General features: G+C 36.7%; 1 protein-coding gene across 1 annotated transcript; it reads right to left on the bottom strand.

The window, feature by feature from the left end:
* Positions 1–29077: 29077 nt before the first annotated feature.
* On the bottom strand, positions 29078–40328 carry Tmed7 (transmembrane p24 trafficking protein 7). Its single transcript, XM_026415476.2, has 3 exons — positions 39844–40328; positions 35170–35415; positions 29078–31805 (listed from the first exon to the last, which is right to left on the bottom strand). Exons 1-3 carry the CDS (start codon positions 40036–40038, stop codon positions 31569–31571), a joined length of 678 nt encoding a protein of 225 aa, XP_026271261.1. The 5' UTR covers positions 40039–40328; the 3' UTR covers positions 29078–31568.
* Positions 40329–72089: the final 31761 nt, after the last annotated feature.

Below are 72089 nucleotides of genomic sequence, written 5' to 3'. Positions count from 1 at the left end.
GGGCTAAATTTGGAGTCTTTTTTACAAGTAGAATTGACATAATTTGCTGATGATGTTGGGCAGGCATTGAATATAGAGTCTGGAGTTTTGGGGAGAGGCGTAGCCAGGAGAAATATATCTGGCATTTATCTTTATATAGATTATATTTGAAACCTGAAGACTATGTTAGACCATTAAGGGAAGGAAGATGGATAGTAAAAGGAAGTGATCCAAGGGCTGAGCCCTAGGGCACTCCAATATGATGGAAATCAAGAATGGAAAGAACCAGCAAGGAGGCAAAAGAGCATTAGTCAGGAAGGTCAGAGGAAAACCAAGAAAATGTAGGGCCCCAGATGCTGCAGGAAGAAAACAGTTCAAGAAAAGAGTACTTAATTGTCTGTGAATGCTAGTAACTGTTCAGGTAGGATGAGCACTAAAAAATGGCCAATGAATATTGTCAGGTGGAGACTATTACTGACTGAAGTTCAATAGACCTGGCAAAGTGATAGGCAAGGGAAGGTGAAAGACTGCTTAAACAGGTTTAAAGGAAGAAGAGAAATTGGAAAAGGAACTGGACATGGAGGAATTCACCTGTTATCCCAGCTACTTAGGAGGCTGAGGTAGAAGTATAGTAAGTTTGAGGCCAGCCTGGGCAACTTAGTGTGAACCTATCTCAAAATAAGAAATAAAAAAGAACTTGGGATATAGATTAGCAGTAGAGCACCCCTGTGTTTAATCCCTGATACTGTGGGGGAAAAAAAGTAAAAAAAAAAAAAAAAGATAAATGAAAGAGAGAGAGAAGAGAGAGAGAGAGAGAGAGAGAGAGAGAGAGAGAGAGAGAGAGAGAGAGAGAGAGAGAGAAGGAATATAGAAAATCCTTTTGAGAACTTTCGACAAAAAAGAGGAGAAAAATGCGGTAAAATGCTGGGAGGTGATTTGGTATAAAGATGTTAATGACAAGAGAACTGAAGTGATGTCCTGTGATTGTCTAGTGTACAATGAGAGTCACCTGCCTTTGCAAGGAAAATGGACAGAGAATTCCACGCGACAATCAGAGAAGGCAGAGTTAACCTGTATGGAGACAGGTGAACTGGGGCTGTGGCAGTGGATGTCTGAGGAAGTTCTCTTCTCACTGCTTCTCTTTCATCCATAAAAGAAGAGTCAAGACCCTTCTAAGAACTGTCTTAAGCCCCGGTCTCATTCCGAAACAAATAATACAGGGGAAAGCCTGTTGGGGTGAAATGATCATGTCTGCTGGTTAACTCCTTCTCATCCCCAACAGTGATCGGTTCCCAAGTGCAAGCTTTGCCCTGGGAGAAGACCTTTGTTCTAGGAGGCAGGTAAGGGCAGCGCAGACTCTTCTTCCTGTAGAAATTTCCCAGGACACTCCTCTGGGGCAGTTCCACCTGCCAAACCTCTTTTCCTACCCACAACTAAGAATGGATACACCAATTGAATTTTTCTTTCATACCAAGTTCAGTTTCTCTTGCCATTTGTGATGGTTAAATTTATGTGTCAGCTTAGGTAGGCCAACAGCCTCAATTGTTTGGCCAAATACCAGCCTAGATGTTGCTAAGGAGGAATTTTTTAGATGTGGTTGATATTTACATCAGCAGACTGAGTAAGGCAGATTAGCCTCCATAATGTGGGTGGGCCACATCAAATCTGCTGAAGGTCTTTCGAGGGAAATTGAAGTTCTCCAATGAAGGAAGAAGCCTGCAGAAGGCAACATGGATAGAAATTCTGCCCATTTTTAGCCTTTTTTTTTTTTTTTTTGTACCAGGGATTGAACTCAGGGGCATTCAACCACTGAGCCACAACCCCAGCCCTATTTTGTATTTTATTTAGAGACAGGGTCTAACTGAGTTGCTTAGTGCCTTGACATTGCTGAGGCTGGCTTTGAACTTGAACCCTCCTGTCTCAGCCTCCCAAGCCACTGGGATTACAGGTGTTCACTTCCGTGCCCAGCCCATTTCTAGCCTTTAAGATTCAAGAATACATCAACTCTTGCCTTAATTTTTAGCCTGTCCTTTATATTTCAGATTTGCCAGCTGATTCTTGTGAAGTTTGTTGCTCTAAATTTAAGAGTTAATGTTTGGGCACAGTGACTCAAGCCTGTTATTCAAGCTACTCAGGAAACTGAGGCAAGAGGATCCCAAGTTTGAGGCCAGCTTCAACAGGTAAGCAACACACTTTTTAAAAATAAAAACTAGATGGGGCTGGGGATGTATCTAAGTGGTAGAACTTCCCTGGGTTGAATTCCCAGCATTGCAAAAACAGAAAGTGAATAGTTAATGTTTACATTTTTTAAATATTTTGACCACTTAGGAAGAGGCTATGAAATGATAGTAGTAAAATAATTATCAGTAATAATTTGATAAATATTTAAATATAAATATATAAATATACACACACACACACACACTCATATAGCTTTCAGTCTGCTCATGTGTTTATCACAGAAAAATCTTAGGCAGTTAAATCACTGCCTTTGAAATTGAATACATTTGAAATTACAGCATTTAATACTTGACTCCTTTACGAAAAGCCTTTTTTCTTTTGTATCTGAACACCACCATCTAGTGGCGAACATATGTAAAAGCAGTGATTTCTTCACTTGTTCAATTAATATTTTGTTATCCATGTTTCACTGTTTTTAATAAATAAACTCTGTTGGAAACACTCAGTGCTGAGACCTGCTGAATTTTAGGAATCTAAAGCCAAGGTTACTGGAGAGACAACTTGAACTAACAGCATAGGTGCTTTATTTGGAATATCAGGTGCCACCTATAATACTGGACGTTTCACAATCATAAGACAAAGAGAGATAGACATTTTTTAGGTAGCAGGAACAGAATTTTAAAAATTCCTGGGTACCAGAGGGCAAATTATGATAGGATAATTTTGCACTAGACATTTATACGGTTCAAGTACATACGTGGGGGTAGAGAGGGAGGGAGGCAGTAGTAAGAGACAAGGAGAGGGAGAATTAAGAGAGCAGAAGGGACTTAAAATACACTCCGGACTTTAGATTTAATCACACTGGCAGATAAAGAGCCCTTGTGTCTGTTAAGAAAGGGAGTGACATGCTCTTGTCTTAAGTTAAAGGAGTTGTGGTAAAAAAGACCAGACTATAAGACCTAGAGTAGGAGAACAGCCAGTTGAGGCTATTCTAATAATCTAGGTAAGAAAGCAGGGCCTGGAACTAATGAAGTGATAGTGGAGTAAAGACTATCTAAGAGGCAAAAGAGGGAAGGCTCCCAAGCCTGTGCCTTGTGTAACTTGGTGGGTGGTGGTTCAGTATGAGCAGAGTGAGGTGTTGATGTAAATGAGCTGTTAATCCAATGGGATCCATGGAGTTTGAAGTATCCATGATCTAGAAGAGGGGCTGTCGGGTAGGCATTTGGACCAGTAGATCGAGGGCTTGGGAGAGCACCTTGGATCAGGATAGAAAGTTGGAATTTGCTCAAATTGTGTAACTGAGAGCAGGGAGAGAGCAAAGACACCGGGAGCTGAAGACAGTGACATGGGGTGACATGAGGACATGGGGGCATAATGGAGAAGAGGATAGGCTAAGAACAGCAGGACAATCAGGCACAGGGTGAGATATGGAAGCCAAGGGAGGACAGAGTGCTTCAAGTGGTAGTCAGCATCTGGGGCTGCCAAAAAGTCAGTGCCCACTGCATTTAACACCTTGGAATTCATTCAAGCAGTTACAGAGGAATGATGGGTCATCAAAACCAGACTGCAGTGTCTGAAGGGTCTATGGGAAGAGAGAAAAGTTTGGCTAAGAAAGAAAGGAGAGGGTAGAGATCACAAAGGAATGGAGGGGAAGAAGATTTCATTAAGATAAGACATGCTTAGAATGCCTAGAAATGGAAGCAAATTTGATAGTAGAGGAAAAGACAGTGAAAAATGTGAGTGGGAATTTCTTAGTTAAGCTCTTACTCTCTTGTTCACTGGAAAACTCTGTCTGTCTCCCAGTGGAGATAGGAGAGGAAGGAGCCACTGAATTCCTTAGCGTGCTAGGTCGCAGCGTAATGCTGTGATGAACATTACAGATGATACGGTGACCTATGGGACTCTGGGGTTATTTTTGGAAAGAAGGTTATTTTAGAAGAAGCTATCTATGTACACTTTTGTTTGTACATAGATAGCTGCATTATATTGGGAGAGAGCATACCATCAATAACTATTGTAGTTATTTGGGAGTTTAGCTATGCAAAGAAGAGCATATGTGGATGATAAGTAGCCAAAGGTGTGTTTTATAGCAAATACTGCAGATATACTTATTCCAGACTTATTCCAATCTCCTTTTAATACCTTCCTGTACCATAAATACTGAAAACTCTATTTCCCAGACTCCTTTAAAGTTAAGGTCCCAGAAGTAATTTATGTTCCACTAATCAGAGGAACTGACATGTTTGAGTTAAATATGAGGTACCTATTTTCCTGATTAAGATTCTGGTAGAGTTGATATGATTCGGGAACTGGTGGCTTCCCCATCTTCCAGGAGGCTTCCTGGTTGTGCCAAAAGCCCAGGTCCAGCAGACCAATTCTACACAGCTTTGAGAAGTCCTGAAACTTTATAACACCTTGTAATATCTTTCTGCTTCGAGTTGTCCATAACTAAATAGTAATGCACATAACATCCAAATACAAGGCAAGGAACTACAGCATGGATTAGCCACAAAACAGCTTACCATCTGTTTTTGTAAATAACATTTTTATTGGAAGACAGTCATGCTTGTTCATTTATGTATTGTTTGTAGATAATTCTATGCTATAGAGACAGGATTGCCTAATAAAGCCTAATATTTATTATCTAACTCTTTACCAAAAAAAAAAAAAAAAAAGGATGTCAATCCCTCAACTATAGCATGGCAGTGACAAGCTCTGCTAAGCCACCAGAACAAATCTGGGTAGTGAGATGAGGAACACTGGATTATTCTTGATCTCCTGTACACTAGAAGTATTTTTAAATCCCAATTAGGCTGATAAATACTTTCAGAAACAGGATGGGTAGGATTTGGATCCATCTTCATTTAAGAGTGTGATAATAACTTGAGTATCACCTGCTATTTATCTTTTCCTTTTGGGGTTTGCAAAGAATCCATAAGCAGGCAAAGAACCAGCCTAAATAAAAGAATTAATTATCAAATATTACATATTGATATTTATTTACCACCAAAGTAAACCAGTACTTGTGCTTTTCATTCTTAGATATTAAGAACTTGCATTAGAAAATTTGGTAGATGGAATTTATCAAAGTCTAGCATTTTCTATCTTTCCCTCATGGCACAAATTATAACTAATTATGTGTATGATTATATGCTTAGTGTCTCATCTTTCCCATTCGACTTTATCAGAAAAAGGACCAAATTTATCTTGTTCACTGCTGTATTGCCAGAGCCTAGCATATAGTTAGCATTCAATAAATGCTTTTTGAATAGATAAATGATTAGATAATTCCAACTACAAGTCTAACAGAATTCTTTAGATTTAGAGAGATAGCCAAGCAGCTCTTTATCATCTCTACCACATAAATTGTTGATTCAACCAGAATAGGGATTATCAATTCAAATTATTATTTTTTTTGGTACCAGGGATTGAAACCAGGGGTACTTAACTACTCAGCCACATCCATAGCTGTTTTTTGTTTGTTTGTTTGTTTGTTTTTAATTTTGAGACACGGTTTTGCCAAGTTGCAGAGGCTGGCTTTGAACTTGTGATCCTCCTGCCTCAGCCTCCTGAGTAGCTGGAATTACAGGTACATTGTGCCCAATTTAATCCAAATATATTTTGTTGGACTTTTTTAAATTGGCACATATTAATTATCCAGAACAGTAATTTCACTGTGGCATATTTTTACTTGTAGGATTTTAAAATGAGCAATTCTGTTTCATTTTTAAAGATCATGTGAACAGAAATATGGCACATTCATTAAAGGTTAAGTTAAAAAATAGAAAGGATTACAAAGTGGAGAAAAGAATCATAGGACCATCATTCCACCATCAAGAAATGAAACACAAAACCTTTCTACAGGTTAGAAATGATGGTGAAATGTGATGGTCATTATTATCCAAAGTACATATATGAAGACATGAATTGGTGTGAATATACTTTGTATACAACCAGAGATATAAAAAATTATGCTCTATATGTGTAATAAGAATTGTAATGCATTCTGCTGTCATATATAAATTTTAAAAAAAACCTTTCTACAGCACTTCTCACTCTGGATTCACATTTTCTATACAGGCTGGTGCCTTTGGGATAAAAAGCAATATTACTACATATTCTTCTACATTGCCATTTTTTTTAATATGGGAAATCCTTTTAGGGAATACATTGTGTTAAAAACTCAAGTTCACTTTCTTTTTTACCCACATCCTATCTATCAGCATGTAGATGTCTAAACTGTTTTCAATCAGCTCTCTTTGATATCTATCAGGTTCTTTTATTCATCTGGTTTTACTTGCCATGTTGTGCTCATTTAATTATCCTGTAGATCCATAAGCCAACCCCCAATCCTCCTGTGGGTTTTCTGGACTAAAAATCTCTCTCTTGGTCTGTTCCTCAAATGTCAGAATGTGTTTATATGCAGTTTCCATTTCTAGTAATGATGGACCAGGTAACTGGACCAACACTGCTGTTGAGGGCAACTGGAAAGCTGGAAAAATATAAACAACATAGGCTCAAGGAATCATAGAATAACATAGTGGAGAATTATGGAGCCCAAATCTGGAAGGAAGAAATCCAGAGAACACTTCCCCCCCAGGCTACTTTTCAGTTTGGGGTGGGCATGAGGGGGAAAGTTGGGCCGTGCTTTAGGTGTCCACTTACTGTCAAGGAGACAAAAGTGTGATCCTGGGGTGCACCCAAGTGACACAAGGCTGCATACTTTGGGTTGGGACCCTGAGGGCTAATGGTTGGTGTGAGAGTAACCTAGATATAGATGGATCCTTCCAGGAACAGAGGCACCATTTTTAATAATCCCCAAACTAAAGTCAGATTAAAGTGACCACGGATTGTTATTGATTCCAGGAAATCTGGCAGGAATAAAGCTAAATTCTTGCTGGAAGAAGAAAAGAAAATCAGCAAAAGCAAGCAACAGTAGGAAAAAACCTACAGGTTTTCTAGGCATTCATTAACAACTCTGGTTGCTGTGTTGAAGGGGATGAAAATAAGTTTGAGAATTTTTTTCATAAAAATGGAAACTTTTAAAAAGAATAAGGCAAGTAAAAATATTGTAAATTGAAAATACAAGAATTGAAATTAAGAAGTTAGTAAGTATTTTTTTTAATATCTTTATTTATTTTTCTGTGGTGCTGAGGATCGAACCCAGTGCTTCACACATGCAAGGCAAGTGCTCTACCACTGAATTACAACTCCAGCCCTATTTTTAATATCAGATTAAGACAGCAGTAGAAAGAACTCAAAAAGAGTTTCAGAAACTGGAAAACAGGCTAGACAAAGTCATTCATAATAAAGCACAGGAGAGAGAGAATGGAACAAAAACAATACTTTAATAGAGAATATGAAGGCTTTGCAACAATGCAGACATCAAATCACAAACTGTAAAAGTCCTATAAACCTCGAGAAAAATAAAAAGAAATCCACACCTTGCTTCTTCACAGAAAATTGCTAACAGTTAACAATCAGTAGCAGTCATTAAAAAAGCAAGGGACAATAGATTATCCTCAAGGGACCACAATTAGAAGGTTTCTGAAGAGATACAATGATAGCTTTATAGTGCTGAAAAAAAAATAGCTGACAATCTAGTCACACAGGAGGTAAAAGAAAAGCACAAAAGCCATTGTTGGAAATGAAAATGGAATCTCACTAATGACCTTGCAGAAATGAAAACATAATAAAAAACTATCACAAGCCAGGCACAATGGCGCATGCTTGTAATCCTAGCTCCTCAGGAGGCTGAGGCAGGAGGATTGCAAGTTCAAGACAGCCTTGGCAACTAGGTGAGATCCTGTCTCAAAAAATAAAAAGGGGTGGGGATCCAGCTTAGTGGTACAGCAGCCCTGGGCTCACTACCCAGTACCAAAAAGAGAGAAAAGACTATCAGAAGCAACTGTATACCAATAGAAGAGAAAACCAGCATGAAATAGACACATTCCTACAGAGGGACAACTTCCTAAAAGAGCCACAAAAAGAAATAAGAATCTGAATAATTCTATTATTATTAAAGAAATGAATTCATAATTCAAAATTCCCCCACGAATAAAATTCTAGGTTCAAGTGGTAACCAGGAAAGTCCACCAAATATTTAAAGAAGAAGTAATAAAACCAGAAGATTTTGAAAAAAGGAAACTTTCCAGCTCATGTTCTTGAGGTCAGCATAATTATGACACCAAACCTGATGTCTTACAAAAGGGGAAAATGCATGTCAAGCTAACCCATGACTATTCAAAAATCACACACACACACACACACACACACACACACACACACACCAGTAGAAAAATAAATCTTTTTTAAAAAGGGACAATGTATCACAACCAAGCTAAGTTTTTCTTAGGAATGCAGGATCTATCTAACAGGTAAAAATCAATGAACACAAGTAATCACATTGACAGAATAAAGGATAAAAATATTTTGATATGATTCAACATCTATTCATTAAAAAACTCTTAGCAAACTAGGGATAAAAAGGACTTTTTCCTATATCTGAAGAAAAAGTTATCAAAAATGACTATAAGTTAAGAAATTTAGCAAGATCATTATACAAGAACCACATAAACAATTCAATTGTATTTCTGTATACCAACAACAAAGAAAAAAAATTACCAAAAAAAGAGGCCATTTTAACAGGTTCAAATACACCAGATATTTGGGCATAATAAAAAGTGTGGTGGGTGGGAGGGGCTGGGATTATGGCTCAGTGGTAGAGTCAGTGGTAGAGTGCTTGCCTAGCACTCATGTGGCACTGGGTTTGATCCTCGGCAACACATTAAAAAAATTAAATAAAGGTATTGTATCCATCTACAATTAAAAAAATGTTAACTTCTTACAAGGTCAAGTCAATAGTATATGGTCAATAATGTTCTCAATAAGATAGATAGAAAGAAGGACTAACAGATGGATAAATTAATCAATCTTTCTTCCTCACTCTGTTCTACCTTGGATTTCTAGATCTTTGTCAAGGATAGTAATAACTATCTACCTATGAAAAGAGAAACCTGGAATCATTCTAACATTCTTTTCCCCTTTCAAACCAACCTTCCCCACAACTCCACCCAGTTAATCCTTAATTCCTTCTAATAATTCTGTCTTCTAAAAGCTAGCCTTAGCAAAAGCAAGGTACTAAGCAACTCAGCAAGACCCTGTCTCTTAATAAAATACAAAAGAGGGCTGGGGATGTGGCTCAGTGGTCAAGTGCCCCTGAGTTCAATTCCCAGTACCCACCTCAAAAAGATTTTTGCAATGAAAGACTATTTTTTCTCTTGCTTGAAGGTCCTCTTAATAATATCTTACATCTTCAAGAAAAATATTGCTTCATATTAGAATAATATGCCAGCTCCTCTATGATCTCATCTCTGCTTTTATCTATAACATCTGCTCCTACTATACTAGTCTGTGGAGCTAGAATATCCAACTATCTTCAGTTCCCTAAAATGTCATTTCTTGTTTCTGTGCCCACCTGCTCAGAATATGCAATTCCCCACTATCTGCAAGAATATTTCCCTTTTTAAGGATACCATTCAAGGATTCTATTTGTCAGAAAGCATTTCCTTTCACCTTTCAAGTTGAATTAAGCACTCCTCCTCTATATTCTCAAAATATCCTGTTCAAATCTTACAAAATATAGACAGCACTGTATTCTCAAAATATCCTGTTTACAGCACTCACCTTGTTTTCCTTGCTGACCTGGGAGGTGGTTTCCACCTCATTTTCTCTGACTCCTTCATCATGATAAATGGCACCATTGTTTGCTTGGTTGTGAAAAAAAACCCTGAGCTGTCCTTGACACCTCTCACTTCTCCTACACATCCAAGAAATCACCAAGTTCAATCTCAAAAATTTTTCCACTTTCCATCTCCACCACATCTTCATTCTAGATCAACATCTCTCCCCTGGTCAACTGTACTGCCTCCTAATAGGTCTCCAACTTTTGGTCAGTCTAATCCATTCTTCAATCAAACTGGTCTTTCTAAACATACGTCTGATCAAGTTACTGCCAATTCAACCCTGCTTCCTATTGTGCTTCGAATCAAAATGTACTAAGAAGACAAACAGTGATCTGCATGACCTGGCTCATATCCTGCTACACTCCCCTTTACTCCTCCAGCCCTCTGCACAGGGGTCTTTACCGGCCTTCCCATCCCCCAGCAATTTCTCATACCAACTCAGCATTTTGTCACAGGATCTATGGAGACTTTTAATTGCATGTTTGAAATATGAGTTATATGACTATATTTTTTTATCATAAAAGATCTTACACATGGTATCACAGACTAGCCAAAATTCTATTGGAGGTAATCAATTAAAATACTCCCAAACTTGGGAATGACAACATAAACTATTTCATATTCATATGATCAAATCTTGTTAAATCATTAGAAATATTTAAGAATGTTGTAAATAATTTTAATGACATGAGAAAATGTTTCCATGAGTAATATGTGAAAAAGCGGACTACAAAATAGTATATACAGTATTATTTAACTTTTGTAAAACAAAATAGGGTAATAAAATAGATAGAAAAGTAAATTAGATAGGAAAAAAGTATACCAAAAAGTTAGCATTAGCTGGGTGCAGGGGTGAATGCCTATGATCCCAGCAACTTAGGAGGCTAAGGCAGGAGGATCACAAGCTTGAGACCAGCCTTAGTAACTTGGAGATTTAGTGAGATCCTATCTCAAAATAAAAATTAAAAGGGCTGGGAATGTGGCTCAGTGATAAAGCAACTCTGGGTTCAATCCTCAGTTAGCATTAATTTTCTGTGGAATATATATATATATATATATATAATTATAAATATATATAAATTTATATTTATAAATATATATATTTATAAATATATATATAAATATATATAAATTTATATTTTTCCTTTGTTCACATGTGTATGAATAATGTTTATATACTCTTCTCACACATATACATATATAAATACACCTTTTTCTACAATGATTTTTCAGCCTGAAAAAATGAGCTTTTAGTAAATAAAAAAATACTTTTCAGCTTGAACTTTCAAATACAGGGCATATTAACTTGACACTCAGATAGTATCTTCTTTATATGCCATATGTACAAATTTCAAATAGGTTCAGCCAATCTTCAGATTTAACTCTATTTCATCTGTTTTTAATATATACGTAAACTTTCTAAGAACATGAGTTTGTGAATTCTAAGCCAAATAGAGCTCCTCCAATATTTTAAATAATTATAATAACTATGGGACAGTACTTTCATCTCCATAATATCTAACATAAGCAAGTAAATGCTTAATTAAAAAACTGCTCCTGTCGGATTGAAAAACAAAAAATATAAAACTAATATTACCTGGGCACCTGCTTTTCCATCTTGAGGACCTAGTCTCTCTTTGCTTAGTAGCTATGAAGCTCCAGGTTACCCAACAGCCTTCAAAAAAATGACTGCATATTCTTTCTGGTAAACTGAATAATATTTTCCTTTCATTTTCTGTATTTAAAAAGGAGAAATAAGAACTGGTATAAATGGCAAATCTTCTCAAAACCAGGAAGGGATTTTATAAGAATACAAAATTTAAAGGCAAATTGTTCAAAATAACATTGAAGAAATAGTTGGCTGTGCATTTTTAATATCAGAGAGCATTAGCAACCAACAATGCCTTAAAGATGTCATAAATTTTGTGTAATATACATGCTTCACGTAAAACATGTTCCCCCTTTTCTACAATTTTTCTTTCCCTGGTTTCAATTACATGGGGTCAAATGCAGACCAAAAATATTAAATAAAAAATTATAGAAATAAATAATCCATGAGCTTTAAATTGCTTGCTGTTTTGAGAAGTATAATTAAATCATGTTCTGTTCAACTCAATCTAACTTAAGACATAAATTATCCTTTTGTCCAGTGTATCTAAGCTACAAATACTACCTTCCTGTTGATCACTTAGTATCTATCTAGGGTATATCAGATCAACTGTCATGGGTATTGCAGGATTTTTGTTCAGGTAACCCTTATTTTACTTATTATTAAGCCCAAAGCACAAGACTAGTTAGTAATGCTGGTGATCACTACTCCATATTATAATATATTGTTGGGCTGGGGATGTGGCTCAAGCGGTAGTGCGCTCGCCTGGCATGCGTGCGGCCCGGGTTCGATCCTCAGCACCACATACCAACAAAGATGTTGTGTCCCCCGAAAACTAAAAAAAAATAAATAATAAAAAAATTCTCTAAAAAAAAAAAATAATAATATATTGTTATTGTTCTATTTTATTATTAGTTATTATTGTGATTTCTTACTATGTCTAATTTATACACTTTATCATAGACATGTATGTATAGGAAAAATCTCATCATATATAGGGTTGGTTTTTTATCCAGTTTCATGCATCCATTGGAGGTCCTGGACCATATTCTTCAGATAAAGGAGGACTACTGTATTATAGAGTAGCACAATATCTAATATCAGCCCATTCCACAGGGACAGTAGCAAAAAGGATCTTGTTCTAACAGGACAATGAATACTGAGGCAGCATGTAAAGGAGAGTAATAAGGGAGTTCAGTCTGCAATGGTCTTGCAGAGACCCCCTGAAGGCAAAGGGAACAACAGCAAGACCAGTGTCTCTACAGTGGAGTGGGCAACAGGGAAGTTAGGAGATGAGATCAGACTAGTCAGGGGCTAGATCACACAGGGCTTCAAAGCCATTGTAAGTATTTGGTTTTTATAATTCTGAAGAGAAGCCAGAAGGTTTTGAAGGGAAGTGAAAGTTCTAATGTATCTGAAAAAAAATTTATTGTTGCTTGGAGAAAGACTTTAGAGCAAGAAGGGCAGAAATAAAGACTTTACTACTGTGGCTTAGCTTAGGGACAGTGGTAGAATCAGATTTGAGGTATCTTTTTCAAGGTACAACCCATAGAATTTTTTGGATGCTTAAATGTAGAGTCTGAGTAAAAAGAAGAGTCAAGAATAATTCCTAAAAAGAAAAATCAGGAATGATTGATTCCAATTGTTTCAGCCCACTTGAATGGCAGTACTTTTAACTGAAATAAGGAAGATTACTGAGAAGAAAGCACAAAAGAGGACTAAGTGGGTGTGGTATCAATAATTGTGTATGTACATATTAAATTTAAACGACCATAAGACTTCCAAGTGGAGATGTTGAAAAAAGAGCTGGATACATGCATATTGGAACACTGAGAACTAAATCTAGAGGTAAAAATTTGGAAGTCATCAGCTTATCAATGTTATTTATGGCCACAGAATATGATCTAGGACAGAAACCACCCTGGGGGAAAAATATGTATAGAAAGAGAATAGGGCCAGGAACTGAACCTCATGGCACTCTAACATTTTGTGGTTAAAAAGCCTGGAGACAGGGATGATCAAAATGAGGAAGAGGGAAATGCATGAGAATTTGGTGACCTGGAAGCCAGGTGAAGAAGAAAGACTGTTAGTGAAGAAGAATATTAAAGAGGAGGAGTGGTCAACTCTGTCAAATGTGAGTGAGGTGTCATGAAAAATGAAAACTATCCAGACACAGGTTTCACATGATGGTCACTCATGAGAAGTAGGGGACAAGGAAAACAGCCTGAGATGGGAGGAGAAGTAAGTGGAGAAGAGGAAATAATAAAAGGAAGCAAAGAAGTAGAGTGGGATGAAGAAGGGGATGTGAAAGATATAATAGCATATAGTTGTTAATTGAATCAAAACAGGAGCATGACAAGCAAATGACTCATTAGATGAGGTATTAATGATTTAACAATATGATTATGATTTCTACTTCAAGACTCATGAAGTTGAGTAACATTTAACATTTAATATTAAATGTTAAATGGTAATAACCAGTAATATTTACCGTATTCGCGTCAAATGTAGGTAAATCATTATTCTAGATTTGCTCATCTATTTTCTGACTTAAATAAGATTTTATGTTGAACATACTAAAGTGTTAAAATGGAAGGGTCACATGTTTAAACTCTAACTTTGGGAAGGTTGGCGGTAAAGCCCCAGTATCTTGGAATGCTCTGCCAAAGTACCCCCCCAAACACCTTTTTTTTTGAGATGGTGTCTTGGTGTCTTGCTAAGTTGTCCAGGCTATCTCAGTCTTTCTAGTGTCTGGGTTTACAAGTGTGCACCACCGTGCCGGGTAACTCTGATGTCAAGAGATCATAACTAATACTGAAAATCAGTTCAAAACTGCCAGATCAAATTATTTTTATTCAAATTATGGACACGAAGCCAAATAAAACCCAAATCAAAATCTTCCGCACTGGCTCTGTGCCTGGCTGAGGCTCACACCAAATCTCTAAGCTATTTATGACCCTGGACTATTTGCCTATGGTTCTGCGGTTTCTTTCGAAAAATAAGTTTTCTAGTCAAAATGAAACAAGGGCGCAGTTGGATGGATTTTCCCATCATGGTAAAGCAACCCACAGAAAGGAGGCGCTCGGCCAGCCCACGCCCTGAAGCCTGCGCAGCACAGTGCTTTCCCACATTATGGCCCAGAACCTTACCTTATCCCACCACGGCAGCGGCTCCCGCCCAAGCGCCTGAACTTGCATAGCAAGACGGAGCTGTGCTGCCAGCCCTGGGCTCTTTTGTCTTCCTCCCTTACCTGTGAATCCAGCAGTTGTGCGACTTGCCCTAAGGGTCCTGAGAGAGGGGTTGTCCAGGTCACGAGGGTCGCAAATATGGTCTCAAAAAGTCACTGCCACCTGTTATCTACCGCGCCCAAGGCGGTCGCATGGAAGTCTGGGACTGCGGGAGTCCCCAAGCTCTTGGAGAAGCACTGATTAGAGACCTTTTGAGGTCTCTGCTGCTCGCCAGATCCGGTAGGGGCACTCGGGGCTCCGTGTGGCCACAGCACATTTAGCCCACGATCTGCCTTGCGGCCGCTGTCAACCAGTGTTAAAGTGGCCAGATCACTCTCCTCCAAAGGAAGTCGCTAACCAAAATGGGCGGAGAGGAGGAAATTCTATGGGGGAACTGTCACCCAGGCAAATAAGAAGTTTCCCCTTGCTTCCCTTATTTTTTTCTTGTTTTAAGCTCCCTAAATTCCAGCTTAGAGGCTTGAGGAAATTTGGAAATGAATTCCACTGTGTGTGTTCCTTGCAGACCCAATAAACCGTAGATTCTCTTGGTTCCCCAAGACAGTCAGTCCCTTGATGGTTTCCTGTCGCTTTTGGGCCCTACTGCTACCTTACTACATCCCTGATGGGGTACACAGCCCCTAACCCACAACCTCTCCCCACCCAAGAAAGGGCTTTTTTTTTTTTTTTTTTTTGGCCGGGGGTCATTTCGGGTTTTCCACAATCAAAGCCGATTAAAACTCCAGTGAATATTAACTGAGAATAAAAAAATTAATATACATAAGTATTACACTGTCAAAATCTTTTTACTATTGCTACTTCAGAGTCCCAATCTTAGTCATACCCTAGAAGCTCAGTTCACAAATCTCTCCTCCTCTTTTAATTTTCAGGCAATTCCTACTCTCTGCCTAAGGAGAGAAACATTTACCAAACCTCAGAGGAGGGCCACCCCCCGCTTCTGGCCAGTAGTAAATTGAACTGGACAGTCCATACTTGGGTCTGAGGTATACTACAGAGAGAGCTCAGAGTTTCTCCCAGCCAACATGGTGGACCACTGAAGGCAGGCACTGGTAGAAAGTAATTACTTGGCTAAATGCAGCTGTGTGAGATATCATACTAAGTACCATGTCAATCCATTTGTTATCCTCTGACAGTTGTTTCTTCTTACTATACCTCCCAACAATTCCCCCAAGACTGTTTTGATAAACAATGGCCTCTTGTTACTAAATCCAACTGATACTTTTGTTGCCCTTATTTCCTCTGGCAATTGACCATTGCCTCTTCTAATTATTTCCCTGAAGTTGCCAACCCCACTTCACCTTATTGCTCTTGTTAAAATTCTTCTATTTCAGGTTCCTCAGAGTATTCCCTTTTCTCTGGAAAACCTTAAAATCAGTGTTTCTCAAACTTTTTCATTAAAATACCACTGATGACAGATTAAATCAACATGAACTTCCCCATTCACCACTTATGTCAAGGGCATAAATGAACCAGAACTAATGTCAAGGTATATTGACTTTAGCTGTTCCATTTTCTCTTCTAACTTGCTCTAAATTTTGCATTGTTCCTCATAACATATGCATGTGTTGTACCAAGAAAATATTAAATTTGTTTCAAATTTAATTGCATAACATTTTCTCTCCAGTTTTCAAAAAAAACCCACCACTTATGCCACAAACATTTAGACTGCCTTCTCTAAACACTAGGGATATGGTGTGAACAAGAGAAATGTTGGACCGGTACTAATGGTGATTTTATAGTCTGATCTGGGAATCAGAAAGACATATAAACGAGTAAGACAATTTCAGATGCATCTACTTTATAAATGGATGAAAGCAGAATCAGTGGGGAGAGCTAATTGAATCAGGGAAGACAGCTCTCTGATATGTTAAGTATTTTTCCAATGGCTTCACACCCTTGCAACCTTTTTGCATCAAATGCTCTTGTTTTCAAGGTCTCAATCCTCTGTCCTCTTCAGTTTATAATTTCCCCGGATATTTCAGAGTCTCATCACACACACACACAAATCAGTAAGGACTGACATACATAGATTATGGCACCCAATACAATTTCAAAATACATATTCAAGGACACATTAACAAAGCTGGGTCATGTGTTGGGCCATAGTGCAAGTTTGCCAAAATGTGAAAGGTTGAACATGGCATGATGGTATATGTCTATAATCCCAACTGCGTGGGAAACAGAGGCAGGTGAATTACAAGTTTGAGGCAAGTAGGGACAAATTAGTGAGAATCTGACTCAAAATAAGTAAATTTAAAAGAGGAGGGAGAAGTGCCTGAGGTTGTAGCTCAGTGGTGGAGCACCCTTGGGTTCAACACTGGGTACTAAAAGTGTGTGTGTGAGGGGGAGTTTAAAGGTTGAAATAATAAAATTCTCTGACCATCTTCGTATTAGTCTGAAAATCAAAACTAAAAGATAACTAGAAATAATCACCTAAGTTTTGGGAAAAAATACATTTCTAAATAATGCATAGATCGAAATATAAACCATAACAGAAGTCAAATATTTTGATGTAAATATTATTAAAAATTCTATGTATTGGGGCTGGAGTTGTGGCTCAGTGGTAGAGTGCTCACCTGGCATGTGTGAGGTACTGGGTTCAATCTTTAGCACCACATAGATTTAAATAAATGAAATAAAGATGTTGTGTCCATCTAGAATTTAAAATAAAAAATTCTATGTTTCAAAAAACTTGTGGGACATGGCTAAAATCATAATAGAAGGAAATTTATAGTCTTAAATGCACGTATTAGGGGAACAAAACCTGATAATCAAGTTAACTAAATGTTCATATTAGGAAATTAGGGGATGTAAAACAGAGAATGAATCTAAATAAATAATGAAAATATGACTAATAAAATAAAACCAGATATTAAAGGAAAAACATAAAGTAGGCTCAATAAGAACAAAAGATGGTTTCTTGAAAAGACCAATTAAATAAACCAGCAGTGAAATCACTCAAAAAAAAAAAAAAAAGGGAGAAAGGGAGGAAGGAGAGAACAGACAAATATCGATACCAGAAATAAAAAGGAGACATCACTGCAGACCATATCCAAAAGATTTAGGGTACTGTTAACAACTTTATCCAATAAATTAATCAGATGAATGTGCTATTCTTTGAGGGTTTCTAGTGTTCCTGCATGTCTTGCTGGGCATGCTAACTCTGACTAATCACTCTCCACTATCCATTTATTGGGGTAGTGTCTATAGTGAGCAACCTTGAGACTGGCTAACTACTTGATATAAAAGTGGTAGATTCCTCAGCTCATTGTTCCTCAACGGTGACACAAAATCACTGCATCTATAGCATCACTTAGGCCCCTTCATGTCACCCCTATAGTACTTGTGGGCAAGAGGAACCAATGAAAATATTCTGATAGTAGTTACTATTCATTGTGCTATAAGTATTAATAAAGTTCTTTATCTCTGTTCCAACAGTCTCAAATCCTCAGCCAGTATTCACAAAATAGGCTAACTTGGCAGAGTGAAAGTAGTATAAAATAAAATTCCAAACCTGATAAAAATGGACAAGTGAGACTTTTAGTGATAGTGTGAAGTGATGACATTATCAAATGCCCCCCCCCCCAAAAAAAAACCACATACAAAAATCATCAAAATTGTACATAGCTATACATATAAAATATCTCAGTTGGTATAACAGTACTACCAGAATGGGAGGAAAATGAAAACCAGGAACTATACTGTTAGAAGGAAAGCTAACTTGATTTGGACTACATGGCAAAAAGTCAGACCTAGTGATGCTGTCAGAAAAAAAAAAATTACAAACTTAGGAGGAAATAAATGGGGGAAAGCTCATAGCTGTGTTGGCCTGAGATCATGGTTTTACAGAAGTGAGCATCAAACCAATGGACTAGACAGAATTTTAATAGGGAGATCTTAGAAATAAGAAAGCCATCAAGGATCAAGATGAAGCTTTTCACATATCTCCACATGACTAGAAACCTGCACAGGGAAAACACTAGAGAATTCAAGATCTCTATACATTCCTTGTTAACTAGAAATCTGTGTTTATATGCAGAAAAGATCTGAGAGAACTCAATGAAAAGACTCTACACATCATTAGCTAAATGGAAGGCTGAATACACATGTAGAAGAAACTTAAGAGGACCTGGCAAAAAAGTAAAGACAGAGTTTAAAATACCTTGAACTTTGAATGTATGTCTCAGCTCATAAAGATTCATCAGAGAATATATGCCTTCCAAGTTTGAAGTATGTGAATGCAGTCTCTGGTCACTGGCTGACCACTAAACTATGCTGACACAAGGGTACCCCTAGGAAGCCAGGCATATATATATGCTACATTTACTCACACATATAATGCTCACAGTAAAACCAAAACCAAAACTAATAATAAATATAAATAAATAAAAACTGAGCAGAGATACCAGCAATCACATCCCAGGGTTAGGTAGAATCTATAGATTAAATCCAGGAGAGTTAATAGAACAAAACATTCTACCAGGTTTCCAGCAAATCCCACTGTAAATAATGCCATAATAGGGGAATGTAGATTGACATAGCCATTTTGGAAAACAATATGGGTTCTCCTAAAAAAAAGTTAAAACTACCGTACAATCCAGCAACCCCTTCTGGGCATCTATAAAGGGAATGAAATCAATATCTCAAAGAGTTATCTGTATCCTTTTGTTCACTGCAGCATTACTCAAAATAGCCAAGATATGGAAACAACCTAAGTGTGCATCAACAGATGAAGGGATAAAGAAACCATGGTACTTAATATAGAATGGAATATTATTCAACCAAAAAAGGAAAAGAAGTTCTGCCATTTGTGACAACACAGATAAACTTGGAAGACATTATACTAAGTGAAAGAAAACATACACAGAAGAACCAATACTACATGATCTCACATGTACATGTCATCTAATAAGTTAAATTTACAGAAACAGAGTAGAGGGGTGATTACCAAAGACCACTGTGGGAGACACAAGGAAATATTGGTCAAAGGGTACAGACTTGAAACTGGATTCAATAGTGCACAACTGTAATCCTAATTACTCAGGAGGTTGAGGCAGGAGGATTGAAGTGTGAGGCCAGCTTGAGCAAATTAGTGAGACTGTCTCAAAATTTTAACAAAGGGCCTCGCACGGTGGTGCATACCTGTAATCCCAGCAGCTCAGGAGGGTGAGGCAATTTAGCCAGACCCTGTCTCTAAATAAAATATAAAAATTTTATATATTTATATATATATATATATTTATTTATATTTGATACTGATATATCAACTTACAACTCTAAGATGCTAAATAAAGTACAAGTAGGAAAATACAATGGGCTTAATCCTCACTTAATATACTTTTAAGTTAAATACAAGAAGAAAACTGAAAGCAGTCAGAAGAAAGACAAATCTCAATGGGGCTGCAAACTAAAAGCTAACTTCACAGCAACAAAAAACATCAGGATACCACGGGAAGACATCTTCAAAATAACAATCCACCTGGAATTCTATGCCCAGCAAAACTGCACTTCAAGAAAGAAGGGAAAAAAAAAGATATTTTCAAAAACCAAGAACAAAGTGAATTTGCCACCAGAGTAACCACATCAAATTCTAAATGTTATACTTCAGGCCGAAGGAAAATTATTTTAAACAAAGGCACATTAAGGAATGGGGAACAAAGGATGTGACAAATTTGTGGGTAAATCTAAATGAATATTAACTATATAAAACAATAGTAGCGACTTGCATTTAAAGTGATACAAAATGTGTGACATAAATTAGGAGGGAGACAGACAGAATTAAAGTGTTCTATGGCCATAAGTCACACACACATATTGAAATTTCTAGCCAGGAATAACTATTAACAGAAAAATATACAGCTTCTAACAAACAGAAAAGAGTAATTTTTAAAAAATCTATTCAAAAAGAAAACAAGAAAATAGACAAAGAGTAGCATGTGCTAGGAACATGCTATCACACAAGAAAAATTTAAATTCATACGGAGACTACATTCTCTGATCACAATGTACTTAGGGTAGAAATCAATCATAAGAGAGAACTTAAATACCCATCTTTAGAAATTAAAAATCATAGTTCCAAATATCTATGGATCAAAGAGCAAGGAGTACTGAGATCAGAAAATCCCTTGGAGTTATTAACAAAAATGCTAGATATTGAGACTTATAGAATGTGGCTGGTGTCAGGAAGAATTTTAAGATAGGTGTAGAAATCCCTTCTTAGCCCTGTGTCCTTTCTTTGGAGTGGGTACTACATGTAACTTGCTTCTTAGTGAGGAAGGATAGAATAAGAAATAGGTAGAAAGGAGACATGAAGGAAGGACAAGAAAATAAGATTTTAACTTAGAGAAGTTCTACATGCTTTTCTAGACCTGTCACGCTCTAATCCTATCTCCCTTCCACACCTATTACTTCCAAATTCCTGACAATTCTATAAATCTACCTGTGTACTGTTAATTAAATCCCCAATAAAATTATTATGTAAAGAGAGAAATCTATAATTTAGGGGACTTTCCACAGCATTATCTATTGATCAGATAATGAAGATCATGTCAGCCCCAGGGTCCTGAGAATGACCAGACCACCATAAATCATCCTGAGATCACCAGACTGATATTATTTTTATATACCTTTCCATACCCAACACACATTAAGTTTCCTTTAAAGAAGAGCCAGGAACACCCAAGGTGTGTCTCTCTCTTGAGATCACCTGCATTTTCCCATGAATGTGTTATGTTTTCCTAAACAAACTTCTTTCCATATTTCTGAGTGGTGTGTGATGAAATTCTTTTCCATCAAGTAAGCTAAGAACCATGCTGGGTACTAAGTTGAGCTCCTCCTTTCCTCAGGGACTTCCTCAGACCCTTCTTTGGAGACACCACTTCTCCTATGACATTACCAGGATATTATGACAAAAGTGAAAGGATTTTGCAGATGCAATTAAACTCTCTATGCAGTTGTCTCTGAGTTAACTGAAAGGGAGATTATCTGGTAAGGGATACCAGGTGGATCTGACCTTATAAGGGTTTCCCCTAAAGAAGAGACTCAAAATAGATGTTGTCCTGCTGTCCTTAAAACAAACAGTCATGCTGTAAACTGTCTTTATAGAAGGGAGACCTGAAATAGTTGGTAGCCTCAGTTCTACAGCTGTAAGGAACTGAATTTTGTCAACTATGTGGGTTTAGAAGAAGATTCTGGGCTCCAGATGAAAACAAACTCAGGTGAATTAACTGCAGCCAGGTAGGACCCAAAAGAGAGGACCCAGCTGAGCCATGCCTAGATCCTTGACCCCTAGAGATTATGATAATAAATTATGCTCTTATTTGTCATTTATTATATAGCATAAGAAACAATGTGGAGATAAAGTAGCATTTGGAGGGAACTCTACACTTTAAATATGTGAATTGGAATATAAAATTAAGGATTTGAACTAAACATCCACTACAATAACATAATGACAAATTAAATTCAACCTAGAAAATTTTAAAAAATTGAAATCAGTGAAACAGAAAACACATATATAACAAAGAAGAAAAAACAAAAGTATTGGCTATAAAAATAATAAAATGATAAACCACTGGTTAAGACTGATCAAGTAAAAAATAAAGAAAATACAAATAATTGCAGGATACAAAACCAATATAAAAAACCAATAACTCTCCTATACAAAAATAATGCATCTGCTGAGAAAGAAACCAGGAAAACAACCTCATTCACAATAGTCTCAAAAACAAAAATGAGAAAGAAATCAGAAAAACAATCCCATTTACAAGAGTCTCAAAAAAAAAAAAAAACACCAAAAACCAAAACCAAAACAAAACAAAAACAACAACAAAAACACACACCTAGGAATAAATCTAAACAGGGAGGTAAAAGATCTTTACAATGAAAAACAGAACACTGAAAAAAGAAATTGAAGAAGATACTAGAAGATGGAAAGACATCCCACTTTCATGGTTGGCAAAATTAGTACTGTTAACATGCTTTCCCTACCCCTACTGGTCTTAATGAGACCAACCATAAACACCAGATATAGAATGACACCAGCTGATACCATAAATTCTCGGGCCTTAATTCATAATGTTAATTTGTTAAAATCTTTCATGCTGTAACCTCAACTTCCACTTTTACAACATATGCCTTGTCCCAATCCTTTATTCTTAATCAGATCAATCATAAACTCCAGGTGTAAGGTAATATCAGAGGGTTACAAGTCTCCCACAAGAAACTCTTGAATTATCGTAAAAATGTCAGACCCTTCTTCACCCTTCCCAGCTACATTAAAAGAGACTGACTTGTTCTTTTGCTCAGGGGCAGTTTTGACTCCTCTTCCATTCAGGGATGTCTGCCCCTACCCCGTCGAATTAAAGCTTAGTCTTGTATATTTGTGCTCACTAGATTTGATTCTGTTTTTACCAGCACTGAGTTAAAGTTTCCGTTCCTGTCTCTGGCATCACTAATAAATTTTAAAATACAGATTATTGAAATGAAAAGACTTTTTAGGAACATTCAATTTATCAATATTATAGAAGAAACAAAAAAATGTGAACTCTAATGATAAAAGAAAATGAAATCAGCACCTCAAAGAAAACATGAGGCCCAAACAACACTTCACTTTAAGCATTCAAGTAAGAGGTAATACAAATCATATAGAAGTTCTTCTGTTAAATAGAAAGAAAGCCAGTTTCTGACTCATTTTGCAAGACAATTACAACCTTGATATTAAGCAAAAAATCTTAAATTAAATCCAAATAGTAAAAACAAACAAACCATATCATATTAGGTTGGTTTTACTCCAGGAAGAGGTTGGCTGCTTTGTTAGTGCAGAAAATGAAATTAGATTATGACAACCATAACCTAATCAGTCCACCCTAATTGAATGGGCTAACCAGGTGGTAATTAGGCAGTCAGGTCATGGTTGGAGGAAGTTAGGTCACTGGGTACATGGCCCTTGGAAATTATGTGTTGTTCCCTGGCTCCTCCTTCTCTCTGCTTCCCTGTTACTGGGAGGTGAGCAGCTTTCCTCTGCTGTGCCCTTTTATCATAATACTTCACCTCACCTTAGGTTCAGAATAATGAATAAAGCCAGCAGACTATGGACTAAACATCTGAAACCATAAGTCAAAATAAATGTTTTTTCCTCTAAGTTGTTGTTTTTTTTTTTTTTAAAGAGAGAGAGAGAGAGAGAGAGAGAGAGAGAGAGAGAGAGAGAGAGAATTTTTAATATTTATTTTTTAGTTCTCGGCGGATACAACATCTTTGTATGTGGTGCTGAGGATCCAACCCGGGCCGCACGCATGCCAGGCGAGCACGCTACCGCCTGAGCCACATCCCCAGCCCTCTCTAAGTTGTTTTTAATGGGATATTTTGGTCAGCAACAAAAAGCTGACTTAACACAGTTGGTTTAATAGTAGGAAGCCAATTTATATAACTGGCCCCATTAAAAGAATAAAGGCAGAAAAAACATGATTTTTCTCAAAATATATAGTAAGAAGTTTTGATGAAACTCAACCTGACTTATGATGATTAAAAAACTTCTCAAACGTAGAAGAGACATTTCTAAATTTAATAAAAAGATTTTAAAATGCTTGCTTACAGGATAACTTAAAAGCATTCTCAGAGAATAGAAGGAAAACAGGCATGCTTATTAAAATCAGTTCTATTCAATATTGTGCTGGAGGTCCCTGCAAATGAAATTTCACAAGAAAAAAAGATGCGAGAACAGAAAGACGAATAAATTCGTTACTACTTGTAGATGAAACACACTTTTATATATAAAGTCAAAGGAATCTACAGATAAATTACTAGAATCTGTAAGAGAATTTGGCAAGGTTGCTGAATAGTAAAGTCAATTAAAAAACTGTATTTAAATATATCAACAACAAAAATAAAAAACTTAAAAGATACCATTTTTAAGCCAAATATGGTGCCATAACCTGTAATCTCAGCTACTCAGGAAGATAGATCAGGAAGATAACATGTTTGAGGTCAGCTTGGTCAACTTAGTGAGACCTTGTCTCAAAATTTAAAAGAAATTTTTAAAAAAGGCTGTGGGGTATAGCTCAGTGGTAGAGTGCTTGCTTAGCATGTACAAGGCCATAAGTTCCATTCCTAGCAGGACAGAGGGGTAAAAAAAGTAAGGGCAAGATAACATTTATAACAGCATCAAAAAATATGAAGAATTAAGAAAACAAGATTGATTTAATGAAATACATGAACTTCTTCTATGAAGAAAATCATAAAACTTTATCGGAATTTAAGAAAGACTTTAACTCTGGAATGATTACACATTAGTTCACCAGAAAATGCACTATTATAAACTGAAAATTGTTCACAGACCAAATATATTCCAATCATAATCTTAACAGATTTATATTCTTTAGTTGAAAGTTGATGTACTAATGGTAGAATTTGTACAAAACTGCAAAGGACTGCTGGTAGTCAAAATCTTGAAGAACAAGGTCTAGAAAGACTTGTTTTTACCAATAACATTCCAAATAAAATTCAAGCTATCTAATTTTTAAAAATGGCCAAATGGTTTGGACAGGATTTGTCTAGAGAGAAAATCCAAAGGATGTGGAGATACTTAATTCAAAGAAATGCAAATTAAATAAGGAGTTACATGTTAAATATTCATCATTTGCAATGCTTGGGTCCAGAAGTATTTCAGACTTGGGAATTTCTTGAATTTTGAAATATTTGAATAGGTTTTACTATTTACAAATCTTTAATCAGAAATCTGAAATGTCTCAAAATTAATAAGCGTTTGAGTGATAGTGCATTTCAGATGTTCAGATCAGGAATTTACCCATTACATGTCCAGAGGATTTTTTTTTAAGTTTTATAGTCTGACAATACCAAATGTGGAATTTTCTAACACTAGTTGTGCAAATATTGACATATAACTATTTTGGAAAAGTTAGGTATTACTTAGTAAAGTTGAAGAAACACATATCCATCCATTCCATTCCTAGATGTATTCTCAAGGTCCTATGCATGTACAATAGAACTTATATACAAGGATGTTCACAGTGGCTTTGTTCATAATAGTAAAAAACTTGGGAACAATACAAATGCCATTACAGTAGAAGACACATATAAGCTTGGTATATTACTAAGATGGACTACTACCAGTGAAGAAAACAAATCACAGCCACAGCACAAACATGAATGCCACAGTTTGGATGTGCTTGGTCTATCATGGGGCAGAATCTTTTAAGAGGTGGGTTACTGAGTAATTGGGCCATTGGGTGCACTGAACTGGAGATAAGATAGTTTTTGTGGGACTCCTGTTAGTTCTAGCAAGAATGGGCTATTATAAAAATAATAAAAAGCAAGATTGTCTTCTCTTTGATGTCTGGCTTCCTGTCTCTCAGTATGATTTATCCCTCTGACAAATACTCCAGCAACGGTTTCTCAAGTATGATTATTTAATCTGGATCTTTAAACCTTCAAAACTGTGAGCTAAATAAACTTCTTTTAAAACACCCAGTTTCAGGTACACAAGTAAGACAAAGTTAGCTAATACAACAAATGACTCTCAATGTTGACAGAGTCATAAAATGTGTAACATTCTACTTATTAAATAGAATGTAACATTTTAAAGGAATGCAGATATCAATCAGCATACTCAAAAGTGCAGTCTAGACAACACTGATCAGTGAACTATTATAGGCTGATGAAAAGTTAAGTATGTTAAGAAGTAAACATTAAGAAACACTGAATAATCTGACATTGCTAATACCTAACTTGCCTCTGCAAGAGTTTGTCATGGTTTGGAAATTTTTTTAACAAAATATGTGAGAACTACGTAACAGGTAAAAAATACATAGAAAAATAAGGAAATTATTTTCATTACCAGAACAATGAGTATCTCTAGATTCACAGGTGTCACCAGGAAAGCATAGGCAGGTTTCTAAGGTACTCATAAAATTTTATTTTTTAACCTGAGAATTGCATATGAATGTAATTCATAATTTTCTCTTTAAATTGTATATGTATTGACAGATTTCAAAGTTCTAAAAGTTTGAAAATTTGTTATATATAATATCAATTTATTTAAAAATGTTTGCAAAAATCTATAAAAAGAGCTGAACTATTCCAAAATGAGTGGTGAAATTTTATTCTCTAAACCATTATCAAATTCTTACGTTGGTGCCTTTTCTTTTTTAAATAGTAGTGATCACCAGTAATTATCAGTGCTGAAAACAGATTATACCAGACAAGTGCTACTTCTAAAAAATTTGGATCTCAGGAGGAAATCTGATTCCTGGCTGGGGATATAGCTCAGTTGGTAGAGTGCTTGCCTTGCATGCACAAGGCCCTGGGTTCAATCTCCAGCACTACAAAAAAAAAAAAAAAAAAAAAAAAAAGGAAAAAGAAAAAAATGATTCCTAATGATACTATCTGTGGATAGAAAAATGTGGACTGAAACACAGAATAACATCCCTGTATTTTCCTCCAGAATATGGATTCCAAGATGAAGTTACTTAAGAGATCAAACATCACCTCCATTGTTGTTAATAAGCTTTCCAATCTGTAGTAACAGGAACTGGATAATACTCCATGAATAAATAAGAAATTAAACAGCTCATGGACTGGCATAGCCACACAACCATTGGTGTCCCTTGTGGAATGTGAAGTTAAACTCATTAAAGAATAAGTCTTTTGATCTATCTATTCTCTTCTTCCTCTAGAAGCTTTGAAATACCTTGGACCCCTAAAGTCCATTCTGCTCTAATACTTTAGTTATATTAGTTGTTCACACAGCTAACCTAACATAACCCAAGTTATGTTCCTAAAGGTCAGACTATCTTCATTTTTTAAACTTCTAGCAGACTATGTTGGTGATAAACATCTAAACACTTTCATATTAGTGTCACAGATTAAGAACCATATAAATAGATGCCACATTAAGAACATAACTGAAGGCTGGGGATTTAGTGTCACAGATTAAGAACCATATAAATAGATGCCACATTAAGAACATAACTGAAGGCTGGGGATGTGGCTCAAGCGGTAACGCGCTCGCTTGGCGTGCGGCCAGGGTTCAATCCTCAATACCACATACAAGGATGTTGTGTCTGCTGAAAACTAAAAAGTAAATAAATATTAAAAAAAAATAACTGAAGCTTTAGAATTGGACTGATGAGAAAGATAGTTACTCAGATAGTTACACAGTGCTTGTGTGAGACATCCATCCTATATGTTTAATAAATATATTTCATTCTTATTATACTGAAGCAGATGAAAACATGGAAACAGTTGATAAAATCACTTGTGCAAGTTCATACAATCATGATTCAACTCCTAAGCACTGAACCTCTATGACAGATTTATCCAAATTGGTATTTAGGCAATCCTGTATAGGGGCTGAGAAAGAAGGGCTCTGGAGACTGACTAATGAACTAAGGTTCATTTCAGACTCTGCTAATATCTGTGTAATATGAGATTTTGTAACATCTATGTCTCAGATTCTTGATATACTAATTCATAAGATTAGTGCAAAAAGGAAATGTATAAGTAAGTAAAATACTTAGTGTAGCACCTAGCCCAGGGTAAGCATTCAACAAATGTTAACCTATATTTACTATCATTTCCTTGCTATTTTTGCAGAGCTGTGCCTAGGAACCAGATATTTTCACCTGGTTGCATTATAAAGGAAAAGGGGGAAAAACATAATAAATGCTCCTGGATGTTATACAACTTAATTTACTTAAAAATTTAAGAATCTTTCAGAGCAATTGATGGCCTGTGTCTTTCACCCATATAGACTTTCAATAAGAAATGCAAAGAGTAGATACAAAATGAGGCAATGTGCATCTTTAACTGTCTTTCTTGGTTAGTCCCTCAGAGAGCTTAATGAAATACCAAATAAATGATTACTCTTGTTACAGAACTACTCCAAAGTGTGTGTTTATAAGGAGCTTTAGAAAGATTTAAATCCTGACAGAAACAAGTGAAGTCAGTTTGCTGAAAGATTCTTTTATTCTATGAGAAAATGATGGGTGCAATTCCGTGGATCCAACATCTGTTAACTTAGAGAAATTATTTTTTTCTTTTAAAAAGTAAATGAAAAACCCCTTTGAATTATTTATATATTAATTTAATTTTTGAAAACAAAATTCATAGGGTCCGATTTGTCCTATTCAACTATAAATGCTATATATGTTTACAAACCAAAAGAAAACGGATAGTACAGACATTTCAATGAAATCTTTCAAAGAATAAAACTGCTTTTCAATCCATTGTATTTTCAAAACTGATTATCATCAAGCCCAGATGAAAGCTGTAAACCAAAAACCATGTTTCTTTAATAGAAAAAAGAATGTACAGAATAAAGTAACATTTTAAAATGTATCTTCGCTCAGTTGAAATTTTAGTATAAACCTGTGTATCAAGTCGCTTCCCATTATTTATTCTACTTTAAAAATATATACAACTATCATATTCAAATATGTATTCTGAGTCATATGTCCAAACATAAATATTTGGGAAATTCAAACTGCTGCAACAAATTATGAAAGAATTAAAGAAAAAAAATGAGCTGCAGACTATGTAGTAGGAGGAAGAAAATAAAATGTTATTTAGCATTTATGTCTTGGGTAAGTATTTTTAAATTTATATTTACATACCCAGTTAATTAGATAGCTGTCAAAATTTAGCCAGCTACGGAGAGATTAGACTAAGACTCAACTATTTTCAACAAGATAACAGGGGTGATTTCAAAAACTTTAATATATCTCAATAGTTCCATCAAAAATGGTGATGATAGTCTGATATCATGAAGTTCGGAGAGGCACAGGTTAAATGAGTGCACTATCTATGCCAAACTTGGCAAGATCTATACCTGACTCTGTTTAATTATGGTGTAAGTGTCAAAGCCAATAGAGTCCATGGGCAACCAGAAAATGTCATTTTATATATATCCATACTTATCAATCACATTAACATTAGTGCTCAAAACTTCTATATCTAAACATGAAGGGATGCTTATAAAGCTGAAGGACGACTTTGACACAAGAACCGGAATAAAAATAAATCTGCAAAACTTCTCTTCTTAATCCATTGATAAATTTTGTTTAAGGAATAGCTACTTGGTCTTTTAAGAATATTAAAGGGTTGAAAACATGTTCACCCCTTGCTACACTGTGACATCTGATATTAGCAAGCATGATAACTTCATTTTGTTCTTACATGCAGAAGTGTGTGTGTGTATATATATATATACTTATATATATACTTATATACATATATAAGTATTTATATGTGTGTGTGTATATATATATATACTTATATATACTTATATACATATATAAGTATTTATATGTGTGTGTGTATATATATATATGCATTTTAAGTCATCTTAGAATTAAGAGTAGCATCTAGTCAGTAATGGTTAAGTGACTAGAACTGTTATTCAATCAATGTTCTATGGTATCACATATCAAAGTCTACAATATGACAGTCTTGTTTAGTAGTTATCACTTTGGGTGAAGAAGGGAGGCACAGAAGAAAAACAATTGCAATTTTTGTTTTTTAAACACCAGAAAATCCTTAAATAGCTACACAATTTTGCATTGTCTTGTATTCTATTCTGAAATATTTGGAAAAAAGTCTTTATTTCAATAAGCTTAATCCATACATGTTATAAGATACAAACAGTCTAAAACCTATATTGTAAAGAATGAGCTATTTCTCATTAAATGAAGATCAATAAAAATTATTAAATAGAACACACACATAGCATTCTCAATTTTTAAATCATTCTAGGGTTGCTAACCAGAGATTATAGAAACAAAATGTGTAAGACAAAAATGAAAGCAAAGATAGAAAAAAAAAAAAACCTAACTTTTCAGTGCATCACACCTATGAGGATAAAATATATGGCACTTATGTGATACTAAATTACAATTGTCAATTTAAGCTGGAAATGACTTGAAGACATTAAAGCCACAAAAGGGTAGGTACTAGTCAATTAAACTTTTTTCTTAGTAAAAGCACTGGAAATGTAATGAGTGCAGATAACGCACTACAAATTTTCCTGTTTCATTTGCCCCCACTGTAGTGTCTCAAATTATTCTACCATTACAACATTCTCATTTTTAAAATAAACTCTATTTTGCTATAGAAACCACTGTCTGCAGTGTAAGAATGCCTTTATATAAAAAAGAAAACCATATATAGAGCTAGTTATAAATCACAGAATAAACCCCAAAACAAAAATCTGATATTTTTACAAGCTAGTGAGAAATAAATTATACCATGATATATCAATTAAAAATTGTATCAATGTTAACTAACATTTCTATGGTAGATTTTTCCCCCCATAAAATTAAGCAGTGCAGAATAGGGCTTGGGCTACAGTTAATCACATTTGGTTTTCTTAAAAACAACTTTATTCACTATAAACAATTTAAAGGCAGTTTTCTCCCTCCATAACACATGTAGAGATTAAATTTAAGGTTTTTAAAATATCAACTACCTATAAGAAAAGTACTTTTAAATGGCTAAAAGGAATCAAAATATCAAAGTTTAGTGTGTGAAGAGTAGATACAAACAACCAAGAAAAAAAAGTAGGTCATTGGTGTTGAGTATTTAACATGAATAGCCCAAAGTAAGTTCCAAAGTTTTTCCATCTTTACAAATTAAAAAAGGTGTCCTTTCCACAGTTTGGGGATATGCATTGTACATCTCTCCCAACAATTGCATGAGTAAAATTTTTAAATGTTGCCAATATTAAGTTCTTCAGTACCTAAAATTAGAGGACAGCAATATTACAGTGGCAATGGTGCATCAATTCTTAAAAAGTAGTTATGATCCAACACGAGTTGTGGTGGTTCTTTTATCTGAGAAAAAGCTTTTCAGAAGAAATACCTGCCCTATGCTAACCACCAGAAGAATGAGGGCTTCCCCTACTGACCAATAGGCCACTCTTGTATTTAGATCTTCTGCTCGACTTCGGCCTTGAGCTTCTCTCAATCGGAAATGAGTCTGATAGTCAATGACAGACTTGAGAGCTTCATGAATGGAAACACAGGCAGACTCCATCTAAAGAGAAATATTTTCAGTTAGTATATTTAGTACTTTCTATACACTCCATATCTAGCATATTCATTTTAACTTTCAATCTCAATTCCTCATTATATTAACAATCTCATAAACTGGCACTCACTCTTTCACTCACTTTTACCTCAGCTGTCCTGGCAATGTAACCCTTCTATTCATTCCCCCAACGACCAACTGTAAGCCTAGAGATACTATGAAGCAGTTGTCTATCCCTAACACAGGTGTGGTGTTAGTAAGGTGGTACACTGAATACTAAGTTAACAACCAGAAATACTTACCAGCTAAGGTTGGTAGCTATAGACTTCCAAGCTCAAATTCTTCAAAGAATTAGGAAGAATAGCATAAAAACAGATTGAGTTCATCAAAGTTATTTGAAATATTTGTGTCTAATTTTTTTATACCAGGGTTTAATATTTCTTTTATTGCTTAAAACTGTAATCCAGTGATGAAACACGTACTTTATTACTAATTTATTTCACAAATCATGTATTAAGAATTAAAAAAAAAATCTGAATTTGCCTTAATTCTAATTAAGGTATGCAGAGATGAGAAAGTAATTTAAACATTTATTAAAGTTCTACCAATGAAAGTATGAAAGGAATAATTATAAAAATTCAATTAAAGGTGCTTTAAAAATGTGAGAAAGTATAATGTTGACAAATTGGATTTATCTATTAGAATATTCATATGTTTTTGTTATTCTTGATCTGTTGAGGTCCCTAGGAATAAAAAATTACCAAAACTGTTCTAAAACAAGTAACCTCTAAGGACAGAGAAAGAGGTGCTTCTAGCATTTCTTTGCTTTCTATGAATTCTCAAAATGAAATGTAGTTCAAGGGTTCTGCACTTGGCAAGTACACATAAAAGCAAGGATTTGACACAAATTCAGAATGTGTAAAATCCTTCTGAATCCTCTCCAGGAATTTGGATTAAGAACTGCCAGAGTAGAGAAATATCACAGACATTAAGGAACTAAGTTACATGAATTCATCTAATTTTTGAGATGTGCAGGATTTTTTTTTTTACACTTTGAAAGTGGAAATTTTCATACATATTCAAAAGTACAAAGAATAGTACAATGAACTCCATATCAGTAATTATTAACACATAGCTAATCTTGTTTCATCTATATTCTCCCCACCTATTTTCTTCAATCATTTTAAGCAAATCCCACATATTTTATCATTGCAGCTACAAATATTTTTACACTTCAGTTCTAAAAGATAACACTTAAAAAAAAAACTCAAAAATAACTCCAATGGCATTACACATAATTAAAAATAGTTCTAGCAAGTCAATAAATGCAAATTTGCTTTCAAATTTCCTCTAATATCTCAAAGTTATTTTCAAACTGGAGTTCAAATAAGGTGAACACCTACAGACATTTGGCTGATAAGTTTTTAAAGTTTCTTTAACCTTTAGTTTCTTTTCCCTTGTTATCTATTTGTTGAAGAAACTGGGTAGAGAACCTATGGTATTTCCCACTTCCTGGATTCTGCTGATTGCATTCCCATGATGTTCTCTTATCTTCTGTAATTACTGAAAATTGACAGGTGGAGTTGGAGACTTGATGGAATTTAGGTGTAATGTTCTGAACAGGGAACTCCTCATAATATTGTATACTTCTTATAGCACATGATCACAATGCACATAATGTTGATTTTTTTCTCCACTGGAGAATGACCATTAGTTTTAAGTGATATCAGTTCAATTCATCCATTATAGAGTTTCTTATCAGCCTTTCATCTTATGATTTTAGCAGTGCCTGCCTATTCTAGATCTATTGTATTAATGGATAACAAATGGTGAGAATGAATTAATTCATTTATTTTCCACTTATTAGTTGAGATTTTTCTCAATTTTAAAGTATAAATAATTGCTATATGAGTAACCCTACTATATGAAATTTACTAGCTTTTTGAAAGTAGAAAAATGAGACAAAGATTAAAAATGTGATACGAATAAAGGAGGCTAAACTGCTTTACTGTCACTCATTTCCTATTTACCCGCTTAAGTTTATAGAATAGCTACTTTCTTATGTAAGTTAAAATTCACTAAAATATAGATATAGATTAAGCTATAAACAATAATTCCAAGGAAAAAATCAGTTTACTAAGCAAAGTGCCTTTCACACAGAATCCTAAAGAGAACTTTATAAAAATAAGAGCATTTGAATGTATCTTGTTAATGCTTACACTAGGTTTACGAATTAAAGCACATATAAAAATTTATACATTTTTCTAACTGCCTCTATCACCTGGATGTTAGCAAGAGACTCAATAGAATTTCTAAACTCAGAGTTTAACAAATACATGGCAAATAATTTCTTCTGATAACTCATTAAGTTACCTTTTAGATATAATCTAAGCTTATACTGTATTTGAACTGGAAATAAAACTTCTCATCACCTAAGCAATATCTACTCACTGGCTTTAAATTTCTTTCACTATCTTTCTCTTATTAACCTTTTTAAGAAATAAAATCAAATAACTATTATTAGATGATTTACAATTAATCTTCAACATTTTACCTTAAGTTATAGCAAATTTATTTTGAGTAAGTATGATATAGACTACTGTGTGGTATATTTACATATTAATTTAGGCATCATTTTGCTTCCTATTACACCAACCTACCAAGGTATTCACAGAAAATGCATCAGAAGGAGCCTTCCTAAGTTTCCTTTACTATTGATGTTTCTATCTTAGTGACTGTAATGGTTTAGATCTTAAATATTCCCCAAAAGTCCATAGGCTAAACGCTTGATTGCCACTCTATGGTGCTACTGGGAGGTGATGGAACCTTTAGGAGACAGGGGCTTAGTGGGAGGAAGTTAGGTCACCGGGACATGCCTTTGAAGGAGATATTGGGACCTATGTCCCTTACCCTTTTTCACTTTGCTTCCTAGCTGCCATAAGTAAGCAGCTTTGCTTTGCCAAGTGCTCCCAGTTATGATATTCTGTCTCTCCACATGCCCCCTCCCCCCAAAAATAGTACAGCCAGCAACCATGGAGAGAAATCTCTGAAACAGGGAGCTAATATAAACCTTTCCTCCTTTTATCTCAAGATATTTTGTTTCAACAATGGAAAAATAACAATAATCTCTTATTTTAATGCTTCTTCCTTTCTTTACACTTAAATGTTCATAAAAATCTTAACATTGGTTTTCTACATAAAATATGAAGTTGTCTGTGAAATGACTAATCTACCTTAAGAATTAAGTTTCAAAGATTGTGTTAAAATGTCAAAATTCTATGTTCACCAATGAATTCATGCATGATATTAAGTTACAATTTACTTCTTTCTTTTAAACATATCAACATTATTTTGCTAACTTTTAATTTACCTGGGTAAGAGCACTGACTCGGTTCTCACTAGGAAACAAAGGTGGGTCTTCTCCAACTTGAAAATCAAAATATACGGTTTTATGTGTGAAAGTAGAAAATTCATTGCTGAAGCAAAACTTATATGTTCCATTTTTGGAAGCTGTAAAGGTGAAACTATCATACTGTTTCTTCATCTCTTTGTATAACACTTTACCATCAGGATCTTCTAATCGACAATCTACATCATAATGACCACCAGTAATCACCTATGAGAGAGAGAAAAAAATCACTGCAACTCATAAGCTTGAGAAATTAGCCAGGTTTCCTGTTAAGAAGGCAATAAGGTTATGTATGGGCAAAGGACTTTCATTGTCAAAGACAATTTTACAGTTTTTAATTTTCATCAGTGGATGAAACTTGAAAGGAGATTTCAATTAAATTAAAGCTTTATAGAAATTGCCCTTTAAACTACTCAGACAACTGTGCTAGTAAATATGAATCGAACATATCGCTTAATTTAGAAAGAAGTGATGAGGAAGAGGCATTAGGTTTGAGAGTTCCTAACTACCATGAGCCTAGGTGAACAAGCTTGTTGTTTTTAAGCTTCAACTCTCCTGGTTAACATAATATTTACATTCTACATCCTTATAACAAAGAGGTCAAATCTGGACTTCAAAGAAAGATCTGCTATTTATGTGACCTTTCATCACTGAAGAGAGGTGACAACTAATTGAACTATGTTACAGGATCATTTGATAATAAAATTATGTACTTAGGGAATTGTAAAAATATGTAAACATTAACATACATATGAAATATTTTGAGATTAAAAAAGTGTCTCATCAACTGGGCATTTATCCCGCCCCCAGAAAGTTAATAATCTTTTCTCCAGGCAAAAATAATGACTTCATTTTGATATAATCAATTATTCATCCTCAATCATTGTATTCTGAGTAATCAAATACATACATAAAAACTGTATAGTATCAAAACTGATCATTACTCTACCTTTCTTTCATCACACTTTAAACAAACAAATAATCCTATTCCAGTTAATAGTACCTTTTTAAACCTCTCTGGTCACCTATGATTGGAACTGCAGATCATCCTAAACTTAAGTGTTCCTACCTGTCCAAACAATGACAGAAATTTCTTGATCTTACTGCCTCTTTCAAATTTGTCCCATTCCTAACCACAATACGCTGTTGTTATAATTTCCTAAAAGGTTTTCCCACAATCTAATCTCTTCTCCCCCTAACTCTGGGTTTTTTGCTTTGGCCTTACTCCCATTTGGGGCTGTAATATAGCAGGGGCTATGTTGTCCTTGCACTTAGTACTCATTTAAAAACCTTTTGACAATTCACATGGCCTACCAAAAATCCAAACCTGTTTAACGGTGTACCATTCTCCTGTTCCTCCTGTAGCCTTGGCATCTCTTTTGTTCATAACCTTGCTCGTTCTGTGTTCCTAAAATACCAGACTACCAGAAGTTCTCTGAACTTTTGCTTCACATCTGCACTGACAGTGGCATTTCAACAACACTTGTTTACTCAAGAATACTTATAGGATCCCAAATGACAATGCTTACAAATAGACAGTTTACTACAGGTAAAGAGTACAATACAAAACATCATTGCCAAAGGCTGTCTGGAGAGATCAGGTGTGGGCTCCTTTTCTTCCCCCTGTGAGGTCTGTAGTCAAGATCTCTCTCAGATCAGGAACTATTCTAAAGTGCAAACAATACCTCACTGCCAGGGAACCCAAAATAGAATGTAGGCTGGGTTTTTAAATACTGTTACATAGACAGGCATATTCTTACTAAGCAGACAGTCTCAATAATAGCCTTTGGCGGGGGAGGGGGCAGTCCTCAAAGAAACCCAGTGCAAATCATCTATCTTGTTGATATAAAAAAATAAAAAATGTTGACAAACTGATACAAATCACCCACAAAGCCCTGAGACCCACATTTACAAAGCAAAACTATTACTATTCAGTATATCGCAGTACCGCATACAAATTTTAGTGTAAGAGTTCAGGCTAATTTCAGGTCTGCTAGAACTCTCAGAAATACATCTGCCTAGAGTGCCCCTTTCTCCTTCCTCTGTCATATCATAGAGCATTTAAATTCTATTTATCCCTGTAGACTTAGCCAAACATCAGCTCCTCATTTAAATTTCCCTTGATGTTCCTTCTGCTCTCTGCCACACTTTTATTTTGGCATTTATATAACTCTAATTGTCTATGAAAGCTCTTTGAGGTCAAAGTAACTCTTATTGGGGCTGGGCATGTGGTTCAAGCGGTAGCGCACTCGCCTGGCATGCGTGTGGCCAGGGTTCGATCCTCAGCACCACATACAAACAAAGATGTTGTGTCTGCCAAAAACCAAAAAATAAATAAAATATTAAAAAAGTAACTCTTATCTTTGTGAGGTAATATAATAAAATAGTTAAAAGTTTAACTTGGGATTGTACAATTGATTCTGTTGCTTTTAAGTTTGGTGACTTTGGGTCTTATCCAATCTATGCCTGAGTCTCACCAATAAAACAAGAATAAAAACTCTATTTCACATCAAGATGTCCTGCTGGATGTGGTGGCACACACCTGTAATCCCAGCAGCTCAGAAGGCTGAGACAGGAGGATCATGAGTTCAAAGCCAGCCTCAGGGGAGGCTGGGGATATAGCTCTGTTGGTACAGTGCTTGCCTTGCGTGCACAAGGCCCTGGGTTCAATCCCCAGCACCACAAAACAAACAAACAAACAAACAAAAAAAACCCCAAAACAAAGCCAGCCTCAGCAATTTAGTGAGGCACTAAGCAACTCAGTGAGACCTTGTCTCTAAATAAAATACAAACTAGGCCTGGGATGTGGCTCAGTGGTTGAGTGCCCCGGAGTTCAATTCCTGGTAACCCCTCCAAAAAAAAAAAAAAAAGATTTCTTGAGAATTAACAAATACACCTTAACACTTGGCATACTATATACACATAACAGATGCTAATTTGTTAGCTCTTATAGCATCCTCAACATATAGACAACATCTATACATATATGCATTCAAGAAATGTTTATTAAATTCAAAATAAAGGAAATTTTAGCTTACACTTATAGTACAATTCCTGCTATCTTCTTTTTTGTCTCCTGGTCTTAATCCATAAAGTGAAGCAAGCCTAAGAGTTATCCTTAGCCTCTTCTCCCTCAAGCACTATAGCCAAATCATTACCAAGTCCTACTGATTTTACCTATTATTACATTATCTCCAATCCTTTCATTTTACTCCTTCCCCACTGCTACCACTCTAATCTAAGCCACTATCAGTTCTTGCCTGGACATCACAGTCTCCTCATTAGCCTTACAGGTCTTCTCTGAAACACCTTACCCACCCTTTCTACCTTACTTAAGTTATAATCCATGCATCCTATGTTGATCATATTTTCATTCCTCTATCCTACCTCAACATCACTGAACTACTTAAAACCCTCTGATGGCATCTCATATTGCTAAGTAAAACTAAAAAACCCAACATGACCAGCAAGGCTCTACATGTTCAGGCCCCTGCTGAACTCCCTTCCTCTGGCTCTTTATTCCTGACTATAATGACCTCTCTGTGGTTCTCAAATTCTCTAGGTTCACTCCTATCATAAGTTATTTCCATCTCTCTTATCAAAGTATTTACAACTCATTCTTAAAAGTTCACCATTAAAATTATTTTCTAAAGGAGCCTTCCATGATTCCAAAGACTAGATCACAAATTCCTTATTTCCTGCTCTTAAAATATACTAAACGGGGCACAGGGGCACAAGCCTGTAATTCAAACTTGCGAAGCAGGAAAATTGCCAAGTTCCAGGCCACAGCTTGGGAAACTTAGTAAGACCCTGTTTCAAAATAAAAAATAAAAAAGGAGGGGGATGTAGCTCAGGAATAGAGTGCCACTGGGTTCAATCCCCAGTACCACCACAGCAACAACAACACCAACACCAAAAACCAGGTTTGTGAATAGGCAGGTACTAATTAAAAAGGGTAGGATGAGAGGGGAATGAAAAAATGATGGCAGCAATCCTAAGTCATTTCTTTATCACCAGGACTTAACCCTCAATAGCTGCTAAAATGCTAAATGATGAGTGAAAATTGAAACATTAGATAGTTCTACTCAACTAAAGACATCACATTCTGTTGACTAAAGTTCCTTTTTTTTTTTTTTTAAAACACAATCCCAAAGATGAGAAGGGGCCTCTAATTTATTACCATTTTTTTCTACACCTTTTGCGGATGCTTCTAATGGAGTTCTTACAATGAGAGAAATGCTTAACCAAGAATCCTAATATCACCGGAAAAACTGAAAAACAATGAAATAAATACTGGCAGCACCTCAAATCCGATTAAAGTGGAGGTGTAAATTAGAGTGGGCGAAAGAAAGTTCAATAGGCTTTAAAATGAAGGACACAGAAGAATAGGCAAAAAAAGTCACAGCTAGCAGAAGCATTTCTGGAATTCACATATCTTAATATCCGGTCTTAAATGTCTCCTGTCCAAGGTTTAGAAAAGGAAAGCCAAATGCCCTGCATCAGCTACCTAGAGGTGATTCTTGAACTAGTCAAAGAACGGAGAAACGCGGACAGGAGGGAGGCACCCCTGCAGGTTACAGTCGCGACCCAGGAGCCGCGGCGAGTGGGGCGCGGGGCCTCTGAGGCCCGTGGTACCTGGAACTCGAGGGTGCACTTGGTGCCCTGTGCTATGTCCTCGTAGAAGCACTGCTTGGCGTTGTCCGGCAGCTCGAAGGTAATTTCGGAGGCGCCGCCGGGCCCCGTAACCAGCAGCAGTAGCAGCGCGAGAAGCCAGCAGCCCCAACTGCCCGCGGCAGCCGCCCAGCGTTGCGCAGACCCCGGCCGTGGCATCCCGAGACGGCGGCGGCCTCGACGGAGCTGCGCTGAGACGCGGGGTCAGGTCTGCGCGGAGTCACCGCGCGCCGCAGGCCTCAGTCCGAGGCGCCCTGAGAGGACGCACGCAAGATCCGTCTCGAGTACCAGGGAGGTGTGGGGTGACAGCAAGCCGCCGGATTCGGAAGAGGGGCGCGAAGGGGCTGGGCCACGGTCAAAGAACCACCCGGAGAGTAAGGAGAAAGCCTTCAGAGAAACAGCGGAAAAGGCCTGAGACGGCCGGAAATGGGAGTAAGGGCTTGAAGGGAAGGGGCGGGGCCTAAGGCACCTGCTCCAGCGACCCGGATGTGTTCTCAACGGAGGAAAGGCAGTGGAGTGTGTACGTGGAAGCCCAGGAGGCGTCCGCGGTGCCTCCGCTGCAACTCGGGACGAGGGGCGGGGCCATCGTAGTAAACGGGTGGGGCGGGGCCAAGAGAGGGCGTGGGGCCGACCATTGCGTTGGAGGTGCCGATCGGGGTACCACTGAACTTTCAGGAAACAAGTAATTATGTGCTACTAGGTTTTGAGTGTCAGGGAAGCTCTGAGTGAAGCTCTGAGACTGGTAGTAGAGCGCTTTGCAATTTGCAGAGTTTTCCTATAAGTAATAATTAATGTTTTAAGGACGTAGCCTGGCAAAGACTGCAGACTGCGAGGGTTCTAATTCTTGCTCTCTACCTCCTGGCCATCTAACCTTGGGCCGGTTGCTTAAACACTCAGCCTCAGTCTTTGTATCTGTTAAATGAGAATAATGATAGTACCTACTATAGAGGATTATTATAAGATTTCATTATTTGAAAAAAGCACCTGAAAGAGTGGTTGGCACATGGCAAGCATTAGATAAGCTTTTTAAAAATAAAAATAATCATTTATTGAGCATACCTATCATCAAGCACATTCCACTTTTCAAATAACCCAAACTAGTTAGTTATTAAGGATATATTTCTGATAAGGACCTTAAGGATCAAAAAAGTTGAGTAAAGTGACATATGATTATACCACTGGTTTGTGTTGGAGTGCTTATAAATTAATAGAAGGTAATGTTAATAATTGTACCTAACGTGTGCTATTTCTTAACAGTGCATTATACATTTTCTCATGCATTTTACACGAATTAGGTATAATTATTATTTAAATAAATGACCACTGTGGGCTCCAGTCATGAGAGGTTTGAGTAGAAGATTTTATGAGAAGGAAATAGCAGTAGATAGATTGGAGTCAGGCAGGGAAGTGAGGGTTGGGAGGTTGAAAAGTCAGTGAAGTTGGGCTGCTTCTTGGTCTGGGGCACCCATATTCTCTACGGTGGGGGAAAGAAGTAGAATATACCTGAAGTCAAAGTCCTTAGCTGCTGGGAGGCAATTTGGGCAAACAGATCTTGAGAACCAGGCCAGTAACAGAAGCATTATTAGTGTTGGGGAGTGGAAATAAGACTGAATTTGAAAATAGCAAATGTGGGTTCTATTTACTAACTGTGACCTTGAGCAAGTAACCTTGCTCTTTTAAAAGCTCTCAGTTTTTTTTCCTACATAAAATGGTGATACAAAGGAACTAGCAAAACAGAATGAATAAGATTAAAACAGTAATGTGATATAGATCACATATCCCTAAAAAGGCAAAAATTTTCAAGTATAGCACTACCAGATATCATTAAGCATATAGAGCAAAAAAATCTCTCTGTGCTGCTAGTGGAACAGTAAATTGGTACAATCATTTTGGAATGCAGTATGGCGTTATCTAATAAGTATAAAATATATATGTGTGTGTACACACATACACATATACACATATTTGAGAGAGTGAGAGAGAAAATTCACATGGAAATTCTACTTTACATATATTTTCGAGTGTATACTTTAGAGAAGTGTTTCTCGAAGTATCTTCTGAATACCCTTGGAGCCTCTCAAACCCTTTCAGAGGGTCTATAATTATCTGTGTGAGGCTGGATTTTTTATTACATGTGTCAGCTGAAACAACGTGTTATAACAGAGTGAATGTAAAAAGAGATAAGCACCTATCTTCTATGAATCTAGATGCAAGAGATTTATAAATATATAAAGTAATGTCTCTCTTCTCATTAAACTTATTTGGCAAATATAGCTATACTTCATTTTTAAATATGTTATTGGTGTATAAATATCTGTAATGGTTTGAACTGTATACTGCAAAAAAACATACATCCTAACTACTGTTTCTGTGAATGTGACCTTATTTAGAAGTAGGATTTTTGCAGATGTAGTTAAATTAAAAATTTCTAGATGAAATTTTTTGTGGATTTAGGGTGATCCTTGAATTTAATAACTGGTGTTCTTACACAAGAAAAGAGGGAGACTTAAGACACACAGAAACACTTGGGAAGAATGCCACATGAAGACAAAAGTTATGATGTGTGTGTAAGTCAGGAATACCAAAGATTGTCCACAGCCATCAGGAGTTAGGAAAGAGATTTGAAACAGCTTGTCCTTCAGAACTTCCAGAAGGAACCAACACTCATTATACTGTAATTTTGGAGTTTTGGCCTCCACAACTGTGAATGAATAAGTTTCTGTTGTTTTAAGCCATCAAGTTTGTGATTATTTGTTATGAGATTTTCAGGAAATAAATGTAATATGTAATGAATTAGATGTTATTTTACATGAATTATTCAATAAATACTTAGTTTAAATGTCTCAAAACTCAATAAGTTTTTCATTTTAAATGTATTAATTTTAAAACTTTTATTTTTTTTTTTATTTTTAAGGTACTGAGACTGAAAAATGTGAGAATCACTGCCTTAGAGAAACTCATGCATAGGTATACCAGGACACATATACAAGAACAGAGCCAAAGCCTTGTAATAGTCCTGCTATTTTGGATTGGAAGTGTCCCCCCAAAATGCATATTGTAAAATATACCAGTGTGGCACTTTTGGGAGATGGTGGAAACTAAGAGATAGGGCATACTGGGTGGTCTTCAGGTCATCAAGGGAATGTTCTCAAAGCAGATTGTGTGAGCCCAGACCCTTCCTCTTCCTCTTTCTTCTTTTTCCCCTGGCCATCACATGAGCAGTTTTGTTCTTCTATGTACTACTACTGTGCTGTACTATCTTGTTGAAGACCTAAATGAAACAGAACTAACCAATCATGGACTGGAGCCTCCAAAACGGAGCCAAAATAAATTTTTATTTTTATAAGTTGATTATTTCAGATATTTCTTACAGTGACCTTGTTAGCCAGGTTTCTATCACTGACAGAATACCTGAGAAAATCAGCTTGGAAAAGGTAAGATTTATTTTGACTCCTGAGTTCAGGAGTTTCAGTTCAGATTTGGCTGGCTCCATTGTTTCTGGGCCTAGGTGGGCAGTTCATCATGGCGGAGAGTGTGGCTGAGCAAAGCTTTTCATCTCATGGCCATAGGGGAACAGAAAAAGCATCCAGGAGCAAAACATACCCTTCGAAGGCATTACTTCCAGTGACCTTCCTCCAACTGAGCCCTACCTCCTAGCAGCCTACTCAGTTATGAATTCATCAGTGTATTTATCCATTGATGAAGTCAGCATCTTCATGATCCAGTCACTTCTGAACATTGCTGAACTGGAGACCAAATCTTCAACACATGAGCCTTTTCAGGGACATTCTGGATCCAAACCACAATAGTGATGGAAAACTGACTAACCTAAGTCCCAACTGGAAATACATCAAACATCCATAAATTTGGATATATTTATAAAATAAGACATAATAGCAATGAAAATGAACACATTATAGGTACATAAGACAACATGTGGGAATCTTAAAAATATTAAAACTAGACAAGAAAGAAATTATGCAGAGAAAGGCTGACAATAAAGCTAAATAGGCCTGTTTTCCCTAATATGTTGAGAAAGTATACAGAAAAGCAAGGGAATGATTATCTCAAAGGTCAGGAGAATGGGATGGATGGAATTAGTAAGTAAGAAATGACAAAGAGTAGGGATAGTGGGCAGCCTCTTTCATGCTGGTGGTGCCATTTATCTTGACCTATATGGCAGATACAGAGATGTATACTTTCTAATTATTTATTAAGCTTGAATATGATCTATGTGCTTTTACTATGAATATAGTTCAGCAGAAAGGAAAGAAAATTTAATATATTGGATGCAACAGTTAATCATTATTATGGGAAAAAACACCTCAAAACTTGTGACTTGGGACAACTGTATTTATCATCTACTAGTAGGCCAGCTGGGTGGGTCTTGTTTCAGCTGAGCACATTCATCCTCTGTGGTCAATTGAGTGTTGAGCAGGTGCCTTGCTGAACTTGGCTCTACTCATTCATATCTGGGCAGGAGAGCTAGCTATAGGCTGCTTTAAGATGATCTTTCTTGGGTACAGTTGGACTCAGATTCTTGTAGGAGTCCTTCCTTCTCCAATAGGCTAGTCCATGATTATTCTATGATGGTTCCAGGGGTTTCAGGAAAGACAATGTACAAGACCTCTTAAGGCTAGTGCTCAGAAATGGGCCCTGTCACTTCTTCCTCATTTTCTTATCCTAAAGTCACAAGGCCAACTCAGATTCAAGGGTTGCAGAGAAGCTGCAAAGACACATTGTCAGTCAGGGTTTTATTAGAGAAGCAGAATCATTAAAGACCTAAACAGATAATCATGCACATATATAGAATATATTTGTATACACATATATAGCTGATTAAACAGTCTAAAGGTGGCTGTTCCTTCTGTATCTGATTCTGTATTCTGAAGTCTACAAATAACATACACATCATGAAAGGAAGAAGAATGTGAAGTGGGAAAAGGAGAAACTAAAACCTGGGAGGATGGGCCATACCCACAGCACTTTCTCACTGTATCCAAGCTCCAACTTTGATGATAGGTGAACTGCAAGAAAACCTGACTTTCTTTCATACATACACATGCACACACCTTGAGAGCCAGAGACTCTTCAGGCATAAAAAAGAATATTGCAATTGTAATGCTGTACTACCTGTTGAAGACCTAAATGAAATAGAACCAACCAATCATGGAAGAGAGCCTCCAAAATGTGAGCTAAAATAATTTTTTCTTTTTCATAAGTTGATTATCTCAGATATTTCTTATAGCGACTGTGTTAGCCAGATTCCCTTGCTTTTTTTGTATACTTTCTCAACGTATTAGGGAAAACAGGCCTATTTAACTTTGTTGTCAGTCTTTTTCTGCAAGATTTCATCTTTCTTAGTTTTTATAATGTTTGTGAGACTCCCCCATGTTGTCTTATGTAGCTATAAAGTGTTAATTTTCATTGCTGTTGTGTCTTGTTTTATAAATATACCAGCTGTCATATATAACAAATTAAAATTTTAAAAAATGTGAAAAAAGGAATATTGCTGCTGCTTCATTAGTTTTGCCTTGCAAAATGTCTCCTGCAGCCCACTAACCTCCAACTATGCAGGGAACATAATCCTAGGAAACAGTAGTTCCAGCTTAACTAATTAAAAATGATACACATGCACCACAGATACTTTACAAAGGTGGGGAGGGGGTGGGGGAAGAATTTTTTTTTTCATTCAATCTATTTTCCTGGATAAAGACAGAAAATATATTGAACAAGATTTGTAACAGGAAAAAAATTGTGTCCTTGGAGAGAGTTTATTGCCTAGAAAATATGAATTTAATTTTGTTGAATATTTTTAGTTTTTTCTAATTACCCAGGATTATCATAAGGATCATCAAGTGTGTGTGTGTGTGTGTGTGTGTGTGTGTGTGTGTATAAAACATTCATAAAATACACAAACTGATATAATCTTTATGTCAGGTACACACTTTTACTAGAGAATGCAAAATATTACAAGAAAAAAACTTGATTTTTTTAACTTACAATGAAAATTCAACAATAGAAATTTTAACCCAAATAGTCTTTGAGCCTAGGTGGTTTCATAGCCCCTCCTGATGTAGGCAAATTACCTAACCCTTCTGATATTCTTGTTTCTTCATCACATCCATAGGATAGGAGTAATGATAGGTGACTGAGAGGATTGAGTGATATAATGAGAAAATATCTGTATGGTACACAGCACAGTGCTTGAAATGCAACAGGGACTCTAATTTTCTTTCAAAGACCAGTATTTAAGAAAAAACTATTACTCCTGTATATTGGGTTCTCCTCGTATTTCTGTATGTTAGAATATTAGATCATATTAAATTATTAAATTAGAACTAATATAAGATATGAGAAGTCTCAAAGGACAAGGTTTAGGAAGAGGGGAGGTACATAAGCATGACTTCCATGGCATCAACATCAGATACACAAAAGGGAAACTCTGAGATAAATCATTTAATGTAACACTGGATAATAATTTTGGGTATATTTAATCTATATTCTATTTCTTATTCTTCAAATAGGTAAATAATTATCTATTCCATTTCCATATAGAAAAATCTAACCACTTGTCCTGAATATCACTCTTCAACTTATGTAATAATTCATCAAGTATATCTGCATAATATAAGCATTTAGCCATTAATTATCCACTTACTTAACACTTAAGGAACTTATCCATGGAATGTTTACATGCAGTACTCAAGAATGTTCTACAGTATCAGACATAAATTATATTTTCCCTCTACACAGCAAAGCACTTGAACTGTTATGTAATAAACCAGAACACTCTATGTTAAAGGTACATCACTACTCTTAGCAAAATCAAACAAGGCAATTAGAAATAGTCACTTTTGGGCTAGTGATATGGCTCAGCAGTAGTGCACTTGCCTGGCATGTGTGAGGAACTTGGTTCGATTCTCAGGACCACATAGAAATGAATAAAATAAAGGTCAATCAACAACTAAAAAAATATTTAAAAAAAATAGTTACTTTCTAATTGCCCAAGTGAAATTTGATGGTGGGAGGAGGGAAGGAAGGATGTGGGCTTGGTAGTTGTTTGATGATGGAGGAATTTTGAGAGAAAATGAGTGAGTAAAGGAGTTAAATGACATTGTACATGCTGAAAGTCTTTTCAGGTCTAAACACAAGGAATAGACAGTCTTCTCATCTTGGCACTCAAGGTTCAGTCAATGACTGCCAAACATCATCTGAAGCTATAGGACAAAACCACAAACTACAAATAAAACACTCCCCACAAATAGACAACAATCCCTTTGCTTGCAAATATACAATGTAATAAGATTGTGTTTGTAAATTCATTTTTGAATGTGGTACTCTGCTCATGTCACGATCACAGCCATTTATGAGGTCAGGCATTTCCTGTGCTATAAAATATCTTTGAAATATCAAGATTGCTCATCTTTTGCTTCCTCCTCTAACAGTGAGTATTAAGTTGAACAAGATTCATTTTCCCTATTTAGCAACATCTATGATTTTTCTCCTTTGAGGTTATCACTACCCAAAACATTGGAAATCAACAACTATACAATTGCAGGATTAATTTCCTAGCCGTCATTTTTATTTAATAATGTGGAAAAGATTATATCTATAATGTACAACCTATTTAAACAATGAGAGCTAAGATTCATCTTGTCTGAAAAAGATTGGAGATAGTTTTACAGTGCACTGTGCATCCTCACCTCTAGATGTTTAAGCTAATACACACATTTTAGCTGGCAATGCATGTGGGTTCATTTAACAGGCTTTGAATCAGAATAAATTTGCAGAAAGATTGTTTGCAATCCTCTGATGATGATAATTCATAGAGTAGGGAACACCTGTGTTTCTGCCTAGCCTCTACATTATTGTTCCTTAGAAAAAAGCTTGTCTGGTATCTCTGATATTTAAGTGAAAGACAAACGGACACACTAATTTATTAATCTTCCTTAATCTATTTAAAGAGTAAGATAGACATAAAAATATACACCAAGGACACCTATTTGGAGTTTTTATGAATTCCTAAATCTATGAGTACTTCTGTAGTATAAAATTTTTCAACAATAGGCAATAAATTTGAAATTTAAAAACTGCAGTGAACTCTTCATAACACTTGCTGGGTGTGACAGCCCACTTGATATTGAAAAGAGAACAAAATCACAAGGGAACTAAACTCTGATATTGGTCAGTCATGTGAATCACGTGTGTCTCAAGTGCACAGAGGGATCTCAAGATGGTGGACTAGAGGGAGGCTGCATTCCTTGTCTCTCTGTGACTTGAGATTCAAGCAGAGGAAATATTGTTTCTCTGTGAGGTGGTCAAGCAGAGGAAATACTGTTTCTTGCTGCCCGATGATCCCCCGCTGTTTGCCCCCTATTTGCCCACTGTTATTACTCGCTATTTGCCTACCGATCGCTGGCCAATTGCCAGTTTGCCTGTTTGCCCGCCTTTGGCCTGCCCATCACTGGCCTTTTGCCTGCTCATCACCTGTCGTCTGCTGTTCACTGATGCTTGGAGGTCCATTGTCAGGGTACCTGCGGGTTTGGTTACATGCAGCCGCTGCCATCTTGGGACACCAGCCTGGGCCTGGCAGCCTGGGCCTGGGAGTCCAGGGCCAAAGGGCCTGCAGGTTTGCTGCTGCTATCACCACCAAGATATCAGGGCACAGTTGCCTCAGTCTGAGGACACTGGCCAGGGCCTGGAGATATATTGTCAATGTACTTGCAGGTTGGGTATCACCTGAGGTCTTCCTGTTGGGTGTGCTAGTGACCGCCATCTGGCTGCCTCTTAGCAGGATTACTCCTTTGTGTAAGCAAAGTGGCCTCTGGGCAAGTTGGACCAGCATTGATATCTTGAGACTGCAGCATGTCAGAGCCCTGGGGAAGTGAAGCCCAGATCCGTCAGATTGCAATTGGGTGTGCATGGGCCAGTCTGGGCCTGAAAAGCCTGTGGAAAACCAGAGATAGGGAACAGTTCCCTGGGGAGAGCACAGGTTGGAGAAACTGGAGAGAACTAGGCTCTCTCCAGCTCAGTGAGGCCTGAAGTGCACAGGGATGTAAGGGTCCGGCTACAACAAGTGGGAAGACTGAAGGAGGATGTGAGGGTATCTCCCTATTGGCTCACCCAGCCAACCAGTCTGGCATCCACTGTACTAGAGCTACCATCAAACTTCATCAGACAACCCCACCTATCAGCAGAGAAGAAAAGCTGAGAAACTTTTGAAAGGCAACTGAAACAATTGTTCAATTTTCTATTAAGACTCCCCCCCACATCTCTACATCTTTGAAACCAATGCATCAATTTATTAATATTTATTTATATTTATTGAGGAATGCAATATCTGAATAGTATATTACAGTTTTGTTGTGTATTCTCATATTTTTACTTTTTATTTTTTAAATCTGTTTATATTTTTTCCCTCTCATCTATCTGTCTCCCTGGCAGCCATTTTCTACTAATGCCTCCCTTGCTCTTACTATAAATGCTTACCTCTATCTTCTCTCCATCTCTCTCATAAACATCACATCCTACACTGCTTCTGTTCCCTCTTCGCCCATCATTCAAAATGATAAATCCTTTAGAAAACTTAATGTTTATATTGTAGACAATAATTGAATGCATCATTTCTGTTCATTGCAACAAAACTGTAGACACCAAAACAGGAGCTTTTTGGTTTAAGGTTCTATATTGTTTGCATTGGATGCTGTTACTATTGGTCTCCCCCTTAAAGGTAAGGTACTGAAAGCCTTCAGGGACACAATAAGACTACAGAGTAGAAACTGTACTGCCTCAGATCCATACCACTAGATGGCAAGGCACACAAACAACATGAAAACACAAGGGAACAAAGCACCTTAAACAAACCAAGATGTTCCAACAATAAAATCCATAGATTTTAATAATTCCATTAGAAGAAATGTCAGAGAAGAAGTTTAGAAGGTACATAGTTAAAACTTATCTTTAAAATAGAGGATGGTATCAGAGAGGAAATACAGGAAGTGAAAGATCACTTCAATAAAGAGGCAGAGATTATAAAAAGGAATCAAATCAGAAACTCTCAAAATGAAGGAAATGATAAACCAAATTAAAAATTCAATGGAAAGTATCACCAACAGACTAGACCACTTGGAAGAGAGAACCTCAGGCAATGAAGACAAAATATATACTCTTGAAAATAAAGTTGACTGCACAGAGAAGATGGTAAGAAACCATGAACAGAACTTCAAAGAAATATGGGATATCATTAAAAGACCAATTTTAAGATTTATTGATAGATGAAGTTATGGAGATATAAACCAAAGGAATGCAAAATCTTTTCAATGAAATAATATCATAAAATTTCCCAAATCTAAACAATGAAATGGAAAATCAACAAGAGGCTTACAGGACTCCAAACATACAAAATTACAGTAGACTCACACCAAAGCACATTATAATGAGAATGACTAAAATACAGAATAAAAATAGAATTTTAGAAGATATGAGAGAAAAATATCAAATTATGTACAGGGGAAACCAATTCAGAGTTCAGCTGATTTCTCAACCCAGAATCTCAATGCTAGGAGGTTCTAGAATAATATATATCAAGCTCTGAAAGAAAATGGATGCCAACCAAGAATTTTATATCCAGCAAAACAAAACTTCAGATGTGAAGATGAAATAAAAACCTTCCATGATAAACAAAAGAAGAATTCACAACTAGAAAGCCTGTACTACAGAATACTCTCAACAAAATAATCCCTGAGGAGTAAATGAAAAAATCAACAAAAATCAGCAAAGGGAGATCCACATTAAAGAAAAAGTCTATCAAAGGAGAGACAGTCAAGCTAAAAACCAAAAATAAACCAAAATGACTGGGAATACAAATCATATCTCAAAAATAACTCTGAATGTTAATGGCCTGAATTCATTAATCAAATAAAAAGACCCAACAATATGCTGTCTTCAAGAGACTCAACTCCTAGGAAAAAACATCTACAGACTGAAGTTAAAAAGTTGGGGAAAAAAATATACCACTCACATGGACTGCATAAACAAGCAGGGGTTTCCATCTTCATGTCAGATAAAGTGAACTTCAAGCCAGAGTTAGTCAGAAGGGATAAAGAAGGACATTTCATACTGCTTAAGGGAGTTATACAACAACAAGACATAACAATCAAAATATTTATGCCCCAAACAATGGAGCATCTACATCACTAAACACACCCTTCACAATTTCAAGAATCAAATAGACCACAACACAATAATACTGGGTAACTTTAACACACCTTTATCACCACTGGATAGATCTTCCAAACAAAACTAAACAAAGAAACTATGGAACTAAATAATACAATCAAAAATTTATACTTAATGGACATATCTCATCTATCTTCAAGCAAATACACTTTCTTCTCAGCAGCACATTGATCCTTCTCTAAAATAAACCATTTCTTATGCCACAAAGTGACTCAGTAAATACAAAAACAAACAAACAAAAAATAGAGACAATATCCTGCATTCTATCAGATCATAATGAAAGGAAACTAGAAATCAACGATAAAATAAAAAATAGAAGCTACTCCAACACATGGAGACTAAATAACATGCTATTGAATGATGAATGGTAGCAGAAGAAATCAGGGAAAAAATAAAGAAATACTCAGAGCTAAATGAGAACACTGATATAACATATCAAAATCTATGAGACACTATGAAGGCAGTGCTAAGAGGGAAGTTCACTGCATTGAGCTCATTCATTAAACAAATAGAAAGTCAACGAATAAAAGACCTGACATTACATCTCAAAGTTCTAGAAAAAGAAGAATAAATCAACACCCAAAGCAGTAGAAGACAGGAAATAATTAAAATCAGAACTGAAATCAATGAGATTGAAACAAAAGAAACAATTCAAAAAATTGACAAAACGAACAGTTGGTTCTTTAAAAAAATAAAATAAAATTGAGAAACTCTTAGCTACCCTAATGAAGAAAAAGAGAAAATTCAAAATACTAAAATTCACAATGAAAAAGGAAATATAACAAAGGACGCTACTGAAATACAGAAGATAATTAGAAACTATTTTGCAAATTTATAGTCCAATAAAATAAAAAAATCTCAAAGACATCGACAAATTTCTAGAGACCTTATCTACCCAAACTGAATCAGAAGGACATACACAATTTAAACAGATCAATTTTGAGCAAAGAAATAGAAGATGCCATCCAAAGCCTACCACCAAGAAAAGCCCCCTGTACCAGAGGGATTCTCAGCCAAGTTCTACAAGACTTTCAAAGAAAAATTAACACCAAAACTCCTCAAATTATTCCATGATATAGAAAAGGAGGGAACCCTTTCAAATTCATTATACAAGGGCAGTATTACCATGATACCAAAACCAGGCAAAGACACATCAAGGAAAGAAAATTTCAGACCAATGCCCTGACAAACATAGATACAAAAATTCTCAGTAAAATTCTTCAAATTGCATACAAAAACATATTAAAAGGATAGTGCACCACGATCAAGTGGAGTTCATCCCAGGGATGCAAGGTTGTTCAACATATGGAAATAAATGTAATTTATCACATCAATAGACTTAAAGACAAGAATCATATTATCATCTCAATAGATGCAGAAAAAGCATTTGACAAAAACACAGTATCTCTTTATGTTCAAAACACTTAGAAAAACTAGGGATAGGAATACTAGGAATACACCTCAACATTGTAAAAGTTATCTATGCTAATCTTAAGCCCAATGTCATTCTAAATGGAGAAAAATTGAAAGAAACTGGAAAGGAGACAGGGACGCTCTCTTTCACAATTTATATTTAACATTGTCCTTGAAACTTTAGCCAGAGCAATCAGACAGATGAAAGAAATTGAAGGGATACGAATAGGAAAAGAAGAACTCAAACTATCACTATTTGTCAAGGACATGATTCTATATTTAGAAGATCTAAAAAAATTCCACCAGAAAACTTCTAGAACTAATAAATGAATTCAGCAAAGTGGCAGGATATAAACTAAATACCCATGAATCAAATGCACTTCTACACACCAGTGATGAGCCATTGCAAAAGAAATTAGGGAAAATGCCCCATTCACGATAGCCTCAAAATAAAAATACTTAGAAATCAATTTAACAAAAGAGAGGTGAAAGACTTCTACAATGAAAACTACAGAATGCTAAACAAAGAAGTTGAAGAAGACCTTAGAAGATGGAAAGATCTCTCTTGTTCTTGGATAGGCAAAATTAATATTGTCAAAATGGCCATACTACCAAAAGCACTATACAGATCCAATGAGATACCAGTTAAAATCCCAACGTCATTCCTCATAGAACTAGAAGAAGCAATCATGAAGTTCATTTGGAAAAATAAGAGACCCAGAATAGCCAAAGCAATCCTTAGCAAGAAAAGTGAAGCAGGAAGCATCACAACACCAGACCTTAAACTATACTACAGAGTAATAGTGAAATGGCATGGTATTGGCACCGAAACAGACATGTATACCAAAGGAACAAAATAGAAGACACAGAAACAAACCCACATAAATACCATTATCTCATACTAGGCAAAGGCACCAAAACCATATATTGGCAAAAAGATAGCCTCTGGGAAAACTGGAAATCCATATATAGCAAAAGTAAATTAAACCCCTATCTCTCACCCTGAACAAAAATCAACTCAAAGTGGATCAAAGACTTAGGCACTGGAACGGAGACCCTGTACCTAATAGAAGAAAAAGTAGGCCCAAACCTTCATCATGTCAGTTGACTTCCTTAAGAAGATTCCTAAAATACAAGAAGTAAAATCAAGAATCAATAAATGGGATGGATTCAAACTAAAAACCTTCTTCACAGCAAAGGAAACAATTAGTCATGTGAATAAAGAGTCTATAGAATGGGAGAAAATTTTCACCACATACACTACAGTTGGAGCACTAATCTCTACCAAGATATATAAAGAACTCAAAAAACTTAACATCAAAGAAACAAATAACCCAATCAATAAATGGGTGAAGGAACCGAACAGACAGTTCACAGAAGAAGGAATACAATTGATCAATAAATTTATTAAAAATGTTAAACATCTCTAGCAGAGAAATGCAAATCAAAGCTACTCTAAGATTTCATCTCACTCCAGTCAAAATGGTAATTATCAAGAATAAAAGCAACAATTAGTGTTGGTGAGGATGTGGGGGAGAAGGTGCACTCATACATTGCTGGTGGCACTGAAAATTTGTGCAACTACTCTGGAAAGCAGTATGGAGATTCCTCAGAAAACTTGGAATGGAACCATTGGACCCAGCTATCCCACTCCTTTATTTACACACAAAAGACTTAAAATCAGCATAGTACAGCGACACAACCACATCAATGTTTATAGCAGATCAATTCACAATAGCTAAATTATAGAACCAACTTAGATGCCTTTCAATAGATGATGGATAAAGAAAATGTGGTACATATACCCAATGGAATATAACACAGACTTAAAGAAGAATGAAACTATGCATTTCAGGTAAATAGATGGAGCTGGAGAATATCATGGTAAGCAAAATAAGCCAAACCCAAAAAATCAAAGGCTGAATGTTCTCTCTGATAAGTGGATGCTGATCCATAATGGGGGTGGGGGTAGGGAAGAATGGAGGAACTTTGGATTTGGCTGAAGAGGGGGGAGGAAAGGAAGGGGACATGGGGGTGGAAAGGCTGATGGAAAGAGGCAGACATTATTACCCTATATACATGTATGATTACACAGACATTATTACCCTATATACATGTATGGTTACAGGACTAGTGTGACTGCACCATGTACAGCCAGAGGAAGGAGAAGTTATGCTTCTTTTGTGTACAATGTGTCGAAATGTATTCTACAGTCATGTATAACTAATTACAACAAATTTATATAAAAAAATAACAGAAGAGAGTGTCAGAAGCTGCTAGTCTTCAGCAGCTGCTTACAATTGGCCAAAACAGAAAACATGAAAGGAATCTCTGAAAGCCAGGAAGCCAGTCTTCTGGACTATTGGCTCATCAGAAAGCACAGTAGCTGTACCACAATGGCTAACTTCCCTACAGAAGTTTCTCCTCATTGAGGAGTTGAGATTTCTGCTTATGGGTGTAATACAAGTTATGGGCAATATTCTAAATTCGCATTTGAAAAATGTTTCATTTTGTTTTACAAAATGGGAGCAAAACACCTACTACCTCCATTCAGAAAACTAATTTTTCATTTTCCAAAATGCAGAGAGCAATGGTGGGAGAAGTTTAACTTTTAAATGGGCGGGTGGGCATGAAACCACATTGTAGGCTTTCCCATGCACCTTCTCTCCCTTTCCACTCTCTTGCATCACACCATTCTGGCCGCCAGCTGGCGCTGCTCACTTTTACTATTTTTGCCCAGCCACAAACTGAGAACTTCCTTTTACCTGTGAAATATTTGACTAAAACTTTGTTAAACTCTCCAGAATAACAGAAGGAAGATGAGGATGAAAAGTGACTAGTGTGTGGATCATAAAATCACATTGAGAATTGTTTTTAAAAAGTCATGAACAGCATAGAACCATTGAAGAATTTCAACCATGAAAGAACCTAATTAGAATTCTATTGTGGAAAGTGGATTCTGGCTGCCAAAAGAAGACTGGATTAGAGAAGTGCAAATATGGAAACAAGGAGGCCTATTGAAAGACTGTTACAGAGACCCAGATGAAAGATGTTGGCAGCCAGAAATAAAATAGTGTGTCTGGTGAGTGAGTGGTACCTATTGGGATCAGAATGGGATGAGAGAGTTCGTGAGTCAGTACAGAAGGGATGAAAAGATACTGGCCAGGAGCAACTCAGTGGAGTATAGAAAATAGAAGATGCTGTGAAGGGCAGAGGAGGGAGGGGATGGGGGACTCACTCTGAGGTAGAGGAAAGTTTTCCCTAAATGAAGCCTAGTATTCAGGAATTCAGAGAAATCCTTTTGATACAAAAGAAACTGGAACATCCTTACAGTGGATAGCAGGAGAAATTGTTTCTTGGAAATTTGTAAGATGCCATTCTGTAAATCAGCACCTCTTTTCTAGGTACTCTGCTGGGTGTTGGAAATATTAAGTGAAGCATTCTTATCTTTTTATAAAAAAATTCTATCCATTTTCTATCACCTTATAAGGCAGAACTATCTTGCTCATTTATTTGGCACATAATAGGTGGTCTACAAATGTTAGTTGAAGGATGAATGGAAGGAAAGAGGGATGGAGAATAAGAATTATAATTGTATGAATATAGAGTACTATTCAGGATCCTGATTTTTTCCTTTTATATTAATATATGATAATCTTATTTTAACCATTTGTAAATATTAGAATTATATAGTATGCTGTTTTCAAACAACTATATTTACTAGAATACCTTTAATCAGATATAATTATCTTTTTCATTTATAAGGATATTGTAGTTGGAAAAAAGAACTTCATTGACACTTGCAAAGGAATTGTTCTAGGCGTGTGATGAAGGCAGAATCTTACTTAGTTCATTTGCATTGAGCTTAATTTACAATATGCAATGTCCTTTATATCAAATTATATAATTGGAATGGAAAGGGTAATAAGAGTGTCTTTTAGCTTAGCATAGGCACTAGGAAAATAGTATCACCCATTCTTTTTGCCGAATTAGAAGATGGTATATTATAAATAAGAAGACAGTACATTATAAATAAGAAGGGTTTCAAAGAGGCCTTTGAAAAGGCATCTGCAATATCATTATAACCAGAAATTATTCTAGATTAAACTGCATAAAACATATTAACTGGAAAAAAGTATGCTAATTTGTTTCCAAACAATAGTCCCAATATGTTATTAACTCATTCATTCACCTAAAAAACTAGGAATCACCTTTGAGTTCCCTGTCTTTCTCTACATTGCTTTGGTTAAGCATCTTGACAGTGAGAAGGAACTCTGATGACTCCAATCTGACACTTACCATAGTTTCCATTAGTTCATGGGTCAGGAGCCAAAATGAAATGTTTTCTCTTATTGTTGCTTTTTCAAAAGTATATTCAGAAATGAAGAAAGTAACTATAGGATGTATCTCATAAACCACTGGGTTTAGAGTAGGGCAGATGTGGACCAAAATCCCCTTTATTACTTGACTTCTGAGATGTCTTTTTCAATACTATTTCTTGAATTCTCCGACACCCTGGGTGTTCACTGATTCCATTCAATTCTCACACAACCTACTTGAAATTTTCATCTGATATCACAAATTAAATGGCTCAGTCCTGTAAGACTGCCCCTACTTAAAATGCATATCCTAAGTTCTGTACTTCTGGCTGATATGTAGAAATCATGAGTTCCCATAACTTCCCGTTCAGGTTTGATAATTCTCTAGACTACCACCAAAAGGTCAGGGAAACACTTTACCATTACTTGTTTATTATAAAGGATACAATTTAGAAACAGCCAAATGTAAGAGTAGCAGAGGGCAAGAAAGTATACAGGAATGTGCAGTGCTTTCATACCCTCTCTGAGCACACCAGCCTCCTAGTACCTGGAGATGTTCACTAACATGGAAGCTCTCTGAGATTGTGTAAGTTGTTTCTCCTCCTCCTCTTCCTCCTCCTCCTCCTCCTCCTCCTCCTCCTCCTCCTCCTCCTTCTAAATGGAAGTTGCATTACATAAGCATGTTGATTAAATCATTGTCAATTAGTGATAAACTCGAATCCTAATGATTTACTCAAATCCCTTCTAGATTTGGATTTGGGATGAAAGTTACAAGCTTCAAATCAAGGCATGGTCTTGTTGGTGACCATCCCTATCTTGAAACTATCTAAGGGCCCACCAAGAGCTACACCATTAAAACAAAAGACACTCATACCACCCATGTCACTCAGGAAGTTCCAAGGGTTTTAGGATCTCTGTGCCACGGAACCAGAGACACAGACTACCTCTATATAATACCACAACCCCTATAAGCACCTGCCCTGAATCACAGCATTGTTTAGGGTTCCTAGGAATCAGTGTTGGTTAGCGAGTAACTAATAATCTTTAAAACTAAAGTTGTCTCTCCAGTGTATGATTTCCAAAGTACATGGCCAAGATCCCTTGGGGTCAGACTCCAGTATGTGCAGGAAAAGGGCCTTTCTCAAGGACTTTCATCATTTTTTTATTTAAAATACTGTAGCTTTGGGAACTGACTCAGGTCTGAAACTGGGTGAAAGACAGTGACTCTCTGATGTAGAGGTTCAGGTTAGATTTCTGTCAGCCTTCGCCTTACTTGGAGTTTTGTGGGTATATAATCAAGCAGGTTGATTATCGATTTCATTCCACAGACCCCATGAATTGATCACAATCCAAAGTCGATGCATATTACTCTCTTCTTTAGGTGATTAACAAACTCATTCTACTACTTTTTATAATTAGGAGATCCACATTCATTACAGCACTGTCTCCCACAGAGCTCATGGAGCCCGTTTTTATTCAGCTCTCCTCACCAGCCTTCCCACCTTACTAAGACTGACACTGAAGCATGCTTGAGGGGTTCCAGTGTTTTCCCTACCCATCTAATTGTCATGCAGGGTGAAGGGAGAGTTTTGTGGGCTGCTGTGGTGTGGTGGTAGGTGGGAGGGATGCTTGTAATATTCAACTCATCACAGACATCCTCTGAAATTGTTGAATTCCTTCCTCAACCACATGCAAACAGATTTGCCACCTTCTAACATCACTTAACATTCTTTGCAAGTTTATACTTGCTGGTTGAGCCAGAACACTTTAGAATCACAGTCGATGGTAAGCCAGCCCAGTGAATGGCAACATGTTCATCAAAAGACAAATTGTCTGAAAACAGTCCCTCTTCAGCTGAGAACTATCAATATCCATTTGGAATAATATTCTCTAGATTTTTTTTCTATGACACAAATTAGTAAATTTTTATAATTCCGTGTGAATGTAACTTTCATGTTCCTTACTCTGGCTCTGTTTTTCAGTTTAGTTGTGTTTGAATTCTGGTTACCAGCCAAGTCACAGTGAAACTTAGGGCATGATTTTCAACTTTCTTCTGCAAGGCAGGTGAAGGGCCCCAGCAAAGTCTAGCATAAGTGAGTATGTCAGAGAATTTTGTGGCTCTGAGTTTTCCAAGTCCTAAATGTGCCTTGATCCTGCTCTTTTAATCAGTATCCTAATTTAAATTTTTTTTTTGTTTTAGTTGTAGATGGACACAATATCTTTATATTTATTTATTTGTATGTGGTGCTGAGGATTGAATCTATTCCCTCACGCATGCTAGGCAAGTGCTCTAGTGAACTATAACCCCAGCCCAGGATCCTAATATTTTTGACCATTTGCCTAACTTAATTATGAGACATAATGAAGTAGTGAATTCAAGTATTATTATAATTAGGCAGCCCAAGAATCAATCTCTTTGGTTTTCAGTGACCTTAGATTCTAGCAGTCACTAGAAAGATTCGGAATTTCCAAACTGTGCTTTGTGGAAAGGACTTTTAATTTTTTTAAAAAAAGATTTCTTTTTTAGTTGTAAATGGACTCAATACCTTTATTTTGTTTATTTATTTTCTGATGTGGTGCTGAAGATCAAACCCAGTGCCTCACACATGCTAGCTGAGTGCTCTACCACTGAGCCACAGCCCAAGATCTGAGCCAAAGCTCTAGATCTTTTAATTTTTAATGTGACTTTCACTTTATCATCTGGTGCTGCCATAGTTTGAATCTTAAATGTCCCCCAAAGATCTACGTGTTAAATGTTAAAGGCTTGTTCCCCAGATTAATGCTCTTGAAAAAGTGGGGGGAGTCTGAAGAGGTAAGACATAGTTGCTGGGGGCATCCCTTTAAAGGGGGATTTTTTTGGACTTAACCCCTTCCTCTTTTTTTGTTTTTAATTTTTTTGACTATAAAGTGAATAGTTTTGATCCACCAAGTACTTCTGCCATGATATGTTTCCTTGCTCCAGGCCAAAAGCAATGAGAATAACTGATCATGGACTAGAACCTCCCAAACCAAAACAATATAAACTTTTCCTCTTTATAAGTGGATTATTTCAGGTATTTTGTTATATTGATGGAAAGCTAACATAGATAACTTCAAGAACAGTTCTGCCCCAACACCCTGGAGATTTACACCAGGTGAACACAGATTAGAGATTAACTGTCTCACCATTCCATGCCATGGGCTATTGTCTCCACATTCAGGGAGTTGAACATAAATTCCACTGATTTTGTCCCATTGCAGTTTCTCCCACCAGCCTTTTCAATGTGCTGAGAATAGTCAGGAAAGCTATTTTAATAGTTCCACTCATCCTATCACCAACTTAATTACCATGGCAACAGTTAAGGGAGAATCTTCTGACCTCTGTTACAATAGTAGTAACAGGGTTGATTTTAATAAATCCCATTCAACATGGCTTTCCTCTGAGATAGTTGGATTTCTTTCTCAATCTCATGCAAAGGAATAGATGGTGTTTTAAAAAAAACTATTTTTCTTATTGTCTTTACCATATTTCCCATTACAGGCACCATTACAATCCACTTAGTCTTTGATACCAGTATCTGAATAAGTCAGACTCTTTGGTTGCAAGCAACAGAAAACAGCTCTAGTTCACGTAAGCTGAATAAAGCATTTGCTGAAAGAATATGAAATCATAGTACAATAGGACCTTAGGAATCCCTGCAGATATTTCTGTAAGTACCTCCATTGAATGGTCCAACAGACTTTAATTTCTATGTCTCTACTCAGGATTCCAATTCTTCAGAGCACGAAACAGGCCTAGCTTGGGGCATCCACTCCTGTGACAGTGGAAAGGAAGAGAATATTTTATGATTAACACAGAATTGCAGTATGAGATGGGTCCCTGCAGCCGTTTACAAGGTGCCACATGTATGTGCATACACAAAATCGTGATAGTGACCTTTTAATTTTCAATTTTAAATGCCCAGTTTAGAATTCCCATCACGCTCTTTCTCTTTTGTGGTCAATCTCAAATAATTTGGGGGAAATACCTTACAAAATAAGTAGTAGAGATGTATCACTGACCTATACCTCAGTTCTTTGGTAATCCAATTTCCTATTACCTCCCACAACCCCATATGAAATGGTACAAAGAAGACAGCCAATCTGTCTTTCCAGGCTGCTAGAGGTTTAGCCAGTAACCGCTACTTCTCACCCTCCTTGCCCGCTGAATATTGGATACTGTTACTGAACAATGAACTTGGCTGAGAGCCATTTTGAACAGCAGCCTTCCAGTTCTGCCAAAAGTAGCACTGATCCAAAGAATGGCATTGAAGACAGAAAAAAAAAAAAAAAAAAAAAAAAAAAAACCTACTCAAGGGAATTTGAGACTATTACCATATTCTGGCCCCAGACTACACTTGGTCCCTGTGTTTCCTTGCTTAGCCCTGCATCCTGGGTCTGCAACTAGATCCACAATGATTGTTTGGCAGCTTTAAAAATGAAAGGGCTGCTGACTATCATATCCTCCACATAGTTCCTGAGATAAACACCACCCGGACAGTCTGAAAGGCCTCTAAAACTGGGCCCCAACTTTACTTGATGCAAGTGGTATTCTTGTAGTTGCTGGGGCTTCTTAGCAGCAATAAATCTGTTCTGGTTAAGTAATGGGGGACTGGGATAGTTATTTTGCATTTTGAAAATCTTTGGAGAGGAAAAGTGAACCCCTGGAATCTGGATGAGTAGGAGCAAGTGGTGCTAAGACTGGGACCTAATTTCAACCAGCCAGAATTAAGTGAAAAAGACTTCTGATTAGAGACTGTTCTAGATATCACAACTGAATGGAGTCTGCTTGTTAAATTCTCTGCAGAATCCTAGTACTTTACCTTGAACACATGACCTTGAGCATAATTACAGCTAATTACTTCTCAGCCTTTGGTTTAATGTCAGTCTGACATCTTCTAAGCCCATGATTTACTAACATATTAGCTGACACCCATTCAGTGCCTGGCATACAAAAGGCATTTGTCAGTATTTCTCGATTTATGTAGTAAGATCATACATTGTACACACAATGGCTTTAAATGTATAGAATTGTTGAATTTTTCTGAAACTGCTTTGCTCTGATGTTGTTCATGACCACCCTTCTGGGAATAATATCTTATGTAAGATATGAGAATACCTTAGATTTGCCAATTAAAAGACATTGCAGTTGCCAGGTGCGTGCACATGCCTATAATCCCATTGTGTCGGCAGCCTGAGGCAGGAAAGTCTTGAGTTCAAAGCCAGCCTTAGCAAAAGCAAGGTGCTAAGCAGCTCAGTGAGACCCTGTCTCTAAATAAAATACAAAATTGAAATGGGGATGTGGCTTAGTAGTAGTTGAGTGCCCCTGAGCTCAATCCCTGGTATATATAAAAAAAGACATTGCAGTTCATTTTACTTTAAATAGTCCAAATAGACCATCAAAGAGGGCTTGTAGCATGTGTGTGTGTGTGTGTGTGTGTGTGCATGTGTGCACATACTCATTTGCCATTCCCTTCAGGTAAATGATCAGCTTTCCTAAACACTTTGTCCTTTTCCTGGGATCTCTCAAACAATATCTGGGTATAGGAGAGGAGGTTATAAAGAAAGAAACAAATTATCACATCTATAGTGTCCTCCTGAGTTTCCTCTAGTATCCTTAGTGATGTCTCCTTAATGCTGATCACTTTCTGTTCAAAAACTATGTGAGGCTGATGGAGCTCAGTTTGTGTCACACCAGCCACAGGTCATCCTCTTTGGCCAGGGCCTGGTAGTGTGCCCCTTATAATGGAGAGTCACCTGGACTGGCCAGTGCTGTGGGATGTTTGAGTCTGTGTATGCCTCATATGTCTTCTTAGACCAGCCACTAATCTTATAAGTTTATTACACAGCTTCTAAAGTAAGACGGTCTCTTCTCTCACAGCACCAAGGCTGCTGGTTCTCAACATAGCCTTCCCCCCAGTGCCCGCTGTGTGGGGTAGGATTCTTTGGGTCCTTCCACTTGGGTACTGATAGAGATTCAGAAAAGTTAGCTCTGGCCTTCCTTCTACCTAATAAGGCTGCATGATATATTGGTCAATCTCCCTATTGGTGTGGGGCAAACTGGGAGATAATTGACCAAACATGAATTGGATAAGCATATTCTCCTTAATTCATCTACCATTCTCCCAGCTAACACTATAGAGGAGAAGTAGAACTCCTTTCTTTCTCTTCCTCTTCCCTCAGGCCTACAGCTTTGAGCTTTCTACTTTCAGATCATATCATCTCCATCTTGACTGCAGCCTCACAGCTAAACTATACTAGCAGAGAGGATGCTATAAAGAAAGAAGGACTGTTCAAGAAGCAGCAGATGAGAAACCTAAGTCAGAAGAGATTAAATTTTTTTTGTGTGTGTATATGTGTGTGTGTGGTGCTGGGGATGGAACCCAGGACCTTGTGCAGGTGAGGCAAGCATTCCCAACTGATCTATATATCCCCAGCCCCAAACATTATATATTTTATAAATAAATTATTTTCCTTCAGCTTTCACTGCTATTCCAAATGCATTTAATTTTGTGTAAAGAGCTATATACAAAAGGTAAAGTTTACCTTTGTCATTTATTTACACATCAAATATTTAGTATCTATCATGTGCCAGACCTTTTGGTAGATAGATATAATTGTAAAAATAGTCTTGGGCTGGGGATGTGGCTCAAGCGCTAGCGTGCTCGACTGGCATGCATGCGGCCCGGGTTCTATCCTCAGCACCACATACAAAGATGTATCTCTCTCTCTCTCTCTCTCTCTCTCTCTCTCTCTCTCTCTCTCTCTCTCTCTCTCTCAAAAAATAGTCAGTCTATGCTCCCATGGACCTTACAATCTAATGGGTAAGGTAGGTGCTGATAAAGTTACACCTGTGACAAGCCCTAAGGATGTGGGATACAGGGTGCTATGGAAGAATCTAATGTGAAGATGGGTTATTGACTTAGTCAGGGTGATCAGAGAAGGATTCCTGGAAGAAAACCAAGATGAAGATAATAGATTGCTCTATGGGGAAAAGGAGGGTTAGTTCTATTGAAGTAACAGCATTTCCAAAGACCCCGTAGTAAAAGATGGCCCATTAGCCATTTGGCATAATGATCATTGGTTCTCAGTTTCAGGAAAAGGATAAAATCTGTCTCTAGGCTGAACAAGGGCTAACGTGGACAAACGGCAATGAAAATATCCATTAATTATGATCTCCTGTATAGTTCTAGTCTAATGGATAATCATATGTATAGCTTGGTGCCTTCCTACTCAATGATTTTCTGCAAATATCAACTTTTCTCTTCAGCAAACTAGAAATAGAAAATAATTTTCTTGAAGACGATATCTATTTCAATGTTGATTGAAGATAAAATCAATTAAAGATAATGTTGATTTCAAGGAGACTTGTTATAGTTTAAGGCAAGTAAATATTTCAAATTTAAGTTTAAGTTTTTTCTTTTAAATTGCTAAAATTTTGTTTTCCTGTTTGTGGGTATTGACTCAATTTGGTCTTTAAGGAATATGATGAAATACAGTATAATAATCATTTGGATGGGGCGGGCCTTTGATTAAAAACAAGCAAACAAGATACCAAGTTATTAAGTGTTTTGATATTTATGCCTGCCAATTAAGACCTTTTGGACTTGTCTCCACATGTACTGAAAAAAAGACGATAGGCCATCCTTTGTGAGAATTTGGCTCATTGGATAGAGGATAGCAAGTGCTCAGAAGATCACCCGATAACTGCCCATTTTCTATTTACATTAGAATATGACAGAGATACATGAAAAATGCCCTAATAACTAATGACTTATACTTTTGTTGTCTCTAGCATTATTCTGACCATAGCTCACTAAATGTCTGTGACTTATGTGGTATTGAATCTGATCCCAATCAAGTAAAGGCACAGAAGAATTACATAGTGGATGTCAGATGATCACCATGAAAATATAAATATGATGAGACAACTGCATACTGGCCTTTGTGACAAGATCAATGAAAATTCTGTCTGTTGATTATGCCCAGGTGGTAATCATTATATTATACCCAATATATAAATTCCTTACCATTCAGCAGTTTAATCACAAAGAAGTAAACTACTTACCAGTAATTCAACAAATATAACATTCAGGATTAAGTATTGAACCAGGCATGGTAGTGCATTCCTGTAATCCCAGCAATTCAGAAGGCTGAGGCAGGAGGATTGCTAGTTCAAGGCCAGTCTCAGCAACTTAGTGAGACCCTGTCTCAAAACAAATAAAAGGACTGGCAATGTAGCTCAGTGGTATAGTTGATATTTCATATTTTATGTATTAATTCCTAGGAAGGAGATAAACTTTTATTTTTGAGGTTATATTATTTGTGATGAAAACTAACCCATCCCTCATTCCTCACTCCCTGTTTGTAGGTAATGAAGGAATCAATCTTGAGAGCAGTTGTAATTATTGAGCTTTACTCATGCTAAACTATAGTAAGCTTTTAAAGTGTTTTTAAAGCAGAACAGAGATGCAGTTTCTGAATTAGGCTGTACTATACATATTTGATTTGAAAATTTATTTCAGAAGTCTCACAAGGGGGAAAAAGAGAAATAAAATAAGTATGTTAAAGGTGCAGATTATAGAGAAAAAGCAAGCGTGCAGATAATAATTGCACATGCACTTTCTTAATACACAGGAATAAAAGATAACAATTTGTTCTTTTTATATAAGTCTGGACAAGATAAACAGTATGTTGTCTAAATATGGTACTGTATAATACTGTGCTTTCCATGAGCCCATGCATAATGATACTTTACACTTATTTATTCAAAGAAGCCACGTTTCCAAGGAATAAATGGGAGAATAAATGTTGCAGTAGGTGGACAAGTTCAGGGAAGCCTCTTTTAGAGGAACTGAGATCATAACATGAGGTCCTGATACAAAATGTGACAGGATCTAGGAACAGCAGAGAGAATGGTGATTCCTCTGGGAAGGTAGGATGCATAGCTAAGCCTGGGTATTGGTGGCAAACTAAAGGATATATGTGAAGGGCAACCATGAACTTATAGGCCAGATTTAACTCATGTGCCAAACATAAGCCTGGTTTTCTTTGTCTTCAGAGTGGTGGCCTAAGGAACCAATGTTCCAAGTCCCCCAAAACATTATCTTGACTCCTTTGTTATTTCTCATAGATTTTTTTTAATACATTAAAGTGAAAAATTTTTTAGACTTAAGAGTTTGTTTGTTTTTAATATTGATGAGCCTTTATTTTATTCATTTATTTATATGCAGTGTTTAGAATCAAACCCAGTGCCTCACACATGCTAGGTAAGTGCTCTACCACTGAGCCACAACTTTAGCCCAAGATTTAAGTGTTTCAACAATATAAAAGTGATTGGTATTGTGGGCAATTTAGCTGGGTATTGCTATGGTTTTTTAAGAGGGGAAAAGGAAAAGAAGAAGGGAACTATAAAACAAAAGGGCTTATTTTCTTGTATAGATTTGCTGAATTTATTATAAAATATTAAATGAATAGCATATATATGAGCATATATATGTGTATATATATATATATATATGTAATATAATCCACTAACAATCTATTTCTGTGTAATATAACCAGATGTTCAGAAGACAAGAAATGGTAGCTAATTTCTATTTGGACTACAGCTTTTTCATGATTGGTTCACAGAATATGCTCATAGTGCCCATATGAGCTATAGGGATAAAAATCATAGGAAAGCAAAATATAGGGATAAGGCATGAATCTCAGTGTAAACAACCACAACTAATGGTAGGTTTGATTGCATCAAGAAATGAGTATAGCATAGATGTAAATAGCTGGCACAGAATCAGCACTGAATACATAAGTTCCATCAGAGGACAGAGCTAGCACAAAGGCTGCCATTTATAAGTGTTTTCTATGCACTAGATGTTGTCAGTGGCTTTATGCGCACTGTCTTGTTTCTTTCTCAGGATGTAGTGGTTATGTGGGTATTACTATTGCACATTTTTAAGAAAGGGAGGGTGGGAAAAATTTCTTTAATTGATTAAGACCACATGGTTAACTGCAGCAAACTCAGATTCTGAAACCATGCCTCTTTAATAGCAGATTCTGCGCTCTTAATCCTTTAACTCTCCTTTTCATGTTTTCTGAAAAGTAAACAAGGAGTTGAAATCGATGCACTCTACTTTACATTGAAGCCATGACAATAAAAGTCTGTCCCCTGTCTGAAACAAACAAACACACACCATGGCCCTTACTGGCTGATACACACACCACTTCAGCCAGCTGAATGTGCCCCTTCTTTCTTGCCATTTATAGTTGGCCTTCCTTTACCTTCTTCTTGGTTGATGCCCTTGCCATCAGAGTCGGCCTTAACCCTACTATTCCCACACTTTTCATTGAATACACCCTTGTTTCTCTCCTTCCTTAAATGCTAGGGTTCCAGGACCTCATCCCCAACTGCCTCCTCCTCCCCAACCACAGGCCTAAATCCCTTCTGCTGTGTCTGCGGCTTCCTGTTTCCCCACCAGTCTGCTGACCTCAGTCACAAAGCCCTTCTCTGTCCAACAGTGAGCAGGGGTGCCCAGGGTAATTTTAGTTTCCTTCTTATTTGTAGTTCACACTCCATCTTTGGGTCTTCCCAGATATAATTTCACCATTGGTTTTTGTTTCTTAACAAGGTTCAAGGAGGGAACAAAAAGAAAGGGGTGCAAAAGGAAACTTGGTTTCTAGGATATTTCAAACTTCCAGATAGAAAGGCAGCCCAGTTAAAGAATATCTGGGAAGTGGGGCTGCTCACTTGTTATTGTCCACTCTGGGTAACAGAGTTATGACTGTTGTATTAAGTAGGCGAGGTCTATGAGTGTCCATGTTCCACAGCACCCTGGGGAGTGGAGGCAGGAGAGAGGAGGATTCTTTAAATGTGAATTTTATTAAAATGCCAACAGGACTTAATGACTGAGTTCACACTATGGAGAAAGAACTAATTTAACCATAATTATGTATTATAAATAAACAAATGCTGTACATGTCTTGTGATATAAATGTTCAACCATTTATTTATTTTATTTATAAAGAATAGCTTTAAAAATACCCTTGGCTAAAATCAGCTAAGAGAATAGTCAGTCTGTTCTGCTCTAAATGTCTCTTCTCCAACATGGTGTTGTAATCCTACTTTGCTTTATTCCTTGTTTTCTTCCTTTCTTCCTTCTTCCCTCCCTCCCTTCTTTCCTTCCTCCCCAGGATTCTCAGGTTATTCCCGTTTCATTATCAGGATGTCATCTACCAGAGCCCCCTGTTGCTAAGCAGAAGATTATCTCTACCTGCAACTGCTTAAAGTTCAGATTTTAAACAACTGAGACATCATAATGCCAGTGCTTGTTTTCAATATGCTCACCATGATGCCTGCCGCTAACTACTCACTCCTCCAGGATTAGTGTTCTGTGAATAACATAAGCCTGTGAAATGAGGTTAAGGGGAAAAAACAGTGATCTTTTAGAAGGATGGAATGAGTAGTGGAGCTGATGGTTTCTGAGGCTCCCAAGGTACTCTGTCTACATTCATAGGTTCTCCTGTTTTAGCTTCTCTCCATGCAAGTGCTTCACTCTCTCAGTTCCAGGCTTCTCTAACACAAGGGAATATGGCCATACCCTGCTCCAGTTGTACATCCCTTCCAATTCATGCACTCAGTAAATACTTAGAGTCTCTGTATCTCAAATCCATATTCACAGGAAAGTTAACAGATTAATCAGCAGGAACTGGGTTTCCACAGTGAGTCCGATGTATCAAGGATAAACACAGAAGCCAGATGCAATCTGTATTTGGGGTAAAATTGGGAGTTCATAACCAACTTGAATCTAATGTATGAAATATGATATGTCAAGAGCTTTGTAAAGTTTTGAACAACCAATAAAAAAAAGAAGTGAAGGAAAACTCTCAAAGGAGGGTGGTTGGGATGGGGAGAACAGTTTCTTTTCTCTCTGGGAAAATGGCTTTTCTCTGATGGTGTGATAGTGACCGTATTAGCCACTTAGTTCAATAATGTACTCCAGGACATATTCCATATAATACCGTTAAACTTGGCATAACAGTTGATCAGAGCTGGTCAAGAGTATAGGTTTTTAACCATGGTCTCCTATTGCTCCAAAGTTAAAAAGAGTAGAAGCAAAGAGTGGAGACCCAAACCTCTTTCTTCATGGGCCAAGAATGAAAGAAATAGCAATTAGAAGATAGCTGTATCTTATCTTCTATTCTAGGTGTGGTAATCTCCTTTCAGGATTTAAATCACATCCAAGGGAAGCTCTCTCCCCCACATAAGAGTTCAGAAGTCCATTGGTTAATGAGGATAAAAAAAAAAATCAGTAAAATGAAAAATTTTAAAAAATAAATACACACCTTAAACATTTTATTTTAATTTAAAATATGTAGATGCATATTTATTTGCTAATCTTTTGATGTAGGCCCCAAAGCAAGGCCTTTTCTTTGAGACATTGGTTGGTGTTTCACCCTATATTTCTTGCCTAAACCTCAATCATTTTCTATGGCTTCCAAATTCAGTTTATATAAAGTGGAATGAACATTAAAAGACTCTTATGAAACAGACCAACAACAACAACAACAACAAAACACTAGATGTTCGATTTCACTCCTTCAAGAACATTTTTATTGACTTGTTCATCTTTGTTGGCTCTTTCTAAAAGATTCAATATGGTTGTCATAGAAACAGCAATTCTCTTTCCTTTCGCCCTGATATTTCACTGATACACATAACAATTAATTAAAATATGTAAGTAGAGTGATGAGTATAGCTGGCACAAACATCTGTCTCTTGGTAAGGATACAGCTCAGCTGGCGGGAATGAAGTTGCAGGGTGCATGGGGCCTTCTTAAACTTCAGTGTGCATCCGAATTACCTGCAGGTGGCAGTGTTTCAGCTAATCCAGGAGGTCTGGGCTAAGGCCTGAGAACTTGGCGTTTCTAACAAGTTATCAGGGATGCTGATGCTTCTGGTCGGGGTGTCATACTTTGAGAATGACTGTCTTACTAGCCAGAGTATTCAAAAGGTTGTGGGCAACAGTTTGTATGTTTTATAGAACAACTAGAGAGGACCAAGCAGTCCAGGAGGCTGATTAAGTGAAGTGTGTTATGAAAGTTTTCTGTGATTTTTCTCTGTTTCTCACACTACTTATCTAAGTGTTCCTCATTTAGCTGTCAAGGCTCAGTCACTCTGCCCTCTGGTACTCTGCCCTCTGGTTCTGTCTCTACAAGTGAATGACTGTGTGATCTGGGCTGGGATTTAATTTCAATCTGTAGGAAATGGGAAATATATATGTATATAAAATAACATATTATAATATAATATATATACAGTATGTATATACATACATGTATAAATATCATTATATACATATATATGTATTTGTATATATATGTATATACATACATGTATAAATATCATTATATACATATATATGTATTTGTATATATATGTATACACACACACACATATATATATATATTATATATTTAGGAACATAGGACTTTATTACTCATTGCACAGCAGGCAGCATGGATTGAATATTGTTTATGTTGTTTTTTCTTGCTACCAGGTCACATAGGGATAACACAACATAGCTTGGATGGATGCTATGCCCTCATTGGGGTTTTGTTGCAGCAAAGGAGCAGTGAGTTTGGGAAATCCATGGCTTTTATAGCAAACAATAAATAAGCCTGCTTTTGGTCTGGAGCACGGTGGTACCTTAGCTCTCAAATTTACCCACTCAAAAAAAAATAATAATAACCCTGAGACACAGCAGCCCCAGTGAAATAGCAGTGAAGATCTTGCAGTCTTGGTTTACCTAGAAAAGAAGAACAAGAGGCCCAAAGACTTCCTCTCAAAGTTGAACTTGTTGTGAGTGCAGAATTGCTGTATCCAAGCATGTTTACATTTGACCACTTGATAGCCATTACTTAAGTGCCCTTTACAAAACTTTTACCAAGTTCCTTTTTCAGCAAGACTGCATGAGAAGTTATACCCCATTTATTTATGACATGTCAAAACGCATTCAACTCTCATATATAACATTAGAATAAATTTTAAAAAAAAGACTGCACAAGAGGGCTAATTTCCCTCAAGTCCTAATAACACTGGATATTATAAATCTTTTGGCCTTTGCTAGTTTTATAAGGGAAAGGAAAATTCCTAGCTTACTGTATCTCTGATAAATAGAGAGATCTTTTATAACTTATTGGCCATTGTGTTCCTTCTGCTGTGAACTGCATGTGCTTTGTTTCTCATGACTAGTTGGCTTGGTTCTTCTTGAAAGGAGGAAGAATGCAGCCTGGACTATTGACTTGAGTATCTACTATGAGCAAGGCTCTGATATCTACCAGTGAGCTTCCCCAGGGTGCTTGGGGAAATGAGCCACATTCAGGTAAAGAGGAGCGCTCTCCTCAGAGTAGCTCACTGCATGGTAGTCTCGTGTCCTCACACCTGACTGCATGGCTCAGTGGTGACCACCACTGTCCTCTGCTCTGCAACCTCCACCTCTGTCGCTGACTGTATTGCCGCTGCCTCAGGGACTGGCTGTATGATTAGATACAGTCTTTAATGAGAAAACATATTCCTCAGTTCTGTGGTGTTCTTGGTCACACATTTATGGAGTTTCTGAAGGGCAATGGAGATTACTGCCAGGCACAGCATGACCTCTCTGCACACAGGTGAACTGTAGAAATCAATTATTACTCCACCACGAAGCCCCCATAAGAGTGGTTAGCCTGAACACAGAAGTGTTTTTTTTTTTTTTTTTTTTTTTTTTTTTTTTTTTTTTTTTTTTTTACCTCTTTTTTTTTTTATTGTTGGTCATTCAAAACATTACATAGTTCCTCATACATCATATTTCACAGTTTGATTCAAATGAGTTATGAACTCCCAATTTTATCCCGTATACAGATTGCTGTATCACATCAGTTACCCTTCCATTGATTGACATATTGCCTTTCTAGTGTCTGATGTATTCTGCTGTCTGTATTATTCTCTACTATCCCCCCTCCCCTCCCCTCCCCTCCCCTTTTCTCTCTCTACCCCTTCTACTGTAAATCACTTCTTCCATTTGAATTATCTTGTCTTACCCCTCCTTTCCTCTTATATGTCATTTTGTATAACCCTGAGGATCGCCTTCCATTTCCATGCGATTCCCCTTCTCGTTTCCTTTCCCTCCCACCTCTCAACCCTGTTAATGAAAATCTTCGTCTCAAGCTCTTCGTCCCTACC

The sequence above is a fragment of the Urocitellus parryii genome, chromosome 1 (assembly GCF_045843805.1).
Source record: "Urocitellus parryii isolate mUroPar1 chromosome 1, mUroPar1.hap1, whole genome shotgun sequence".
Classification (NCBI taxonomy): Eukaryota; Metazoa; Chordata; class Mammalia; order Rodentia; family Sciuridae; genus Urocitellus; species Urocitellus parryii.
Note: the sequence above shows the minus strand (reverse complement) of the source record. Positions and strands in the feature narration are given on the sequence as shown.

Excerpts from the sequence above, each read along its gene's own strand:
- Tmed7 (XM_026415476.2), bottom strand. The coding sequence starts at position 40,038 with ATGCCACGGCCGGGGTCTGCGCAACGCTGGGCGGCTGCCGCGGGCAGT. Across the intron at positions 35,416-39,843 it reads AGTGCACCCTCGAGTTCCAG|GTGATTACTGGTGGTCATTA; the intron begins GTACCACGGGCC and ends TCTCTCTCATAG. Across the intron at positions 31,806-35,169 it reads GAGTCAGTGCTCTTACCCAG|ATGGAGTCTGCCTGTGTTTC; the intron begins GTAAATTAAAAG and ends ATTTCTCTTTAG.